Source organism: Semicossyphus pulcher, unplaced genomic scaffold (genome assembly GCF_022749685.1).
Source record: "Semicossyphus pulcher isolate SPU_LCO1_2020_fin unplaced genomic scaffold, fSemPul1.0.p SCAF_4, whole genome shotgun sequence".
Lineage (NCBI taxonomy): Eukaryota > Metazoa > Chordata > Actinopteri > Labriformes > Labridae > Semicossyphus > Semicossyphus pulcher.
Genome location: NW_027211715.1, coordinates 29188162 through 29260250, shown reverse-complemented (window position 1 = coordinate 29260250; position 72089 = coordinate 29188162). Strand labels below are relative to the sequence as shown.

Here is a 72089-nt window from a genome sequence, read left to right as displayed (position 1 = left end):
GAGACTTTTTAACCGTGGAGACAGGATGAAAAAGAGGATTAAATCGAACTAAACCGGCACGATTCGGATTAAAGAGACCGAGTGACCAGCTGAGCAGCACAGGTAAGACCTGGCTTCCGATAAACTACACACACAGGGAGGAGCTGCCCCGGTACAACTTTTTTAGTCGAACAGCTTTTCCTCTTATTCGTTTGATATATAATTACCGTTTTAAACTTAGGCTATTTGCAAGTAATTTTGGCTGCTACATTTTCAGCGTTTTTCTCATTCCCAAATTAAAACACTTAACACAATATTAGATAAATATTACAGAATTATAAACCAGCTTTACAAGATGAATTAAGCACGTTTGCAAATCAATAACTCGGTCGGTTAATATTAAACTCAGTTGCTGTTGCAGCCTACAATAAAATAAAATAAAAGCTGATTTTTTTAAAGCTGCCATGAATTTTTTTTTAAAAGAAAATGTCGCTGAAAACATACACGTGTTAAATAAATGTAAATATTAGGCTGTATGAATATTTATAATTTAATGTCTTATTATAATTTCTGTTAAGGCCACCTCTAATGTCATACTTCTCATAATCTTCAAACTCATCCAAAGTGTTATGATGACAGGACTTTTAGGAAGGAAGATGCAACTACATATGGCCTATTGTTAGGCCAAAAAGAATCATCTCCATTAATAATAATTGTAGTTTAAGCGATTACAGTGCAACGTTCTTACCTGCAACTGAATATTTCATCGCAGTAAGCAGACAAGGCTGTAGATTCAGAAGCGTTAACCTTTCACACAGCTATTGGGTTTAATGGATTCTTAACGGATTTTATCGGGGCCTCTAGTTATCTATGAATTATAGGGAATCTGGGATGTGGTGACATTTTTTCTCCACTAGCAGCAATCTAACATTTATGTGCTCTTGACTTCCCTGAAAGAATGATTCACCTATTCTGCTTGCATTAAAAACAAGGAAGTAAAACATGTTGTTATCACCCCCTAACCTTTGCACGGGTGTAACAGCTGACTGACTGCGCTCATATGTAAATCATCAGTTCTGTACTAGAGGTCAGCTCTGCTGCATAATGGAAAATTCATAAACCCTAGAGAGAGAGGAAGTGTTGTCAATGCTGTATTCAAGTTATTGTAATGTAGACGGATCAATACACTGTTCAAGCATGACCCCCCTGTGTCACTCTGCCCTTATAGATCTGCTGTAACTCATCTATAGACCAAAGATGAATCATGACAGGGCTTTTAAGGAAGGTTAAACGTGTCCCTCTCAATACACCAAATATAGATCTTTTTAGGATGAGGGTTAACTCCTAAAAACAAGTCAGGCTGAAAACAACATGTGATAGCTCTCATTGGAACAGAGCCTGAAGTCAGGCTAGAGCGCCGGATGAAAGAACAACAAAGCGAGTCGGTGACTGTGTCCGTGGATGACCGAGCAAAGTGGAGGAGTTATATGAGAGCCCTGTGTAGGTGAGGTGTGTGTTTGTGGCTGTGTATAGGTGTGTGTGTGACATGGATGCCAGACACAGAGTGGAGTAGAGAGTAGGCCAGAATCTTAAATATCCCCGAGAGGCGTTTTGTTTCACAGTCAGCAGATACACAGAGTCAGGCATGTACCGTGTCGTCAATAGCAGCTGTACTGACAGCGTCCACCTCTGTCCCTGGGCATAAAATGTGTCCATCAATAAGCTTAATCAATCTAATTCAACCAATTCAGTATTGTGTGACTTGAAGGATACATGGATTTTTTTTGTGCGGAGGAAAGTCATCCTCTCTTGTGGCTTATCTTTCTGAAACTTTAAACTGCTCTGGGCTAAAGGGTGGACATCCACACTAGCAGCTATGTGAGGTTCTACTCTTGTCAATGACAATGCTATGCTAATCTTAAGCACATATAATGCTCACCTGTTCACTACTTTGGGTGAGCTCTCAAGAATGCCAGCGACAAGCCTCAGGGCAATGAGGAGATTAAGCCAGCGCAGACCTGCCAAAAACTGCAGTTCCTCGAGTGGCCACTTGAGGCTGGCTCCAAAGTGAGTCAATCCCCATTAGACCCCATATTAAAATACCAAACTTTAGAGCAGAATGAAACATGTTAAAAGCCGGGTACAGAAAAGGGTTTAGGTCTCTGTAGATCATTTTTCTGTTCATGAAAACAGTACAGGGTGAATTTTAAAAGAACTCGCCATTTAAATTATAATAAGGCTTAAAGTTTTACAAAATTAGGGATGTGCTCCCTTTGAGTCATAAGTGGTTGCAGCTAGCGGTCTGCTAAGTGTCACCTCAGCTAATTCCAGTCACTACACCTTGGCCATATTTGTGTTGTTGGTGCATTTCGGAGATTTTTTCATGCAAATATTATGACTTGTTAGGGCATGCTATGTGTTTTATTGTAATATCAGGCCGTCAAAGAAGTCTGGACTCAAGTTTTATTGTTAATAGAAAAATAGCAATCATTTGGAAGCTTGTTTTACGTTCCACAAGCTCTTACATTCCATAGTTTAATAAATAAACAGCTTTGGTGGCGCCATAATAGAGTCCCATTCTGTGGAAAATATGATGTTATCGAGCTCATTCACCAGCTAGTGAATTTGCAATTAGCAAAACCAATCACAACTAAACAATTAGCTTTGATTGGTGTTTACCAACCCCTTGCTGCTCTCCAGTGCCACCATCCCAACCATATACGGTCACTTCTGCCTAAAGGAAACCAACATGGCGACAGTGAATGACGTCATGTTGGTTATGTTCTGTTTACACAGTCTATCATAAACACTAAATACAAATTACAGCTAAGATTGGCAGGAAAGTCATTAGTTCTGCAGGTATTTGGATAGACTACTTTATGGACCAGTTGCTAAGCGACCAGGAAGTTACAGGTCTGTGCCAAGAAAGTCTGGCAAATAACCCCCTGTTAAGTAGAGGTTGTTGTTCTTCCACCTTGGATTTTGTACCAATTGAACAATTAGATAAAAAGTGATAATTACTGAGGTCTGCAGGGGCTGGTAGGCAGAGTTTCTACATTTATACTCTGCCAAGCTAGCTGTTGCTCAATTTCTAGTCTTTGTGTTATACTAAGCTAATCGTCTGCTGGCTGTAGCTATTAGCTTTAGCCTACAGATTAGAGAGTGGTATCGAGTTTCACATCCAAGTCTGGCCAAGAAAGCGAATAAGGGCTTCTTCAAAAGGGTCTCCTAAATCCTCACAAACCATTCTGTGAGGAATATGGTCCATTCAATAGTTACTGAGAGTTAGTCTTAGTCTTAAATTCACAAATTGTCATTGTGCTTCATTCTCTGGGTTTTATGAATGTACAACATTTAATGGAAATTCAAATTCATGCAACTCAAAAAATACCAAAGCACCAGTTTCTCCACCCACTCATAAGTTGCTTCCGCAGTATATAGAGATGTCACATCAAGTAATCAGATGTAGACAGCCAGACAGCGAGCCAGCCATCTCATTCATGACAATCATTATCTCCAGACAGCCTATATCAAATTAGAATGTGCTGAGTATCACCTCTGAACCCACCAGAGGAAAGGAGGAGGGTTAAAAAACAAAGTGAAGAGAAAAAGAGAGAGAGGTAGCCTCTTTCCCATCGTCAGCAGGAGTGAAGCAGAAGGGGACCAGCATGTTAATTGGTGATTTGATTAGCGTTTTAATATTGCAGCTGTGCACGACAGAGGAAAGCAAACGGCTGCCCAGAGTTTGTTTCCTTTTTTGTTTTTCAACTGTCACTTCTCGAATGCAGGTCCACGCTATAGTCATTAGGCACGTCGTTTAGATTATGTCTTCCAACTTCAAATAGAGTTTCTTGGGTGTTGTTTGGTGATGTTTGACAGGAGCAGAAATATTCAAGACCCCATTTGTCCTCTGCTGTCGTCGGTTGCAATCGTGTGCAAAAGTTAACTATACTGGGCTGTATTTTTATCAACAGCAATTGTCCCAGCAGTGGAAAGAGGAAGCTCCATTTAAAAAGAGGGAAATGCCACATGCCGTATTGGATAACAGACAAAAAGTGTTTTTCTTTGTGTCTCATAAATCATATTTTGTTCATCCAGGCTCGCTGTAGACTGCTAACATTGGCGGGTAACAATATTTAGGTTGACAATAAGGTGGATATCTAATCCTGGGCAGGATGGGGGTGTGCTTAAAAGAGGTAATGAGGGGGTAATGACACCACAGTCTTGCTGAGAAAAAATACAAACACCACAGCTTGAGGACAGGTGCTACACACTGTGTATATGTGCTTGGATGCATTATGCCACAGGGGCTGTGAGTCAAGCAGCGCTACCTGGAACCAGAGGGGAATCTGTGGCAAAGACAACAAACCCCCGTTGAACCTCATGCAAGCATCTTTCTCCCTGACACCAAAACGCCAGAGCAGACGGGAGAGATAAGAGCTCAGGCAGATAAAGGAGCCTTGGTGGTGAGACACTGGAGGAGAGGAGGGAGGTGGAACAAAGTTAGGAAGGTGTGGAAGGCTGAGGTGATAAGGAGGATGATGAGAACAGATGGGGATGTGTGTGTTTGGATGTGTAGAAAATGTCAAGGGGGCAGGTCTTGGCTTGGTTGTGCCGGTCGTTGTGATGCTGCGCCATGAGCTGAGAAATGAGCTCATTCAGAAAAGGGTGGAATTAAAACGTCTGAGAGGAGCCAGAGAGTACGAGGGAGTGAACTGGGAGCGGTCTGTTCAAAGTCTACAGAAAGATCAATGAACGTTGAAACTTGGAATCTAGCAGAGCCAGTACGCAGCATGCTAACATGCTCCCAACGAGAATGCCATGCAGGTCTACTGTTTAGTTTGTGAGCCGTTTTAGTTTGCATTCTTAAAGCTACCAATTAGCAAGAAACACAGAGGCAGCTACGGCTGCTGAGACTCATAAAGTGTCAGAAAATCTTTTTAACCCAAAGACTGCGCTCAATGAAGAGTCATAGGAGGAATAAAGTCATTCTAAGTTATCACGAGGGACACATTTACATTTCTTGGTAATCATCCAAAAACCAAAAATGCCACCCTCACGGGGGCGCAAAAGGAAAAGTGAGGGAATCATCAGAATCAGAGGAACTGATCCTTTGTCAAGCAATATGTGCCAATCCTCGAAGTAGATGCTGAGATATTTTACTTTTAGGGTAAAAACAATTAAAATTAGAGAAATACTGCGTCCTGCACACTGTCTAACATTTATTGGCTTGCAACCTTCGACCTCGACCTTCATTAGGCAAAGCAATGGGTGAAACATGAACCTGCTGGTGACACTAAATGAAAAGTCAGGGAATCACTGGGTCGCTGGGGTTGATCCTCTGGGGATCTTGACCCGTAGAAAATTTCACAGCAACCCATCCAATGTTTGTAGAGAGATTCTCATTAATGGGGCGACACTTGCGAGTTAGTTCAGGCAGACAACTCGAGCTGCACTGATTTAATAGTTGATATGCGTCACTTCCACGGTGGCCGGACAACACTTCCTCCCAAGTGGCAGTCTATTTAAGCTGCAAGATTTCCGGTCTCTCCCTCAGCTCTGTCACTGCCATCGCTGCCTTGCCCCAGCACTGCGCTCGTACTTTCAGCCCCACCACCACCCCAGCATCCACCTGCAGGCTCCGAATAGGGATATTATCTCATCACTCCTCAATTTCTGCATGTAAAATAAATCAGCGAGGAGCGATGAGGTCTGCTGCAATGAACATTTCAAACCAACATGAGTTGTCTGACTGAAATATGAAAATGATGGACTGGCTGAAAAAGAAACCAATATTTGGCACCTATTATTTCACTCAAAACCACAAATGAAAAGGCAGTTACCAGAGTCAGGATTAATCCTCTGGGCCATTGATATCTGTAAAAACAATTGTGCCAATCCACCAAGTAGACGCTGAGATATCTCTCTGGATACATCAAAAGTTTGACCTGCTAGAGGCAGCGAACAAAACTCAGGGGATCACCAGAGTCATTGGGCAGTTGATCCAATACATGTATTATAGTTGAGAGATGTTACTCTGGATTTAAAGGATAGACTGACTGACAGATAAACCCATATGACCATATACTGTACAGGGCCATAGGGCTAGCATTGATAAAAAGAAAGCACCGGTTTATTAAAGTGGCTGAAGCTGCAAAATCCTAATGATCCTAATTCCAGTTAGGTTCCACATCTGTGCTTCTGCTCTCTTCTCAAAGTGTCTCTAATTTTAATTGACCTCGTCATTCAGACAATAAGATTAAAGGTTAGTTTCTAAAAATGAGGCTGTGTGATGCTGTCGGCTGTTGATGGGATATAAGCTGGTGTTCATTGGCAATCCTTCGGAGAACTGAAGAAGTGAGGATGAGTTTACAGTACAGTGTGTGCAGCTGCTGAAAAGGTCTTCCTTTCTCTTTCTGTCTTAGGTTTTCTCTTGTGATCCCTGACAGAGCGAGGACAGTGACACTGACTCAGCCTTTGTCTCCTCAATGTTTCCGGACAGTGAGGCTCCCTGGGTGCCTCTGCTGTCCATTGTGACTGCAGAGAAGAATGAAAGATCCAGCTTGTCTGCATAAAGACCTATTCAGCATCATTTCTCTTTGCCAGCCTCACTTACAACCCCGAGAACGGCAGTGAAGTCTCAGCACTATCACTCGCCCCGAGCCTATTGCTTCATCCTCAGCCCCCTCCTCCCTAACCTCCTTATCCCACTCTCTCAGCCCCTTTCCTTCTCCCCAAACTCGGCTTCAGCCTCAGCCCTCTGCCCCATTCGGAGTCCCAGATGACAGCTCGGAAACATCCGTTACCCTCCCACTCTACACGAGCCTTCTTTCCTCTCCCTCCAGCCCCTGTGGCGCTTGGCACCGATGCCCATCACATAGACAGATGGAGCCAACCCTGACCCCTCTCCTCGCCCGCGGGGACGCCAAGAGAATCAACGCCTGACTAGAGGAGAGGGGGTGAGTGTGAGTGTGTTTGTAGGGGAGGGGGGGCAGGAAGGAGAGTATTGCTTTGTCACCACAGCAACACATCGCCTTGTCTCCTGTGGACTCCCCTTCAGCCCAACCCAAGGCCCTTGGCTGAAAACGCAACACAGCAGGAAATTCAGCAGCAGGACCAGAAGGGCATCATTCCCCCCCCTTAAATTTGCTCCTGAAATAGTTGCTTTAATTATTTGGGAGAGAAATGTTTTTCTAGTCGGTGTGTAGAGAAGATAGGACCATTGACAGAATTCGGAATATAAGAAACACAATTTAAGAGGACCAGGAAGCCACAAGAAGATTGATTTAAAACTGCTGAAATGTTTCTGAACCACACAAAAGTTCCATTTTCCTCTGGCCTTTGTGATCTAGATGCCTGACAGTTAGAAAAGCTGCAATCACCCGGCAGAAATATTGTCAGTTGACTTGCAAAAAAATGCCTTTTTTCCCCATTGTGTTCTACAAACCTTGGCAGCAAAAAGGAGATACATACAGGACTCCATGCTGGCTGTGCACGTTTGCCTTTTTGCCTCTCCTCTAACTGCTCCAACATCCACCGCTAGCACCTGGCTTTTTTGCTTAGTGGGAAAGGTTACAATCGGCATTCAGACCCGAGTCAAATCACTCTGAAGTAGACCCGGGTAATTATCGCCTCAGCTCAGGTCGTCATTGATTAGAACACAAAACCTGTGTCGACACGCTAATCTCCGCCCCCTTTCCGGCGCGATGCTCTGCTCCGTCGGGAACGTCTGCAACTCCTAGTCATCTCAGCTACAAATTCCATCCGTCTCTGTACAAGCAGCGCTCGAACATCGTTCCAAGATCTTTGTGCATACTATTGTTTACTAACCCTGTTTCCTGCGTGTTTGTGACGTCAGACGGTGACCGAAAGGAGTATACTCCACTGGCAATGGGAAAAAAGACAATCAGCATCTATAAGCGCAAACCTACATCAATGTGCTAATTTCGGTGGGATGAGGGGAATTTGTTTTCCAGCATTTGCAGCTTCATTCTCCTGACTATTTTCACCTGCAATTTTTACAAGGAGCCAGATTTTCGCTGCTTCGATTCTGCTGGTCGATGTCGTTGCCGTCTTCTAACCTACTGCGCTGACCTGCATTCTGATTAGCCTTTAATGCCAGACAACCAATTTTAAAGAACTCGGGAAATCAACAATAAAATGAGACTCTAATGGCCCGGTGAAATGAATTCAGCCGGCTGACATAACAGAAGGGGGAATACCGGAGTCCCAAAGCTTCCCAGGTAATTGGAGTGCAGTATAGTGTTTTTTACTCCAAAGCACAGCTCTCGTGGTGACCTTGCAGGCTGAAAACTCAGAGGGAGGCAGCAACAGAGAGAGATGGAGAGGGAATGATACAGTGTGTGCAGGATTTCTGATTATCTTTGGGAATTTTCATGATCATTCTCAGCGCATTAGCATAACAGAGAATGTTCGGACTATTAGCGACAAACTGTCTTCAGTCATTTCAGTTTGGACTGCAGGGCTGAGCGTCCAGGGCACACTTCTTATTCCTGTAACTTAAAGAAACCCATGTATGATTTTCTTGGATGGATGGGGTATCCATTTCAAATAAATTGCGATAATGATCAGGAGTGCAGCTTTCTATAGCCTCTGTGAGATACTTGAGATGGTGAAATATGCTGATATAGGCTTTGATGAGTAAGGTACTGTCAGGTTGCTTTCAGGGTCCCTTTGATTTTGCAAGAGTTTGAATTGTCAATCTAAAACACCCTAATTGGACCAAATGAAGGGATGAAGAGGATCATCAATAATGCTGTATTTTTATAATAGTAAATAGGCGGATCCAGGCAGATCCTGTGAATGTGCAAAGACTGTTGTGGGAGTTGTGCAAAAATTCACAGCTGAGGTGTTAAGATTCATAATTAGAAATAATATAAAGGTTTTTAGGGCACAGGTGTCGAGCGCTGAAATGCAATCTCTGTCAGACTGTAAGGTATCACTTCGAGGCATGTGTGATTGCGCGATGACTGAAAGGTGAATCACAGCGTTGTGAAGTAAAAAGAAACAAGAATGAGAGAAGAGGTACATCTTCAGCTGACGCGATCCTTCTTAAGCACCACAGCTCCTCAAGGTTTTTATCCTTACTGTTGATCTAAAAGGTGATTCTGGTCATTTTTAATGTGGGCAATATTTGGGATAATTATTAGGATTTCAAAGCTTCTGGTTGCTCAGCTGAAAAGTCAATGAAAAGTAAAAGTGCAGAGGGCTGGGCGCCGGTTTAGCTCAGCGGTTAAATTGGAGGCTCGTGTGCAGAGGCTACAGTCCTCGATGCGGCGACCCCGGATTCAACTCCCACCCTCGGCCTCCTGCCAGCGTGTCATCCCCCATTCTCCCTTCCAACAGTTTATAGGGACTTTAAGCAGCGATGGTTGAAGGGACGGCTATCGGGAATAAAAAAGTTCCACTTTGTTCAAGCAGGAATTTGACGTATTTGACACGGTCATTTTGTTTAGATCTGATTCTACCTTTAGAAGTTGTTTGTAATTTTTTAAAGATACCCGCTAATTTCACCGTTTTTCCCGTTTGTTGCCGGCAACGCACGACATGTCTATAACAGTCAGGAACAAATCGTTGCTGATTGACATTAGATTTTTACCACTACGGCAACATGTTGGAATGTTTCACAGGTGCTGTAGCAATCACTGCTTAAAGTTCCTAATGTTAGCATCCAGTAGCTTCCGAGCTAACAAACAATAACAACAAACAACAATAGGCTGCTGTTTGATATTGTCACACAATACGATAAAAGCATAAATTCCTAGCTAACAGTAATTTAGGTTAGCTAACGGTAGGGTTAGCAGGCCAAAGGAAATAATGTCTGTGAGCTAAAGGTAACAATGTTAGCTAGCTTACAGCAATCTAAGCTATTAGTTTAGTAAATGCTGATATTAGCTCCTGTGAGTTGGCTGTCGAATGAGTCGTCAAATATGTTTAACTTGAATTATGGCTTGTTGTCCCTCAAGATTTTACTATCATTTTTATTTTTAGTTGCTGTAAATCAAGAAGCTGTCAAATGAAGATGCTTGGACAGAGACACAATACAACACCTGCTTTCCCACTGGTCAAAAACCCCGCTAAAACCTGCCAACACCCGGCTTTTTTGCTTAGTGGGAAAGGCATTCAGACCCGGGTCAAATGACTCTGCAGTAGACCCAGGTAATTATCGCCTCGGCTCCGATCGGCACTGATGGGAACACAAAACCTGTGTCGACACACTAATCTCTGTCCCCTTTCCGGCGCGATGCTATGCTCGGTAACTTACGACTTACGACTTAGCCATCTCAGCTACAAATTCCACCCGTCTCCGTCCGAGCAGCGCTTGAACATCGTTCCAGATTTGTCGGCGCTGAGTTTGATAAACAGACTGAATGAATAATAGATATAATAAAGACTTAACCACCGTAACATCTTCACTGTTTACTAACCCTGTTTTGGGCGTGTTTGTGACGTTAGACGGTGACGCAGCAGAAAAGAGTATACTTCACTGGCAATGGGAAAAGAGACAATCAGCATTTATTAGCGGGTCTTCACAGGTCTGAAAAACCAGCATCAACGCGCTAATTTCGGTGGGAAAGGGTTATAAAACAGTATTTGAGTTTTCCACCCTTAGCATGCATCACAGTTAAATGGCTGCCATGTGGTAAGTTAAATTTAGGATTCATGACTTTACCAAGTTTCTCTCATAAAAGCTGGCCCCAAATCCCAAAGTGTTATGGACCCTTAGCTACTTTGATTCCAGTCAAAGTGAGCCTTGTGAGTTGTGACTCACATGACTCAACTGTTGCCTGTTTGTTTGTTTTTAAAACTTAAAAGAAGCCTGTGAAGAGCGAAGCAGTGAGTCAGTGCGTTTCTAAAGATATTTATGAGGCCAATATGACACGGCTGGTACGACATGTCTAGAGGTCATATAAGTGATAAAGGAGAAAAGGCAGACACAGTCCAGTGGTTCTGTGTGTGTACTGTTCTTGTCTGTTGGGATCAGAGTGAGATATACTCGTGTCGTTAAAGGTTCGATTTCATCTCGTGCTCTTTGTTGCATGCCGTTGCCTCTCGCTCCATCATCCGACTGTGTCCCTGCTTCTCTTTACTGCGAGCTAATGAAACACAAAATATTCTTTCATACACATGTACTGTATGATGGGAAGTCATATTTTCAAAACCTTATTAGAGAAAGAGGCGGATAGTGTCGGAGTATCACATATATTGTTTTTGTCACCTTTGCACCTTCGGCGCCTCCATTTCAGACACAAAAACCATACACACACCTCAATTACTGTGCTATTTCTGTGGCGCTACCTGTCAGTGACACACTGAGCTCAAACCAGCTGGGATTAATTAGTGCCTCAACAAACACACGCGCCCACGCACACGCTTACAAATGCACCTTCATCTCCTTCTTTCTGTGTGAAATATACTCAAGCTTCCGCAAGAGAATAAACACACATGCGCTTTTTATACCATTCATAAGTAACTGTTCACTTTTCCATAACACACACACACGCACACACACACACACACACACACACACGCTGGGTCATCTATCAGACACAGGATGTGAAGAGCTTCCAGAACAGCATGTTGCCAATAAACACCCCTCCCTCTCTGCTGTAATTACCTGACTCTTCATTTCGCACCTTGTTTATGCACCTCATATCTCCCGTGTCATGGTGTTACCGCTCCGCCTCGGCACAAGGCAGAACCTGTCCACACTAATAAGCAATGTGATCTCGCATTTATTTTATCGTCTTTTCAAAACAGGCGGAATAAGTCTGAAACAAATTTGTTCCTGTCGCGGCGTTTTAACTGGTTTTAAAGGAGCCACAGGGTTAAAAGAGAAAATCCACTCTGTATTTGAGATCATGTTCTGCTCGTTCTGATTGACATATTTATTCCTTTTTTTTTTTTTTTGCAGAACAGTGTTTATGTTAGCAAAATCCACGGCCGGTAAGACAAGCTGTAACTCCTGTCGGCTCGTGTTGGGGCGCGTGGGCTCGTGCCTCGCACTGCTGACTTTGATAGAAATAAAGCCGCTGACAGGTTTTAAAAGACAAGCTGTCAACCGCCATAACCTTGAGGATGTTTGTTTGCGTGCGTGCCTGTGTGTGTGTGTACGTGGTGTATGTGTTATGGGGGTGTGATGAGGTTACAAACTACAGTAGGGATTAAATATGCTGAGGTAAGGTAAAGACTAAGGAAGCAGAATATATTAGAACACAATCGAATTGGCAGGTATAATGAGCCTTTAACAATGTGTGGTACAAACAGGACGTCAATACAGTGTGGACAATGCAAACAAAAGGCAGAAATGAAGATTAACTGGATTCAACACTGGAGAGTCTAAACGGGAGGATTCATCCAGTGTGGGTTTGGGAGGATGAGCGGCAGAAAATTTACATTTGTGCATCAGCTGTTTGTGTGTGTGTGTGTGTCTACAGGCGCTGTTTATTCTATCGGCAGCTGATGCTTGTTTAATTCAACCACCTTGGTAGTGGCGACTCATTATCATAGTGATAATGAGAGATAGGAAAAGGTTGCAAGTGTCAGCGCAGCAAGTTTTTCGCACAGTAAAAAGGGCGAGTTTGGATGTTTAGAGAAAGTGTGTGCGTGTCTGCATACAACACTAAGTAATGCCAACGTGTGCTGATTAAACCCTGTGGGTGCACTTCTACACCTAGTTATTACTTTGGGGCAGCTGTGGCTCAGTGGTCGAGTTGGACGTCCCTCAATTGGAAGGTCGGAGGTTCGATCCCTGACTGTCACATGACACACAAGTGTCCTTGGGCAAGTTACTCAGTTGCCCCTGAAGGCATTCAGTTTATGAATCGGCATTGATCCTGATTGGAGATTGGCACTTAGGCCTGCCATCAGTGTGTGAGTGTGAGTGTGAAAGGGAAAGTGCTTTTCAAAGTACACTAGTGTAAGTACAATCTATTCAACGACTGGGAGTTTGCACAAAGAGAACATCTAAGCTAGTCGAGGTTACTCTTTAACCTGTGTTGCACAGATCAAGGTGTGCACGACAAACAGACATTAAATCCGCATTCTTGAGCGGTTAGAGCAAAAAGGGTTTGAAGTCCAAATTAAAAAGCTCATGTAAAAGCAGTTTCTGTGTTAGGTTTAAAGAAGCTAGACCACTTAGACTTGCTCGTAAACCAGGGGTCATCTCTGTGTTCCCACCGTCCTATAGCCACTGACAGTGTCATAAATGCGTGAGGGATGTCGTCATACCTTTCTAAACGACTTTAAGTGGAAACATTTTCAGCCACTGTGGAGATGTTCAAAGTCCAAACTGTCTTACCTGCAAATTTGGTGGGTGATTTCAACATAATAATCGAAGGTAACATGCATTGAATATTTGATTTAAATAACAGACATCACTAAGAACATAAAACTGCATAATAAGGGGGTGTTGAAGTGGGAGCATTGCACCCTGGGGAAATAAAATCCAGGGAACACAGATGTGCTCCCATTGAGCAACATTTTGACTCCTGGCTTGTCCTGGCTTCAGGAATGATTGACAGGAAGGCTCTATTTCTGTGCTGTCATTTATTGTGTGGTTAGGAACAGAATATTTGGACTGTACAGTAACTGCAGACAAAGCACTATAAAAGATCCATTGTAGCACAGCAGCTAGCTAGTTTGATTGATATGTGTGCTGTTGCATGTTACACGACTACTTAAGCATTGGTCTTAGTGGCATTGTAATGGTTGCAACACCATGAGTTCATACAGCGATATGACTTCCCTAAATGTGTGGGGAACTCTGAGTAATATAACCTACTTTGGGCACACATTTATGAAAACACCTGGGCAGCTATCAGTGGCAGAGAGGACATGCATGAGCAAAGAAGGACCCATGGACAAGCGGAATCACACCCCCTGCAAACCCTGTTAACATCTCAATCTGTTCTCTCTTTCAGGTGACAGCCAGCGCCCTGCAAAAACAGACTGGAAATTCTGTGGATGTTTACTTTGGATGTTGACGCTCTAAGGAAGCTTTTGATCCACCTCTGTATCCAGTCAGTCCGAGCTGTAATCATTCACAGAGGAACAGGAGACACGAACCGATGTCGGTGAATCTTTTTATATAGGCCAGGGCGGACTACAGCACACTGAGCTCAATCAACTGATTTAGTACATTTGGTGCATTAATATCCACTGCATATTATACACAAACTTAAGCAAACTTGAGCTTCTTGGGATAAAAAACGAAGCAAAACTTCCTGACACACTCAGTGCAATCTGTCGGTGACTGAAATAAGAACTAAAAGGATTATCAGTTGGATTCTCTCTTCTGTTGTGGTGGCGTCCTTATTCAGCAGGGTGGGAGCGGCGTCAGGATGCCTGAACTGGACAACTTTTCCCCCCTGAGGGGTCCCAGAGGCCCTGAGCTGGGCCTAAATGGTCCCGCAGACCCACTTCGGATTCAGCACAGCATCCTGGAGGAGCAGGTGGAGCTGTGGTGGTTCAGAGATCCTGGAAAGTCTCTGCTTTGCTACTGCGTGGCTGTACTTCTAATCCTGGGCTGCGGGCTGGGTGGAGTCGGCCTTCTCTCCACCACCACCAGCGTCTCCAGCGAATGGCGGCTGGGCGCAGGCACGGCGCTCTGCCTGCTCGCCCTGGGAGTGCTGCTCAAACAACTGCTGAGCTCGGCCGTGCAGGACATGAATTGCATTCGAAGCAGGCAGCGGATCGACATGCTAAAAAGCGGCGGTTTATCGGACCTCCTTGTGGTTTCGATTACGGGGCTGTCGTTGTTGATTTGTGGAGGGGTTCTACTACATCTGGCCCTGGCTAACCACATGCCGAAACCCGGACAAGCCCTTAATGACATGTACATCTCTGGAGTGGTTTTGCTCGCTGGAGGGGGGGCTGCAGTTGTGGGCGTTGGAATATACTCTGTTGTGGTGATTCTGCTTGAAAGGACAAGGCACGGGAGAAGGCTGGTGGACCGGGTTTTGAATGTCTTCACTGTTTCTGGACACATGGACCGTCAGGCTCGCAGAGAGACTACCTCCAGTCTGGCTAATCTCATATGAGAGCAGACAGGACTGTGTATTTTGGGTCCTTCATTACAGAACATTTAGCCTCATCTAAATTACAGCCGACGTTATTCCCAAATATAACAAGAAATGTGATTAAAACAAGATTCATCACTTCCATGCTTCAGCTTTGTCACTAGCTGATTAGACTATGTGTGAGGCAAAATGAGATGAATGGGTTTTTATCTGCTTTGTGAAGATGTGAGCAATCAAATCTCAGTCACAGATCAAGGATGAAAGGATTGAACACTGAAGAAGTATAACTACACGGCTATGCTCACAATGCGGCTGAAAATGTCCCATTTCAGATGCTTTCTCGACACATGACCAGGTATAAAATTCAGATGCTGTGGCGTATAATTCTGTTGTGAGTATTTGAGAGCTTAAATCAGCATTTCATTTGTGTTCTGTGAATTTGACTCCATTCAAGCAGGACAGATGCCAAGATTTTGGTGCCTGGGGCCGTTTGGCAGAGGCAGCGTCAGTAAGCAGGACGCCAACACAGAAGCATGAAAAAGTAGTAAAAACAAAAGTTGACTCAGGTGGTGTTTAGGGAGGTACAGTGAAATGAAAAGCACATAGAGGAAGTGTTGGATCACAAACAGAAGTTAGATCTTTTGATGGCATTATTTGATGGTATTGTTACAGGTAGCCTACAGCAGTCTGGAATTAAACACGGAGGCTTCTGAGTATAGCCTGCAATGAAAAGGTTAATTTGTTATACAGCTCTTCTTCACATGTTTAAGCAAAAAGATGTAAGAGGGCTACAGCTACACAGCTGAAGAGACAGAACCTCTTCAATACTGGGCCGCTGCACATTCATGATTATCATGCATTCTTTCAAAGTGTCCTTGGGCCAAACATCTGATCACAACCTGCCCAATTATAGTAAGATAATATTGATAAGAGCACCAATTGGAAGGCTAAAATTTAAATGGAAGATGAGTGATAAATGGGGCAGCATTAATATGTTTAATATCTATAATTTCCGTGGGATTATTGCACAGCATTCTCTCTCCATGTTGTCGCATAGATATGAAAGTGTTCAGCTGACGATTTCAGGATTCTTTGGCCGAGCAAAGAGCAACAGTTTGAATGATTTCTCTCCCGATCAAATTTCTTTTCTCACTTTAATAATAATCCATGCAGTTGTGCTAAAAACTTTAATGTTTCTTTGGCTGCCTGTACACATGATACAAGACAACATGATTGTTGGATATCAGCACTTTACAATGTACGGATAATTTATTGTTTTTGTGCGTTACCACAGTATTGTCTTAACTCTTTGTTTTGCACCTGCTTTAATCTATATTTTTGATATTAACACTGAATCATATTACTCTGTGTGTAATGTAAAACGATCATTATTCGTGCTGGAATTATGAATCACCAATCTCTTAAGCTCTGCTGAGTCTCTTTTAGCCGCAAAGCTAACTGTTTTTGTTATCTGGTTGAGTCATTGGTCTAATCAATACTTCTTGACAACATGTTCAGCCATAAAGCTCTGATAAACTGTTCTGTACACCTCCTAAGCCTCACCCACCACCAACGGACTCACAAGCTACAAAGTGACAGATGTTCCAGCTAGCTAGCATCTTGCTAGCTAAAGGTCGGAATATTTTACTCAGGAGTGGGTGGATACTCAGAGCAAAATAGAAACAGCTACTGGACTTACATTAAACAGGAAATTAACTCTATGCCAATGTATCTGCTGAATGTATACATAGGCAATGGTGGAGGTCCATGAAGACTGTTTGTTGCCAGCTGGTTTGTCACCCAGCTTTTTAATGGACATGTCATTGTCAACTCTTGTTATCTTAAAGCTCATGTTCCCTATGAGATACAATAAAGATACGTGGGGCTAATCTGGGAACATGCAAACAGCAGACAGTGGTGAATAAAATGAAGTGAAATAATGTTTATCCAAAGCGTTTAACTTTATTTAAAGTTGGCATTTTGAAAAGGTATAGAGTTATTTAGTCAAAACTCGAACTTGTCCAATGCTAAATTGTACAAGCTAGCTAGTTAGCTCAATAACGAGAGCTTGCTCGTAAGCTAACAAGCTAGCTAACTTACCAGCTGCAGTGTTTTTAAAAACTCTCTTTTTACGTTAAATTCATGATATCTATAAGCAAACACTCTCCTTGGTGCATACCGGGTATGTTGTGTTAGCTTACAAAGTCGGCATGAATAAGATTGTGATTGGTGGTGCTACTGTAACAGTGTATTAGTCAGATTGATCTTATGCCTAACATCGGCTACAAGTTGATTGATACATTTAGACATGACAACATTTTTAAGGTGTTTTTAAATTTCTACTGATGTGGAGAAACCTGACATACGTTCTGCAGACAGGAAGTCTTTTTCAAGATGGCTTTGGGAAACCTGATCTCGAAGCCAAAGAGAGTAAAAGGGTGACTCAACAGCACAAACTATTTGACTTGAAGATATTGGTATATTTTTAGAGAGAGTGACTTCAATTTATTAAAACCCCTCGAGCACTTTAGTGAAAGAAAGAAGGGCACACGTTATTTGACTTTAATACTCTGATTTATTTAAGGATAAAGTTCAAGAATCTCAGTGCACGACTTTAATTTAAGCAGGAAGCTCAAGTTAGGGGGGACAATTGTAGTGCTAGCACTTCTGAGTAATTAGATGCATTATTGGCTCAGATAACAGTCATTATCGTTTCTCACAAGCTCGAGAGGGAGAAATAACTGTTGGGAAGTAAAAAAGTGAAATTAAATCCATTGCATCAACATGGCCAGTCATAGAATTTCAATGCGCTTGCAAAAGTTTGAACTGGATTGTCAAAATGCTTTATCATCTTCCACTAAATAGGAGAATCTAGTGTGCTGACGGTGCTGCATTGTTATTATCGAGTCTCATTTGTTTCCTGAGAAAAAAAAAAGTCCCTTTTTGTAGGAATAAACACTATTAAACAAAACTGCACAGTGGCAAATGAGGGCCATTTGTATTTTTAAAAGCCTTTGAGAGTCATTCTTCACGCCGCCTTACAGAGAAACCTCAGAAAAGGTCCCGCATTGTGTCCCGCTTGTGTGTGAGTGTGTGTGCGAGTCACGCCTCTTTATCTGTCTGCACATACGCACAGCCTATACTGCCTTGAGACAAAAGGAGTCACACAGTTAAACATTGTTGGAGTGATGACGGACAGCAAACTGAAGGCACAATGCACAAGGCAGCGGCCTGCAGGGGCTGGTATAGACTAGCACCACTTTCTCTCACACACACACACATACACACAAAAAAACACACAGCATTGCTACAACACGCACAGAAATCCTGTAATCCTTACTTACATGAATCTGTCTTTTGACCCACAGTATAAAATCGCAATGGCAGGTTGTGTATCCATGCATGACAGCGAGAGGAGGTGAGCAGAGCGAGGAGGGAGGCAGGTCTGATACTGAGGAGAGGAGACTGTGTGGGAGGAGAGGATAACAGCTTTTCTGTCAGGCCGAGACACAGAATAGTTGAACTAAAACAACTCAAACTGGACAAAATGTGTTCTGCTGAAACAGCTATATATTTCATCTCAAATGACAGTTCATTTTGAGTAACTGAAGAGAGATCACCATGTTCACAAGTCTATTTCTTCCTCTATCAAAGTATACGTATAGAGGAGTCTGATCTGTACTAGTCTGACCTTATTTGACTTACCTTAAAGCTCCTATGAGGAACTTTCAGTTTGCATAGATTTTGGCGCCCCCTGTGGACAAAAAGGAACCCCTTCCCTCTTTGCTGACCGTGTCCTGTACATGTGTAAGAAGTTGTTTTTAACAAAAAATCTTCTTTCTTTTAACATTCAAACGTGTCACTCGCTGTGTATATTTTGCCATGGTGAATACAGAAAAAAGGCTGGTTTGGCAGCGTGAAGTTAATATTCATCTGACACCTACCCGGCAGTGGTTACAGGCATTAAAAATAACTATAAAGAAATAATCAATCTTGTCGCCGATGGTCTCACATCAGTATAAATTTCAGTCCGTTTCATAACCAGCTAAAAACTCCTCACAGGAGCTTTAAGTTGCGTCTCTCACATTCCTTGACTGGAAAATCAGGTATACAAACGTCTTCTGCTCACATATGAGCTTGATTTGTACTGTGGATTCTAAAATACAAAAAAGGTGCATTTAATGTCCAGCAAGTCTTTCATTGGAAGTCAGACGGAAGTGGTGTAAAGGAACAGTTCAACATTTTGTCACTGTCTCATGGTAATCACTGCAGGAAGTCGGATTTTGTTGTATTTTGAAAATCTCCTGTTTGCTCTCTTTGTGCTGCTGGCTACAGACGTAAACATGCAAAACTTATTCTAACATTTAAGTAAACTAAACAATGTTCCTGTGTGTGATATTTGGTGTTAAATATTGGCCTGATATTTAGGGTTGAATATTAGGTTTTAAGAGAGCTTAATGCGAATTTGTCTACTTATAAGTGACACTGTTAATGTGAGACATTACAGACGTGCAATTCATCATCACATTCATCGTTTACAGTTTGGTGAAACTGTAAAGTTTAACATAAAGAAATATTCCCTTTCCAAACCAGCAAAAACAAAATCACTAGTTTTCACATACAAGATACAAAAAATTGTTTATTTCCAAATATATCCCTTTGTTTCCTATCGACAAATAGCACTTGATAAATAAAGACAACACAAGACACACACACACATATTAACATCCCCATTGGTGTCTGGAAAATGTCCCCACACCAGATAGTGGAATGATTGTAAAAGAAGGTACTTAACAGCAGAGATGCAATAAAGCGACACACGACTCTTTGCTGGTGGCAGTGCAGCTGAACTGAAGTGGTGCAGTGCATGCACAACAGAACGAGGGACTGAATTACACAGCAGACTGCTTTGACGACGTATAGAGGCCTGCAGAGGTTGACATATAAAAAAGAAAGAGTTGCGAGAAGAAAAGAGATCAACATTTTGTCAATATTTTCTGCAGAGAAATCCCTTTAGGTTATTTTTTTTTACTCTTTTCATGCCCAACCACCCTGCCTCAATCCCCAGTTCTGTCCTTCACACTCTTCCCGCAGGGGACTCACCAGCACGGTATAAACAACAGATAAAATATGAGAAAAATTCAGCTCGTTCCTTCAGCCACTGCCTCAGAGCTGCGGGCTGATTTTGCAAAAGGACGAGGTTACAGGCCCCGCGGGAGAGCGTCGCCGGCATTATGTTACACTGCTGACGCCTCTGACAATATTGTGCCTTATTAATCATTGATCTGGTCGCTGGTGTTAGTTTCAGGGCACTGGGGATTATATTCACAGTGCTAAAGGTGATGATACATAGGCAATTTTTTAAGGCAATAAACATATAATATGGAGGTTACGGCAAAACGTGTGCCTTCCAGAGGGAGGAGGATTAACAGCAAAGGTAAAATGTGCAGTATGTGGACAGTGAAGTGGATACAAAGGGATGAAACATACGAGGAATAAAAACCCTTACTGTTAAAGACGCCGACAGAATTTTTGGTAACTTTCTCTGCAGAGACGAAAGAAGTACATGGCACGCTTTTGATTTAGAAAAAAATCCCACATCTGAAATATTGTTGCAGATAAAAATTGTCACTGACCCATCACAGTTACTGGACAATCTGTTGGTTTGCACAGTAGAAAGCTACACGTCAAAATACCCAAAGAAGTTAAGCATAAAATTCTATATTCTTGCTGAGATGAAGATAAAAATAAAGTCTTCTTCAGCCCTAAATTAACCTTGAGGGAAATCACATTAACAGCGAGGAATTGAGCGCTTGCCAGGACCAGTCTGTGTCACGAAGCCATCAGTTCATTATTCACATATTAAAACGTTTCGTTGGAGTCCTGAGGAAGCCTTTAGAAAAATGTCACAGGTCAGAGGTGGTGCAACAGTCTTTCCCTTCTGAGCTGAGGATGGGATGATGCCTTGTTTCCGCTCACAGTGGGGGCAAAAAAAAAAATGTGTGTGTCCTCCTGCGCTTGTCCTCAGCTGTCCACTGGAGCCAGGGAGTCAGGAAAAACAGAGAGAGGAGGTGGAGGAGAGGAGAGGAAGACAGACAGAGAGAGGAAATATCCATTCGTCTAGCAGCATCTGTGCCCTTTAGTTTGTCCGGAGCTGGTAATCTGCCAAGAAATGTAACAGCAGAGCATTAACACTGCTTTCTTCCCCTCGTCGGCCCTGCACATCAAATCACTGCCAATAGAAGGCCCATTAAATCCCCAAACAAGATTTGCACCAATATGAGCTGCAGCGAGACTCCACTAAATCATATTACAAATATTCAACACATTACTTACTGAGATAGATATTTAATTCTCTGCACATTGAGACGGTCAGAGTCAAAGGAAATGATACCATATAAAAACATACTTATTCTATTTAAAAGTTATGATGTTGTATATGTCAGAAAACGGTGCAGAGCCAAAAGGATGTGGTCAGCCTTACTCAAATGTTTGGTCTACTTTTGGTATGTATTTTCATGTTATGATGAAGATACACACAGGTCACACAGGTCAATGAAGATACTTTGATTGGTATGACAATATGCTATACATCTTCCCCTTATTACATGGCTTTTTACTTACGAATTTGACACAATATATTGATTTTGAAATTATTATTCTGCATCTATCGCCAAATGAGGTAACACAATGGTGATTGAGCCTGTGGCCCACTGATGAAAGCCTTTGCATTTGCAGTATTACAGACTGGGTGTCTGTGGCGACTTTCACAGAAGAAATCACAAGCGGCGCCCAGTTAGTGACGCGCTTTCCATCAGCAGCAGTGGTTGGTCTGCCAGAGAGGGTAGGCGGAGCTAAGCGGCTGCTTTTCCGCTCTCTGCAAGTGTTGCGAGTAAACAGTAATCTACTATGGCTGAACAAACAAAGAAAAGATGGATGACTACAGATACAACTTCAACAAGAAGTGAAAATACAAAGAGAAAGAAACAAATTCGACGCTCAGATGAAGCAAACAGTCTGAAAAGGAAAGCGACCGTCAGCCAGGAAAATCAAGAGTTATAACCGGAGCCAACCGTGGACGTCACACATGCAGCACTGTCTGGATATCTGGGAAGTGTGCTCCCGCAGTTACTGTTTATCACCATAGGTGCCGCCAAAGAGAACGAAACTGAGATCTTGGAGATTATAACTTTAAATAAAATTAATTAAACATTCTTAATACCACAAAAAATAAGTATTCCCATTAGCCTTGGACTTGTATTAAAATGCATAACTTCAAGTTAAGCCTGTATCTCCATTCCAACACTGCATGTGACATCCTCATTCATGCTGGAAAACTGGATTTTAATTCCAGGACTCTCGAGCTGCAGCGTGACACTTCCTGATCATCTTCTGACCAGCGACGGTCTGATGTTTGTGCAGTCTTCACTTACTGCTGCACTGTACAGCTTCTAACTGCCTGTTCATCACTCATGAATAAGTCAGCAGAGTGGGTCTACAGTATCAAAGTATTGTTTAATCAGTGCGAGTGTGTCTGAGTGAAATGTGAGCACCAGCGGCTCCTCTCCCCCTCCCTCCCTCCCTCCCCCCTCCCTGTGTTGCTGATGGTAACAATAAGAGAAAGGTGATACCCTTTCCTCCAGTTCCCCAAACTTCATCTCCTCCTCCCTCTCTCTCTCTCCCTCTCTTCTGCTTTCTTGCTGATATTAAGCAACAGTAACCTTGCATTCCTTGAGTAGCACCCTGGGAGCCACCCGGCACTTTTAGGCATCACTCACCCTCCGCAGCCCTCGACTCGTACCTGACACGTCCAGGTAATGGATATGATGGATGCCACAGAGTCAGGTTCATTGCTCGGGCGTGCGGCAGTTACAAAACTTAAGGATTTCTGGCAGCGGTCCAGAGAAGATACCGGACTTCCATCTCCATATCATTTCCATTCGCTCCTCATTGCGCGTGAGGGGGATTTTGCTGCAGTCTCATCAATACACTGTCGCTTTAATGTAGCATTGATGTGTGACCCGTCTTAAATCAAGCATGCATTTAAGGTAGAGATGTAACTTCTTGTTTATTTAAACATTTTTCCAGGTGAAATGTTATGTTTGCTACAAACACAGAAACACCTCTTGGTGCTCGTCTCCTTTGGTGTCACCTTTGACTTTGACAGACGTGATGCAGGAGGGTTCACTCCCAGCGCAGCGTCTAATTATGCAGATTTGTACCAGCCTTGCTTAAAAAAACTGTATTCCTGTTCAAATGTAGACAACTAAGACACAAAGGCTAGCAGGTTTGCAAAGTTTCCATCCTTGGCATCCTGCGGGGTGTCATTGGAATCCCCCGAGGACGTAACTCACGGCGATAGAGCCAGGTAATGGATATGATGGATGCTTTACAGCTGAGTTCACTCCTAGGGCACACGCTGAATAGTGTTGCGGAAAGACTGATCATCACGCTGCTCTCCCACAGAAAACATCAGATTTAAACTCGTGGTAACCTCAGATTTGCTAATGGGTTTGGACTGAAAAAAGCTAACAGAAAACGCAGAGTTCATAAATCCTACACAATGTGGGCACCGGATGTTCATTACAAACACATCACATCTTGTATTATGTCCTAATGAGGCACACAAGCTGTGTTTTTCTTAAGAGAAATACGTATTTTAAATCAGGTGTACACGCAGAGTTTATGGATGCAATACAACAGTCACAACATCCCGCAGCTCGTGTTACAGTACATTAAAAAGGAAAAGATTTCAATGTGCTCCAAACAGTCAGAAACGCAGATTTGTAAACAAAGGAGCAGAAGTGTGTGTGTGTGTCAGTGTGTGCACTCTCACCTCCACTCTGTGTGATGTAGCGCACCCATGGTAACGCCTGGTAACCGCTCTTCTCTATGATCTTAAGGTAACGCACCTGGGGAACACACACAGGTTAAATATAGTTGATTCACTCATTCACACACGCACAACAAAATCGAGTGTGTCTGCTGACAGAGACGATTTTGTTTGTCTATATTGTTTCCCATTGATTGATTTGGATTATTTCAGACACATTGAAGGACTAATTGTTCCTTTATGGTTTCAGGAAATTATCCGATTTATTTTATTTTTTAAGATTGTTTTGGGCCAGGTTTTCCTTTATTCATAGGACAGTTGAAGAAAGACAGGAAACATGGGGAGAAGAGAGCGGGGGATGACAACCTATGTATATGACCTGCTGCTGTGAACCTGCTCAAGTCCAACTGCTACAACTAGTACTGTCAGTCCTACTTTTATTGTTACTATTTAAATTGTTAATGTTAAAGCTGCTTGACTCCAGCTGCTATAATTGATATTATCACTATGATTATTATCATTATTGTCTTTTATCATTTCTATGCTGTTCTTGCTAATGTTACACATTTATCATTATTGACACTGTAACCATTAACAGTATGTGTTATCTGTTGTTGTTTGCCTGTCTCTATCCTGCGTCTCCTTCTATCCCACTTTTCGCCCCATCCAGTCGAGTCAGACGGCTGTTCAACATGAGTCTGGTTCTGCTCGAGGTTTCTGCCTGTTAAAGGAAGTTTTCCTGCCAATGCTGCCAAACGTTGCTAAGTGCTGCTCATGGTGGATTCATGTTGGATCTCTCTCTAAATAACAAAGAGTCGGTCTAGACCTGCTCTTTTTGTAAAGTGTCTTGAGAAAACTTTGGTTATGATTTGGCGCTATACAAATAAAACTTTATTTGACCTGATATGGGGCGCATGCTGAACCCACTGAGCTAAACAAGAGCCTCCATTCATCTGATTTCTAAAGCCAAGTTAACCATTAAAAAAAGGCTCAGATTACCTGAAAAATGCAGTTTATAAAACAATTTTGGACCCAAATGTGAAACTAAAGGTAAAAAACAAAGTCCCAAGAGCAGGCGCCCCATAAACAGAGGCTACAGTCCTCAGCCCTTTGCTGCATGTCATCACTCATTCTCTTGTCCCCATATTTCCAGCCTCTCTTTAGATGTCCTGTCAGTAAAAAAGGCCCAAAAAATAATCTTAGAACTGAAGAAAAAAAGTGTAATGGGTGTTACTAAAGGAACTGACCTGAATCCCAGACACAGTGAAATATGGGATCTCAAAGTTCACAGTGATCGGTCTCTTTGCCTCCATCTCTTCACTCTCCACACTGGGCAGCCCAAAGTGTGCCCGCATCATGTACTCCTTACCACCCTGCATGCACACAAAAACAGAGGGAAATACACCACAGAGATGTTACTGCAGCTGCTTAAACATCACATTCAGAGCGTTCACAGTCGTCTGTCAGATGGAAAGTTCAGTCAGTTTGATAAGTTGTGTCCCCAGGTGTCTGACTCCAATTAACACAAGGTTGTTTGTCCGAAAACAAAACAAACTTTATATTAATGGCGACGAGAGACAACTCCCATGTCATATCAAAGTCAATCAGATATCACTTTATGGGATTTGGCTTCTGGCAAAAATATGTCGGCGACGAACAGAAGAAACAGGTCAATCATTCCTCACAGAGCAGTCGTGTCACAAGTCACCTGAGCAAAACGTCTGTTAATATGTACTTTGGTTTTACCTGCTGCAAAGCAGTTACTGTTTAGACTTTAAAGCCTCAGAAAGTTTGGTTACCAAACAACATTTATCTACAACGTTTAAGGCTAAAGCTAAGCTAAGGTATGGGTTGCACTTTACATTACAAATGCTAACAACATGGCAATAATTGGGTAATAGTTTGATAATTCAATAATTAGATAATATCATGTTATTATCAAAGAAATGACTAGCTTTGATTTGATTATTGGGTATATATATTAGACTTAAATTAATGTAACAGGGTTGTAAGGGGCCGAAAACAAGGCTCATAATTGGAAAACGTCTTTAAAGAGGGCAACAAAAATGTTAAAGGCTACCGTCAACATTTCCTTATGTTTCCAGATAATACTTTAAGTTATATATTTAAAAACGTGTCTTGTTACCTGAAAACATTTGTGATAGTTCCGTTGTAATAACCATGAACTACATGAAGAAACGCTAATCTACAGCTGCGTCTTAATCTGGGGGCTGCATCCTTCAAAGGATGCGGTATGAAGGAGGAGTCATTAGTAGCCTGCTTAGACCGCTATGGCCGAACTGAAATGAGACGGTCCGGTCTACGGATCATCTACGGCGGCAGTGAATCTTGGGATACGTTGGGCCACGAAGGACGAATCCAATGGATCCTTCGTGGCCCGGGAAAAGGAGGACGCATTTGTCGGCCGCATCTGAAGCAGCCTTCGAAATTGGACCGTCTTTGATGCGACACAGCTTTTTAAAAGTCTGTTATCTGTTCAACAGGCCTGTGTGGGTGTTGTCTTTTTAGTTTTGTTGACCGTAGCCAAGCAACAAAAACAAGCGACCCATCAGCTGTCATCACATATTTTTCTTTCATTACATGCTGTCCTACGTGACGTCACCTTTTCCCAGTTGAGCTTTGCCCACTTCAAACCAGTGAGAGGAGCTCATAAACATAAACAACACTGCTCACGCTATAGCAGGCAACTGTTTGTCCCATTGGGTGTCGGTCTTTCAAAGTAAAAGCTGGTTGGGAAAATGTGTTTCGAGAGCATTTATTACACAAAAAAAAAAATCAATATAAGTGACAGTTACTGCAGTTAAAACACTTCCTCGCCATTATTGTTCTGCTGTACAAAACATTTGCATCCATTTCATTGCCTACAGCTAAAAACAAAATATAGTTTTTTTTGCATAATATTCCCATTTGGAATAAATGAGAAGTCTGCAAACGATGTACTTATTCATGCTTATGAAACAGCTGAAGGCAAATGGACTATTTTGTGAGAGCTTCACATTCAGGAAGGTAATGTTTGTGTATCGATGCAGCTGAAGGCTTCACGACCGTCGCTGAGTGTGTTTATCAGTCTCTTATCACAACAAGCCGCGCGTCATCTTTGTTTCCTCGAAACTCCACCAGACATTACAAGCTAAGTATGATGTCCTGTGAGAATATGCAGTTTTATAGCGTCCAAAGGTTGACAGTGACGGAGAGGAATTTACTGCAGAGTCATGCACGAGCCGGGTAACTAAATACGTCACCACTGATGGAAACTCTTCACCCTCCCTGACAGGCAACACGGTGATGAATTACCGAGGGGACGTCAACTTGACACATAAAAGGAATCCAAACTGAATTAATTCCCTGAAAGTGTTAAAATGTTCTCTTGAAGAGTTTATAGCTCGCTGACAGCACAGACTGACACGGGCAGTTGTGAAATGAACAGCAGTAAATGGAGAGAAAAGTTGTTGTTGTGTGTGGGGAGGCTGAGATTAATGTGATAAATAACTGCTGTCGAATACGTCAAATACCTCAGAATACAAGCAGATTTTTGGACACTGGGGCTGGTTAAAGGGACAGTTCAGTTTCTGTGACGTGGATGGAAGTGTTGTTCCTAAACTAGATATATCATATACTCCCTATGCGGTGGAAGAGGTAGTCAGATCTTTCACTTTGAGAAGAAGCAGCAATAACACAGTGCAGAAATACATTAAAAGTCATTCATCAGGCTGTCGTCCCCCCATACATCACAATTTCATTGTTAATTAAAAACCGATCAGCCGTATCATTATGACCACTGACAGGTAAAGTTGATGTTGGAAGCAGGAAAAGTGCGAGTTTAAGGATGTGAGCGACTTTGACAAGGGCCAAAGTGTGATGGCAAGATGACAGAGCATCTCCAGAACTGCAGCTCTTGTGTGTGCAGTGGTCAGGTTCCATGGAAGAAAGAAGGCTCACTGATGCGCATGGATAGCAAAGGTTGGCCTGTGTGGGCCGATCCAACAGGAGAGCTACTGCAGCTCAAACTGCTGAAGAAGTTAATGCTGGTTCTGATAGAAAGGTGTCAGAACAAGCAGAGCATCGCACTTTGTTGAGTATGGGGCTGCGTAGCCGCAGACCGGTCAGGGTGCCCATGCTGACCCCTGTCCACCGCAGAAAGCGCCTACAATGGGCAGGTGAGCATCATAACTGGACCACGGAGCCACGGAAGAAGGTGGCCTTGTCTGATGAATCATGTCTTCTTTTACATCATGTGGATGGCCGGGCGCGTGTGCGTCGTTTACCTGGTGAAGACATGGCACCAGGAGGCACTATGGGAGGAATGCAACCAGGAACCAAGGATGCTTTGGGCAATGTTCTGCTTGGAAACCTCGAGTCCTGCCATTCATGTGGAGGTTACTTTGGCACGTACCACCTACCTAAACATTGTTGCAGACCAAGTTCACCACTCTATGGAAATGCTATTCCCTAATGGCAGTGTCCTCTTTCAGAATTGCCCCATTCAAAAATGGTTTGAGGAACCGGACAACAAGTTCAAGGTGTTGACTTGGCCTCCAAATTCCCCAGGTCTCCATCCAATGGAGCGTCTGTGGGATGTGCTGGACAAACAAGTCTGATCCATGGAGGCCCCACCTCGCACCTTACAGGACTTGAAGGATCTGCTGCTGACGTCTTGGTGCCAGATACCTCAGCACACCTTCAGAGGTCTAGTGGAGTCCATGCCTCAACGGGCCAGGCTGTTTTAGAGGCAAAAGGGGAACCTACATAATATTAAGCAGGTGGTGATATTCTGTTCTGGCTGATCGGTATATGTTGTATTATTAATCTGTATCTGCAAAGTGTGGACTATCTTAATGTTGCCTCTGAATTGTTACACCACACTTACAGGGAAAGACTTGATGTTCCACTGCACCACGCTCTTCTCGGGCACCCACTTGGTGCTGCCGGTGCTGGTCTTGAATTTGGGTGAGTCAGCGTCGCTGGGAACCGGCACCAAGATGGACACATTGTTGGCAGTGGAGCGGCTCTTGAACTGACTCCGAGCCTGCAGAAGGTAACAGGGACAGAGGTCAAATGACATCACAGAGCTGTAGGACACAAAAAGAGAAAGAGTTTGCACTTCCAAATTTAAATCAAGGTGGTCTTTGTGATTATTTATGCACGCTTTAGCTCGTTATTTTGAGCGTGCATGGCCGTCACAGGCAGATGGTGAGCGCTAATCCACCTGAGAGGTATGTGTTATAAATACTAAATCAGTTCCAGTGAGGGGTCTACATGTGCGGAGAAGGACACTGTACCCTGTATGTGTGTGTGTCTGTGTGTTTATGTCTTCATTACCTTCACCTTGATCTCCACACGGCTGTGAGAGAACTTCTCAATCACGCTCTCGATCCATATGAGCGGCTTCACCTGTCAGAGAGAGAGAGAGAGAGAGAGAGAGACAGAGAGAGAGGGAGTGGACAAGGTCAGAGGGGCGAGAGCTGCATCGCTGTGACACACATCACCAGAGCGAGACAGCAGACAGGAGAGAGAGAGAGAGAGAGAGAGAGAGATGGTGTGTTTGTACAGGGGAGACAATAAGTGTGAAGGGCTCGCAGGTGTCCTTTAGTTCATCGGGCGGCGTGTTCACGAGCATGTCAGGATGAATGGTGACATGAGACGCAGCAGGCAAGCTGTTTATGTGAAAACATGTTGTCATTGCAACTAAACATTAACATTATTCTACAGTCATATTGCTTATCTATAAGCTATTTATATACATTACAATAAGACTACACTTATAAAAGGATTTATAAATGCTATAAACTGTTAATTAGGTTTTTAATTAGGTTGTAAACATTTTATAAAATGATTATAATTATAAACTAGATTTAGCACAGTTTTCTTACACAGGAGCAGGCTCACACTCGGCTGTAAACAAAAGTTGTTAAATGCAAAAAATAATCTTAAGAAGCTCACAGGAAGAAGATAAAGTGAGCTGGTAACCGATAAGATCAGATACATGTTGGCTCACTATCTGTGAAGCAGCATGTTACATATTTGTACCATTATTTGGCAATTTATAGTATCGTATGTATAGTAAATGTTATCCGTCTCTATCTCGCATCTCCTTCGATCCCACTTTTCGGCCCATCCCGTCGAGGCAGATGTTCAGCATGAGTCTGGTTCTGCTCGAGGTTTCTGCCTGTTAAAGGAAGTTTTTCTGCCCCTGCTGCCAAACGTTGCTAAGTGCTGCTCGTGTTGGATTCATGTTGGGTCTCTCTCTAAATAACAAAGAGTCGGTCTAGACCTGCTCTTTTTGTAAAGTGACTTGAGATAACTTTAGTTACGATTTGATGCTAAACAAATAAACTTTGATTGATTTGAATCTCTTCTTTTTCATGTAATGTGTTAGAAACGCTTACGAATTACCTATAAAGTCGACAACCTGGTAAATAAAACAAATATATATACGATCTATAAATCCTGTATGTGGCTAGTCTTATTTTAAATTGGAACCTAGGAGTTGATATAGTCGTGGAATCATACAGGTTAACACTTCACGACAACAAAAATGAAGCTTTCTTCAATATAACTGATGTTGCATTGGCGCCCTGTGGACACGGCGTTAAAGGATTTTTAGTGTGACTAATTGATTTGGCATTGCGTGTGATCAATAATAATTGTGATGAGAAACGTAAATCTGGGCGGCGGTTTAGCTCAGCGGTTTAACTCGCATCCCACATACAGGGGCTACAGCTCTTGATGCAGCAGCCCTGGGTTCGACTCCAACCCTCGGCCCCTTGCTGCATGTCATACCCGCTCTCTCTGCCCCTGTTTCCAACACTACCCGCTCTCCTCTCTCTGAACAAAAGCCAAAAAAAGAATCTTAAACAAAAGACAAAAAAATATAAACTACTTTAAAAATATTTGTCAACATATTTATCAAAACAGTTACTTATGTAAGCCGATCTTTTCAGTTATAACTGTCACAATTTAGGCTCTTGAACGTGTCTACGTTGCGTTCATGTGCATAAAAGTCTGACAAAGTATTTGTGTGATGACTAAAAGAACGACCACTTTGTGATGAAGTATCTGTGTACATGTCCCACTGTGAGACAGATAGCAGGTGTGTTATTGGAGCTGCTGGTACGTAGGTGTTTTCAATGTGTGTGTGTGTGTGTTGTTTGTGTGCATCACTCACGGTGGTGTTGAGGCGGTAGGACATGAGCTCGCTCTCGCCGTCGGGGGGGATGAAAGAGATGGTGCGGTCGTTCTCGAAGCGTGACAGACGGACACACTGATGGAACTTCACATCCTCCAGCTCCACTGTCTTACTCTTCTCTCCTGACACACACACACACACACACACACACACACACACACACACACACACACAAAGAAATACACAAATAAGATTGAGAGTCTTCCATGCAGCCTGGGACGAAAATCAAGGTCAAGGTAATGATGACTGACAAACACTCACTCAGTCATCTCACACACACACGCACACACAAGCACACACACTGTACATGTGGTGTGTTAACAAATCTATCTGCCCTCTTCTTGTCCCCCACCTTACAGTAGTTTTGCTGCCACATACCCAGGCACACACACACACACACACACACGCCATCTTCTTCTAACCCCCACTCAGCTGCAGCCCAAAAGCTACACACACGCAACAAAGTGAATAAACCTCACTTCTGACAAAAACACAGATCTGTTCCTGAAATGAAGAGGTGTTTTATTAACGACTCTGCAAACGAAAAACAACATTTGGTTGCTTGTCAAAAGCTTCTGATTTATTGTTGTGAAATTCATCCGCCTCCTGCAGCTCTTTTGTTTTGGTCTTATTTCATCAACTTCGCCCACCAGGAAGTCCTAACACCAGGTGGACACGTCCCGCTGTGTTTCCAACTGCGTCACTGGTAATTTGACTGTTTAAGCACACGAGCGTTTGTGTACAGTAAGAGGAGGTGTTTAAACCTGACAGAACCAGAGAGCCTCGGTAGATATTAATCCTAATGTGCATCAGAACTTCCCGGTACCCAAGGTAACAACTTGTACAAGTAACAAACACTCACGTCTAAGAGGCTGAAATAAGAATGTTTGATAGGCTTTTTGAAGACAACAGCAAGAGCAAGATAGATATTAAAAGAGTCTGACTAAAAGTCACGTCCCCAAAACACGAGAACGTGCACTGACTGACTGTTGGTGAAGGACAAGTCTGTGAGAGAGCGCTGGAGGAGAGGAGCACAGTCTTCCAGATGAGTGCACGGGATGCCTGCAACAACAAATAAGGGTAATGACTGCTGCCAGGAAGTTAGGAAAATTTCAATGTGTCAGTGTTACAATTTCATTTAGCAGACGCTTTTGTCCAAAGCGACGTACATCTGAGAGTTAATACAACACAAGCAAAGATCGAGACAGGAGGGAACAAAGTCAGTAAGAGCCAACAAACAGCTTCAAGTGCGATCGGACACTGGTGCCAACAGGCACTGAGCAGGGCGTTTAATAATCATCATCAGCAACATCAACAAGATCAGTATAGTCCTCATCATCATCATGCAAATCCCAATCAGCATAAACTACATCCTCGATGTCATCATCATTAGTAGCATCAGTATCATTAAGGTCAGAGGTGTTCATAAAGAGCTGGGTCTGTAGCTTCTTCTTAAAGGTGAAAGGGACTCTGAGGACCGAATGGAGTTTGGTAGCTCGTTCCACCACCGGGGGACGACTGAGGAGAAGAGGCTAGTTAGAGACTTAGGGCCCTGTTGTGATGGGAGCACCAGGCAGGTAGGCAGGAGCCGTTTTTGTTGCTGTTTTGTAAGCGAGCAACAGGGTTTGAATTTAATGCGAGCGGCGACTGGGAGCCAGTGGAGGGAAATGAGCAGTGGAGTGACGTGTGCTGTTTTGGGTTGATTGAAGACCAGTCACGCTGCTGCGTTCTGGATCATCTGCAGAGGTTTGAACGTGCATGCAGGAAGGCCTGCCAGGAGGGAGTTGCAGTAATCAATGTGTGATATCACGAGAGCCTGTACCAACAAATCTTCTAAAATGAATTTGCAACCCAAGCATTTAATTTGCTGTCAATTTAGAGGACTTGAATAAACAGTAGTTACCACTATATTTAACTATACTGCAGTGCTCTTGTTTTAGAGCACATGCACTTGACCAATTAAAAGATTATTATACGACATTAACACATTAAAATGTCTAAAAACAACGATGTTATACATTTTAGAAGGTTGTTTACATCCCTCCCTTTTTAACAATGTTCAAACCCAGAGTTATCTGTGACTTAATTTAAGGTTAAGCTGCATCTTATTTAGCTGCCTGCCGGTGGCGTCACATCACCTTTTTCCTCTAGTTGCTATAAATTCAGGTGACAAAATATAAACAGATGATATGTCACAGAATTAGTAGTAGTTCTAGTGTTTGTTCTGCTTGTAATGGTTAGTAATGGTCTTTATTTATTAGTTTGCTGCAGGATCTGTCGCCAAAGCTGTACACGTGAGACCAAATGTACCAAAGATGCTGGGAAGGGCACAAATCTGACTGACAATGAGGACAACAACTCCCATGATTCCACTCAAGTTCCTGATGTCCATGAGGTCTTTTGTCAGTGTTTTGATTGAGCGGCCCCGAACCACAGCTTAAACTGTGCAGCAGATAACAATCATCAGCAGATTTACCTTTTTCCTCTTTAAATAAATCTGGCCTTTTCCAGACACTTCCTCTCAAGGATGGAGCAGGAGTGCATCGCTTCTGTTGCCGTCTGCAGTCCGTGACCTCCTTGATGTTGGCATCTGTAGTCTGCAGGAGAAGAGTGGATGTTCTCCTCCTCTGTGGTTAATGGGAGGTGCTGAGTGGTGTTAAACTGCTGTAATGACTTTGGGCCCGTGAGCCCCCGACTGAATCCCCCCTTCAACAGTGGGCTAAAACCTCACCTGCTCTGAATGCAACCCTGGAGCTCGATAGGGCCTGTCAGAGAGGATGTGTGTGTGTATGTGTATGCTGCTTCCTTTTACATTGTTCTCTCTCCTGAGTGTGTGTACGTGCTTAGGTTTATGCATGTTTACTTGTTTGTTTCTCTATTGATTTTGCCTTGTCTGCAAGCGCGCGCGCGCGTGTGTGTGTGTGTGTGTGTGTGTGTGTGTGTGTGTGACATTTCCTAATGTGTGTCCGGGGAACAGCTGAAATCATGTCTTGTGAGAGAACAACTCTCCCGCACAAGCAAAGTAGGGAAGCCCTTTACACGTTCTTCTGTGTCTCGGTCTCAGCCTCTCTGTTTCTGTTTGTTGGAACTTGTGTCGGTTGCACACACACAGAAACACACACACACACACACACACACAAAGGTTGCATGTAGAGGTATCAGGAAGACAAGACAGAAAGGTCATAAGGGACACTTTGTCATTGCTGCATGCTCAGGGGCCGGCAGAAGAGACAGGTGTGTGTGCGTGTAAACATGTCAGGTGAGGATTGAAGATGCAGCGGGGTCCCCCGTGGTTCACCTTTAAGAAGCTGCTCTCACCTGTTTCTGTGCTTTAATACACAGCAGCAGACAGGAGGAGCACAATCTGTTTACTGTCTGCTGCTGCACAGTAAAGACAGAGAGAGAGACACGGGGAACAGAAGGAACGGTTCTATAACAGCTGCTAAATGTTTCTGTCCAAAGCGTCTCACTGTGCTGCGGTCTCACTGACACGGGGGCCAGAGAGACAGTTCCACTTCTGAGTGTTTAAAGGTTCAAGGCGCTCGACACACTGCCTGTAGAGCTTAAAAGATAAGTGGATGGTTCCCTCTGAAGAAGTTAATCTGCAGCTCTTTTGATTGTCGATTAATAGTTTGTATCATATCTCAGGCAAAAATGTGAAATGTTTTTGGTTAAACCTCCTCAAAAGGTATGACACAGAAAATATCTGCATTTTGGATCATCAGTTAGATAAAAGTAATTTCAAGATGTCACCTCGGGGCATATTTTATTTGGACTTTTAATTCGGAAATAATCAGTAGATTAATTAATGATAAAAATTATTGTTCTCTCAGCTACAACTGTCCTCGAAAACAGCGGTCATCCTTCCAGCTCATGGGCAAAAAATAGTCCCAAAAGCCAAACACTCACATCCACAAGATTCAAACTTCTGAGAGGTGATTAGAATTGATCTGAAGGGAGAGTAGAAAGTAACACGGTGACAAAAATGTGTCTTAAGACAGGATTTAGAAGCAGAAACACACACATGCCTTTTCACCCAACAACTGCTCTCACTTGTTTCCCCTTCACAGCTCTGTTGTCTGACCACCTTACGTTTAAAGTGATAGTCTCACTGATTTTCATTTAAGTAAATGTCTGTTAAGTCTCTATCTATCGCCGAATGAGGTAACACAATGGTGATTGAGCCTATGGCCCACTGATGAAAGCCTGTGCTTGTTTTTTACACTGTAGTTCCGCCTCAGTGCTGTAATGAAGCTCCGTCCTCACACCACCGACGCCTGCGTAAAGCCGCCCCAGTGTGTGTTTTTAAGTAGCGTTCCTGCGTTGGAGAAGCAAAACGTGTGTGAGGTGTAATCACACAGTGCGTGCTTCAAATACACACACAAGGCACTGTTCCCACCCTGCTTACACAGACACCATTTTGCCTCTGTTACTACCTCCCATGCCGGCTCAGAGGTGGAACAACCTCGTCCCTCCATTCTGCCTCTGTGCATTGTACATAGAAGATGGAACGTAACAGAGGTGTTATAATCCCACCTTGAACTGGCAGTGTAAAAAGCCCCAGTGACGCGTTTTCCCAGCAGTGGTTGGTCTGCCAGAGCGGGTAGGCGGAGCTAAGCGGCTGCTTTTCCGGTCTCAACAAGTGTTGCGAGTAAACAGTAATCTACTATGGCTGAACAAACAAAGAAAAGATGGATGACTACAGATACAACTTCAAAAGGAAAGCGACCGCCAGCGAAGAAAAACAAGAGTTACAACCGGAGCCAACCGTGGACATCACACATGCCACAGCTAAAGAGAACGAGTGAAGTGTTATAATTGATATTTTAGATAAAAGGCCACAGAGCGGGTTTAGCTCAGTTGGCTCGGTTGGTAGAGCAGGCGTCCCATGTACAGAAGCCTCGTCGCATTGATCGCAGGTTCGACTCCCGGTCTCTCTCGTCAGCTGTCCCATCGAGCAAAGGCAAAAAGGCCACAGAGTTGGTTTTGACTGAATGATGTCTTAAAAATGATTTCTTTGTTTGTGTGCGAGTGTGTGCTCTGTTTGTTGAGTGAATGATTGGCTGTTTTCTAGTTGTTTGTGTTTGTGTGCGAGTGTGTGCTCGTGTGTGTGTGTATTTTTGTCCGTCGGTCCACACTGCAGGTGGAGCATCCTCCTGAGTGGCTGGGTGTTGGGGGTGCGACATGGGGGAGTGAGTCTGCTGGATTGGTCCATCATCAACATCCTCTCCTTTTAAAAAGACCAGTTGCTGGCGATCAACTTGTGTTGTCCTTAGTCTCCAAACTGTGATTTAGTAAACTTTGCACAGATTATTTGTTTTTGCTTTAAGTTAAGGAGTTCAGGTTAGATAACGGACTTTGGTTCAATTTATTGCATTTAGGATCATTGAGTATTTAAAAGGAGATTGCTTTTGCTTGTTGTTTTGGCCTTGGTTCACCCCGAGTCATTTGCTTATCCTCTTGTTAGTATTGCATTGTGTTTGATTGTAATAAATGATTTCTATCAGCCTTTGCTTTTGGGACCTGGGTCATTGTAATTCAATGCACCAGCTTTCAGTCAGAAAACACAATGCAGGTAACCTGTGTGACGTTTCTGTGGGTCCCCTGTAGTGACAGTTCTGGCCTTCTGCCAGCAGAGGGCGGTGTTAAACGATTTATCCTCTTCCCACATGTTTGCTGCATCCTGCTGTGATAAATGTGCGCATGAAGCACACGTCAGACACCAAATGACTGCAAAATGATATGTAAAATAGTGTAACTGCAGAGGATGAGGGTGCAAAACCCATTTTAATATTTGTATAAACATTCGGAGCGAGCGTGTGCGGGTTGCTGTATCTGTCAGCGTGTTTGTTTGATCATTATTTCTGATCATTTTCAGGGAGGATATGTTATTTCCCAGACTGCAACACACAGCGGGGGCACTGTGGGCTGCGTCTACAGGATATCCACAGACCCTCACCTTTCATCTGCAGGGCTGTAGCCTGGGGTGAGGATTAACTCAGAGGCAGAGAGGCGAGACAGTGATGGGGCCTTTTCCCTTCAAGTAAGGAGCGGTAGGGGGGGAAGAAATGTAGGCAAAGTAAAAAGAGGAAGGGAAAAAAGGGAGAGGAGAGGGAGGAGGGGTGCAGGAATAGACAAGGGGAGATGTAGCAGTGGGAGACATTAATAGAAAAATTGGGAAAGTGGGAAGAGAGGGAGAGGAAGATGAGGAAGGATGAAAGGTAAGCTGAGGGTGGGATTTGTGGAAGTGAGGGGGTTCGCACAGAGAGAGGAGGTGAAGTGTGAATCTGAGTTCAACCAGCAGCATATTTAAATATATGTTTTAGGCATCAAAGCATTCGTCGAGCTCATTTCTGGAGCAAATTTGAAAATGTATATTTGGTGCGAAACGTTTCCATTCAAAAAACAGAACAGGCTGACACCCTGTCGACAACAAATTCTCCATCTAAAATGTTCAATCCTGGCAGCCTGAAATGAGGACAATTCTGCAGGTATTCATCTCACATGTCACTTATGCAAAACAGTCTGTCCCCGTCAGCTCGACGGAGAGGAGAGACGGATAATGAGATGAACTTGCGACCCCTACCTGAAGCCGTACAAGCACACCGCTCTACTTCACCTAGCTTGAAACAGATGACTTACTGTCAAACTAAACTGTCTGGTGCATTGCATTATCTAAGTCGGTGTTTCCACGCCAGCAGGTAAATAGAAAGATTAGCCTTTGATTTTTTGAATTTTAAAAGTGGTGCAAATCCTTGTGGTAAAATAGAACAAATGCAGTCAAACGCTCTGCAGCAAAATCAGCACTTTGAGGTGCCGCCCTCGGGGGTGAAGGTACAGCCTCGCCTGTGCAAAGAAAAACACCTTCAGAAAATTGCTTGTCCCTGCTGCCATCGACTTTCTTTATGAGTAAGGAAAGACTTTAGAAGCCCACAGCCCTTTGATCTGTTTATTTCACCTGGATGAGTCCTCACTACTGAGTTTGTATTGACATGGTGATGTTTTTATGCGTCCTGTCTGGATGTGATATGATGTGTGTGTTAATGAAGCCTTTATAAGATCAGATTAAACTACAAACATTTGACTAAACTACTGCAAGTAAACAGTCAGAACCTACACATCAGTCATTTATCCTGTTCAGGGTCGCAGGGCTGGAACCTATCCCGGCTGTCATTGGGCGAGAGGCGGGGTGCATCCTGGTCAATCACAGGGCGGACACAACCTTTCATGCCCACCTACTGGCAATATTAAAGTCACCAACGAACCTAACGAGCATGTCTCTGGACTGTGGGAGGAAGTACTCGGAGGGAACCCACGCTTGCTCGGGGAGAACATGCAAACTCCACACAGAAAGGCCCACTTCGTCCGAACAGGGATTCAAACCAGCAACCTGTGAGGCGACAGTGCTAACCTCTGCACCACCGTGCAGCCCCTTGTTTAGGAAACAATCTGACAAAAACTCACATCTGGAGCATGAAGGATTGAGGTGGGGTACTTCTGGCCAACACGCAGCATGCACGCGTTTTAAAATATAAACCATCGATGTCAACGTGGACATCATCGATATGTTCCACTGACGATGACTTCTCCGCTTCCTCCTCTCTCGTATTTGTTTAATTTATAGACTGTATAAAAAGATGGATGACATGACAGCTCCCTAAAAGTGAAGCCAAACCCTCTCTATCGCCCCCTGCTGACTGGCTGCAATATAGTTCATAAAGCCCGCCTCCTCCATGTTAACAGATGGGACATGAGTCAAACTATAAAATCAAAATACACCTCAAATAATTATTTCTCAAACATGGTTTCTGTCGTTATAGTTAGTTCTTATCATGCTGATTTACGTCCAAGTGTTCATTTTTCTGACAAGTTTATTTCTAATGAGTTATTTGATGCTGTAAAAAGGATGATTGACAGCTCTGTTGACAAATCCGGCTCCTTCAGCCGATCTGTTCTGGATTAGCAGAGTGGAGGAGGAACGGCGAGAGGAGACGTAACTAAAACAATCACTACAGTCATTGAAGTTTCCCTACATGTGAACGTTAACCTTAGACCAACACAAGAAGCTGTTCTGCTGTTAAACACGGCGACGTGCGGGATCCTTGCTGTCTTTTCAGTAAGTCATGTGTGTGTTTTGGTTAGTGGAAGTGGACACGGCGGCGCCACCCGCTGATCTCTACTGTGCAACTCTTACTTTCGTACAATGGGAGCAGATGGAGACGCGTCGTCCATCTTTATATACAGTCATTGAATAAACTTTCTCATAAACACTTTAACACATATAAATATAGACACTGAGACTGTGTCACTGTTACTTACTGCCTGTGATCTCAAACAGCACTTTGTCGTTGAGGCCCAGTCTGAGCTCAGGCATCCCCGACAGGACCACTTTGAGCTTGATGGTGCCGACGATCTCGCTCCGCAGGACGCTGCCGTTTGCACTGACCTGTGGACAGAGAGGCAAAGCGTTAAACATGTGACCAATCTGAATCTGAAATTATTTGTAATGGCTGTGATATCAGCCTAACAGTCAATCTGTATGAAGTTACACAATCTTAAAAATATGCACTCTATATTGCTTTATTTAAACAAGAATACTTCACAGATGAGAAGTGAAACTGCTCACGAACAGGTAGAAAAACTCAAGATTGACTGTTGAGCTGATGCAACAAATAGAGGAACAAGAGTTAACTGCTTTCAGCCTGCAGCGTGATAAATGTGAGCAGGGCATTCAAGTGAAAGAGGATGAAGATCTGAAAACATAAAAAAAAAAGTCCCTGGTCACAGAAAAGGAAGCGACAACTGCAGCTCTCTGGCGGTGGTTAGATTTCTCATCAGTTTCCCTTTGACTCATAAAAAACCTGCGACTGTATGTTGAGTCATATTTGAGGCGTTGCTTCAAGGGCACGAAATTTCTGGGGAAGGTCGTTTCTCTTCCTTTTAGTTCCAAACACACAGCGTGCTCATGTGTTCAAACCACTGTTTCACTACCTGCAGGATATTTAAGACCTTGCCTGTAGTCCCTAAAGATAAAGATATGATGTGTCCCTCTAAATGGGATTATCATGTAGCCTAATAACATCACATTATCACACTATACAGTGATTATTACTATGTAAGAAGTATAGCTGGCAATATAAAGTAAGAAGAAGATAAAAATAACTAAGATGAATAATTAGACACCACATATATAACATGTATATAATATAACACAATTATGTTAAACAATCTAATGTTTTACTCTAAAGACATTTGCTTTCCTTTTCAGACTGTTTGTCTTCATCTGAAAGTCGAGTTTGTTTCTTTTTCTTTGGATTTTCACTTATTTTTGAAGTTGTATCTGTAGTCATCCATCTTTTCTTTGTTTGTTCAGCCATAGTAGATTACTGTTTACTCACAACACTTGCAGAGAGCGGAAAAGCAGCCGCTTAGCTCCGCCTACCCTCTCTGGCAGACCAACCACTGCTGGCTGATGGAAAACGCGTCACTAACTGGGCGCCGCTTGTGATTTTTTCCACCCAGTCTGTAATACTGTAAATGCAAAGGCTTTCATCAGTGGGCCATAGGCTCAGTCACCATTGTGTTACCTCATTTGGCGAAAGATAGTGACTTTATTTAAATGAAAATCTTCGAGATTATTACTTTAATGGGGATTTATCACTACATTTAACAGCAGATACAACATTATCAGCAGGTACGGATTAAGGATAGACCGATTATCGGCCGGGCTGATCTGCCTTTTTTTATTTATTCTTTTTTATAAATCTGATAAGAGTTCATTTCTTTGCAATTTTTTTTTTCTTTGTTTTATTTACTTTATAAAACTTCAGGAAGTTATTTATTTATTTAAATTTTCAGTTAACTTCATAAGAGATGCTGCTGACCCTGGGAACTCCCTGCGCTTTTTGTTTGTTTGTTTAATAAACATATGCTTAAAGGCATTTAAACAAAGTTAAGTGTTGGAGTTTGTATATTCAAAATTTTGACGCCAATATTTTAACTTTTACTGCAAATGAATATCGGCTCCAAATATCGGTTATAGGCCTCCTTGACTACTAATAATCGGTATCGGTATCGGCCCTGAAAAACCATATCGGTCTATCTCTAGTACAGATGCCATCTAAAGCAGTGTTTCTCAACTGGTCTAGCCTCAGGACACACCATCACCTCCTTAATGACGACTTGCGACCCAAATTTTCTTCAAAAAAATCTTCAATCGGTTATTTAATGAGAAATGGTGCAGTTTGGACCTGAGATGGAACGAAACATCACAAAACACAAACAGTATAATCGAGCAAAACGACCAGCAGGTAGCAGTGCAGGAAAATATTCCCTCTACAATTCATTCAGCAGCTCTTTTTCAACAGAAGGAAACTAAAAGAGTGCAACATAAATGCAACTACATCAGGGCTCACCAAGTTTCAAGAATGTAAATGTAACTGTAGCTGGGATTACCCAATCAGTGGAAACATGGGGTGTGAATAAACTACACTACTACTGCATGCACGTCATAGGAAACCCATGTCCTTCAAAATAAAAGCACAGCGTAACATTTTTGCCACAACTTTCTTTTTTTCAATCACACCTCTGTGACCCACTGAAAACAGCGCCGCGACCCACTTTTGGGTCCCGATCCACCAGTTGAGAACCACGGATCTAAAGTCTAAAATGATGTATGTTCACATCACTATTTAAGGCATGAAAACCTCGATGTGACCTTGAGTATTGTGTCTCCTTAACAGCACTGTGTAAGTTCCTCCTGACTGCACACAACGATGAAACATAAACAGCACATAATATTATAATGAAGAAGAATAGAGGACGGTTCATGTTGTAGACCGCTTCCTGCGCCTCTCAATTCAAGGAAAGAGGAAAGCTGTTTGGAGGAGTCAAAACATGCCAGAGCTTTGACAGACAATTAGAACACTGACGCACACACTGAGCCTCAGTGGAGCACTCTGACTATTTAAACTGAGCTGCTGAAGAAAATCCATCATTTTATAATTACAGTGTGATGAAGAATATGGATCCCATTCAGGACCCTTGATGCATATAAAGGCCTGATGTTATGCAGGAGTTCTACGAGGATGATCAGAGATGAAGCAAGTAAATTCTTACCATCTGAAAATATCTTTTATAAGATTTAATGCTCGCAAAGCAAATATTGTCCTCACCAGCAGATTTACAGACTCGATGACGTCCATGAAAACCTCGTTCTTCCTGTACTTGATGCCCTCTGACCGCCAGGAAACGGCGTTGGTGACGGTGGCAGGAGGCCGAGGAGCCCCGACCTCTAATTTATGACCCTGCTGGGTGATGTACCTGAAAGAGGCAGAGGCAGAAAGAAAGAAAGCTGTGACACGAGTAAAAGTGTTTCCAAATTCAGTCTGTAATCCTGCTGAGGGGAACAAAAAGTACATTTGTTTGTTGTCCAAATAAAAAGACTCCAGAATGAGGCAGAACCCCCATTTTGGAGAAATATGTCAAGTAACATCAACAACATACAATTAATTTGTAAAAACCTAAATAGGAAACGGCAACAAATATTATTTGTATGTTTCTTGCAACATGAACCCAATCTGTGAGGAATGTTTATTTTTTATATTTGTATTAATCAACCCTGATGACTTGGCATAAATGAGCTTCTCTACTGGGACTAAATCAAAGCAGCTTGCTGTTCATGTCGTATGAAGATTATTCATGGATGTAATTGAAAAATAAAGATTTACATAAACCCATTGTGACTGCAGCCGCAGATAATAATGTGACCGACATGCGTTTGTTTACATGATAACAAATCATTAAGGATTTCCTGGCTAAACAAAAAGCAGCATCAAGTGTCATAAAGGGACAATATGAACCACCAGATGCCACAACAGCTTTAATGGGTTTGGATTCTTTAAAGACTTTAACCTTCAGAGGGAATCTTTTCTTTAAAGTGATAATCTCAAAGATTTTCATTTAAATAAATGTCGGTTGAGTCTCTATCTGTCGCCGAATGAGGTAACACAATAGTGATTGAGCCTATGGCCAGTGGTTGGTCTGCCAGAGAGGGTAGGCGGAGCTAAGCGGCTGCTTTTCCGCTCTCTGCAAGTGCTGCGAGTAAACAGTAATCTACTATGGCTGAACAAACAAAGAACAGATCGATGACTACAGATACAACTTCAACAATAAGTGAAAATCCAAAGAAAAAGAAACAAACTCGACGCTCAGATGAAGCAAACAGTCTGAAAAGGAAAGCGACCGCCAGCGAGGAAAATTAAGAGTTACAAGCGGAGCCAACCGTGGACGTCACACATGCAGCACTGTCTGGATATCTGGGAAGTGTGCTCCTGCAATTAACGTTTATCACCATAGGTGCCGCCAAAGAGAACGAAACTTCAAGATTAACACTTCAGGAATCCCATCAATTCCTTTTGTTGATGGTAAATCTTCTATCAATTTTAAGTTCGTTTTGATACAGTGAATATGCCCGCTAAAGTCAAAGGTTGCTGCCAGCAGCTTCAGCAGAGAAATGAGGACCTTGTTTTATGACAAAAACAGCACAATTACAGAAAATGATCACTTGCCAAATGTAACTTTGAGTGAAACAACTTGAGCATGTACTGAAATTCTTAGAGCGTTCTAAGTTAGGCTCCTAAACAACACTTGACATTAAGGTAACATCATCACCTTGTAAAGTTCCTCATGTGGACCATGCTGGCATACTGTTGCCTACGCAGAACCTGGAGTAAATACACTTACAAAATGTCAGTCTTTTTTCCAGGTTTTCCATAAACTGCAGAAGCAAATATCCGTCTCTTAAGCTGCTCAAGCTAACTTTTTATGTTAGCTGTTTGATGCTTGCCAACTGGCATACTGTGGGCTTTTAGCTTTTACACTAAAACATTCATCCCCTGGAAACGATGCCAATGGGAGGGATGAGAGTGAAAGAAAACAAGTCAAACAGAAGCTATAGTATTTCATAAAGCCTAAGGTGCAGAGTCCAGGGTGTTCATGTGATCCACTGTATTTATGTAGATGTCGATTGATGCAGCTTCGAAAAAATAATAATTAGATTATACAGCAGCAAATGTAAGAGCCCTAATCGCTACTTAATCAGATGTAGTCATACATCTGGAGAGAAAACAAACTTTATTACATGTTTATCAGCAAGAATCTGTTGATTAATGATCCATCCATTGTTTCATGTCACAACTGCTTGGCTGTTTCTTTGTGTTCAAGCTGGAGAACCAGTTTGTTTTAAAGATCCCCTGACAGTGTCCAGGGAGACGTAATGACTTGTCATGAGAATAGGAGCGAGCAGATCTCAGATAAACAACATGTGACCAAGCCTGTTTTTACCCAAACACCTGCCACCACCGTTTACTGCTCACTGGCCTCATTTCCACTGCAGAGCCACACATGTCTCTTTGAATACAATGTCCAGTACAGACAAACTAAAAAACACACACTAATATTTTGCACTGCTCACATAAATAAAGGACATAGCTTTTCTCGTCTGCTCCCTCGGTGCACCTGCCTCTGACCTCTTCTTTCCCCCCCTTTCTCCTCTCCTATTTTCAGCTGTCCCTCACCTTTTCTCTTCCTCCTCATTTCCCCCACAGTCACTGACTTACTGACCCAATGTTCGGCATGAATCTGCTGTCCTCAGGCTCCTCTTTACAAAAAAGGGAGAGTGCAAAGCCAGCAGTAAAGAAGGACAAACATAACAAACACATTTTCATAGCTGACAGTCCAATGTTTTTGGAGGGTGAAAGTACCAGAGCTGAAAGTGTGTTGTTACAGACGAGGTGGGCGGGCCAGGTAACTTTTGCTACTTATTTTGGAGTACAATTTTACAACAGATGTCACATGCACGTCGCATGTGTTGGTGTATACGGGAGGTCTATACTTCAGTGAACTAAATACAGACACAAGAACGGTATGTGTGTTCTATATGCAGTTTCTAATTTAAGAGATGGACTGTATGCACAGTATTTATGCAAAAGTTGAACAGTGCGTGTTCTATTGACGGGTCTGTCACGCTCCAGATTCACTTGCAGGTTGAGCTTTTGGTGACTGAAACTGGGCCAAGAGTCAAGAACATTAAAGCCAATCAAAGCTAAGAAACACTTGGGCTGAAAATGAATGTGATGTTCGGGATTTGGCCTCCGCCATGTAGGTTTTCTGTAGCCAGAAGTCACCATATTGAGATGAGAGGGTGGTGCTGCAGAGGAGCAAGGGTTTGGCTCATGCCAAGTTATAAAAGCTTTACAGTCTACACACCAGGCTCGATCATTAGCTGCTGAATGAGCTAGTTTACCCTCAGCGATGGAGAACAAAACCTTTCTCGTACCAGGCTGGAAACATGTTTATTTCTGCTGTAAAAAAAAATGGCATTTTAATATGCAACTTATTTTGGGGTTTTCTTTTGCTTTTGGAGCCTGCCTCAAGTGGACACTCTGGGAACTGCAGTTTTTTGAACTTCCAAAATAGCTTCATTTCAATACCGGAAGTTGCCACTTGGTTTAAAGCCTTCCACAAAAGTGATTTTGGCCTCTATAGCAAATGTCTCTACTCGTGACTACTGTACAGGGACTGCATCATTTAAAAACTCACCTGTTTGAGGCTTGTTAAGGCTTAAAGTCATATTACTAAGGTGGGGGCTAATAGCTGTCTGCTCGGTGTCAACTCAGCAAATTCCAATAATTGAATTTGAGATTTTCATTTACATAAATGTCTGTTAAGTCTCTATCTGTCACTGAATGAGGTAACACAATGGTGATTGAGTCTATGGCCCACTGATGAAAGTCTTTGCATTTGCAGTATTACAGACTGAGTGTCTGTGGCGACTTTCGTGGAAAAAAATCACAAGCGGGGCCCAGTTAGTGACGCGTTTCCATCAGCCAGCAGTGGTTGGTCTGCCAGAGAGGGAAGGCGGAGCTAAGCGGCTGCTTTTCCGGTCTCTGCAAGTGTTGTGAGTAAACAATAATCTACTATGGCTGAACAAACAGAAAAGATGGATGAATACAGATACAACTTCAACAATAAGTGAAAATCCAAAGAAAAAGAAACAAACTCGACGCTCAGATGAAGCAAACAGTCTGAAAAGGAAAGCGACCGACAGCGAGGAAAATCAAGAGTTAAAACCGGCGTCACCTTGCCAAGGTGGAGAGCAGTTACCGTTTATCTTACCACTTTAAATACGGTCATGGTTTAAGTAGGGGCTTAAAATTGTAGTCAACAAACCAATGGTGGACGTCTCTGTGGCTAAGTATAAATCTAATACACAGTCTATATTCCAAGCCTGTCGAACAGATACAAAACACACTAACACTAATTGGTACTGCTACTATTTCAACTGTACAGTCCTACAAGAAATATGCTAAATAAACAAGTTTCAGATTGATTGACAGTTTGAGGTACACTTCCCCCCTAGTTTCTGTCCCAGTTCCTCCCACTGAGGGTCTTGAATGCATGTCGACACACTGCAAACGCTGAGAGATGAAAGGCTGCAACAAGTGCGCTTGAGGTCGACGTCGGGTTGTTTTTGTTGCTTCGCCGTTTGTTCTGTTTTGCCCTGATTCTCCTCAGAAATGCTAATGAAAGGATGTGGAAGAGGGAGGCTGGCAGCTAACTGACAGATTAGCATAACAATGGCAATCATAACAAACACGCACACACAAGACACACTCCAATACATTCACGTGCATCTACATAGTTTCACTTGCTGAGTCTTTTGCATCCACCCACACACACACATTTTCACCAGGTGCTTAGTGTTTTATCGTAAGAGGAAAAAAAGGGGGTTTTGTGGTGGTCGGGGGCATTGAAAGGTCAGAGAATTGAAAGCAGCTTACAGACAGAGAGGCTCAGTGTGTGTGAGTGTGTGTGCAGTAAGAGAGGAATGACACATTTGTGTGTCTCCTTGGAGGAGAGAAGAGCGGGGCTTCTCTGTCTGAGAGTCTCGAGTGTGTCCAGCTGACGGTGTCATTGTGTCTGAGTGCCAACAGGAGCCTGGTAATTATCAGGCCTATTCAGACACTAAACACACATACTGTACACATCACACACACACACATGCACACACACACTTGCAGCATTAGCTCAGCCTTGGTGCACAAACAGCACAGACAATTAAACACCAGTCGCATACAGCAAATAAAAAAGCCCAATGACATTTGAGACAGGAAAATGGTACATGATGTAAATTGCAAATATGTACGTTTCAATCATAAGTTCACCGTTAATTAAAAGTGCGTTACTACTTTAAAGTCAAGCCGCTTCCCTGTAAACAAATGCCTCTCTGAGCAGCTAAGAGGAGCGCATGCAGCGTGACACAAAACATTTGTCGAGCCGTGAATTGTCGCTGCTTCACTTCATTTCGCCCGCCGAATAAAAGCTCCTTCATTCATCACAGCTGCGGAGTCACCAGCTGTACTCCGCAGAATGAACAAACAAGCCGATGGCACTTCAAAACAGAATCATCATGTACTCTTACTCCCATCGCGGCTGGTCAGAATTAAACACAAAGCTGTTACCTCACTGGAAAACTGCTTCCACTCGAGCTAATGTGATTAAATCAGACTGAAGTGCGGCAATTACAGCAACTTTCACTGATTCCTGCTGCACTGAACGTGTCAGAACACACCGCTGAAGCACAGCTCATTTAACTATGTCTGCAGGAACAGAGAGCCTCACTGGTGGTGTGATCAGTTGTCTTACTCTTGTAGGATCTTGCTGTCGGTTGTCTGAGGGAATCCAAAGTCCATCACTTCATCCATCAGCTCGTACACTGTCACAAAGTTGTCCCGAATGCTCTCCTCCTCCAGCTCCTTAAAGTATTCCTTAAATACCTGCAGACACAAACACAAAAACGCTCTGTATTAGGGATCTTATTTTCACGTTTGTTACTCACATTGTGTAATGGTAAGTATGGGCACCTGAAAGGATAAATACTGAGCACGGGGAATGGTCTGTTAGAATTGCACCTCCATGTGTACTGTTTCTGTCACTCTTCCTTATCAACATAAATATGCTCCTTCAACCATCTGAGCCTCCTGAGTCTTCTTCCTTTTTTGTCAAGCTTCGTTAAATTCCTCTACAGTAAGGAAGCTGCAAATTGTATTGGAGAAGCCAAGCATGGCATCGATGGATATAATCAGTGACAGAAGAGGATTAGCTGCACCTCAAGTTTGAACTAACATGCTTCTGTAACAGCCTCGTGCTGTACGCTGGTTTAAAGGCACATCATGCCAGGATCGGTCATTTGGGAGGATTTTTGCCATCCTACAGTTTCAGTGTTCAATTCGAGCCCTCGCCAAACAGTAAAAGCCACTCAAACATTTACTCTTGTTCGGCCTCTTGCCCGGTCACTAGACTAAGTGTTTAATGACATGAATACGGGTCTGTTTTTTTTTTGTTTTAAAGACTATTTTTGGGGGCGTTTTCACCGTTATAGAAAGGAGAGCTGGAGAGAGACAGGAAATATGGGGAGAAGAGAGTGGGGGTCGGGAGTCGAGCCTGCGGCTGCTGTATCAGGAGCTGTCGCCTCTGTGTATGGAGCGTCTGCTCTACCCACTGAGCTAAACCAGCTCTGTTTTTGTCCTTTGACAAATGACCATGATGTCCTGATTAAGAGAGTAATGCACTCTGTGGAGGAGAGCTCAATCCTCTTGAATCATCTCTTAAAATCAGGATACTTTGATGCGCATATTTAACGATACCATACGCCCGTCAACCAACATGATACAGATTATTCACCAACAACAATCAAGCAAAAACACAGGAAGCAAGTAGAACTAACAGCTTTGCACTGAGGTCTTACAGTAGGTAACAGACTCACCTGTACAATCTTATAAAGAAAGGAGTACACCAGAGCAGCGTTGGCGTTCTTCTTGGTCATGGCCACCACTGAAGGAAGGAGCGTTAAGAAGTAACTGTACATCTACACGTGACAGGCACAGAATCAGAGTTGAAAAACATGCAAATTTTTATGAAGCAGAGACGCATAAATGAGCTGGCGAACATCTTTTAGATACTGCGGGTGGTTCTGAGATGAATGCCATGACATAAAAAGTTAGCAGGGTGCATCACACTTGCAAGCAATTGAGAACATGGCCACGGGGAGGTAAAGCCGCTCAGTTGTCTAATGCAGTGCACTGGGAATAGCACTTTCTCACAACTGCAATATCATGCTGAATTAATAATGTGTGAGGAAGTTTGACTGCCCAATCTGGCATGAAGAGAGGAGGATATACAGCGCAGAGCACATCACAGTGAATCTGTGCTCAATGTTACAGCTCCATGTGAAACATAATGTGATAAAGCAGGAGCTGGGAGGCGGCCTGCTGCAGGGACATGAAGCGGAAGGCTTCAACAGAGCTGGAGGCCACACAGATCTACTGTAAATCTACTCCACCACGGCGAACTCACATGGAGCTTTAAATCAATTTACTCCCGAATTCTCAACAGACATTATTCAGACATGATCTCACAAAGGATACAGTAAAGGTTGCTGTGTTTGATCCACAGGAAGTGTGAAGCGCCATGCGTGACCAGAGGCGTCATCTCAGCCTCCTCTTCTCTCTTCATCAGGATGGGCATGAAGTGGTCAATCTCGTTCATGTCCATGTTCCCCATGTAGTTACGGCAGATTAGCACCTGGATAGAAAAGGTAAAGAACAAATTATTCGAGAGAAAAGGACATCTTTATAGAAGAATCCCCTGGCGTCAAATATTTATAGCTCTTGGCTGAGACACCAAATGGGAGCACTCAAGCTTAAAGATGGTTCAGGGAGCCACCGGCTGACTTTAGACCCGAACCTCACGGAAGGCAGTGACACCGTTTTCAGGTTCATCTCACAGGGAAATGTGCAAACTGTGTTTCCAACCTCGATGCGTGATGATGAATGATGAATGACCACCTTCTCCAGATGAAACAGGAGCTTATGCAGATGCTCGCGAGGCTCGGGGGATTCTCAGGTTCGACATTATGGCAAACAAACGTGTGCAAACTTCATGAGGGCACATGATGATTCAGACATGTGGTGTGTGTGTGTGTGTGTGTGTGTGTGTGTGTGTGTGTGTGTGTGTGTGTGTGTGTGTGCCCTCTCGGTCTATGGCACATAGAGGTCATCTTTACTTCCCCTGTTCAATTCTGTCCAAGGATATTTGTTGCATGCCTTCCCCCTTGCCGTCCACAATGGATAAAACAAGAAATATATTGTAATGAAACTGTCCTCTTGTGCCAACATGAGGTTGATCTTTATGAGTTTTAGTGAAATGTGAAGAAATACTGGACGGACTGCCTTGAAAATACTAGAGCTGTCATGTCTCGTCATTTTCCTTCAGTTAAGTTACCCTACTTGTCTCGTTCTTTCATGTTGTCTCGTCATTTCCTGTTTTATTTTGAAAGTAACCCTGTCTCCCTCTTGCTTCAGATCACTTTACTTCCTGCCCCTGTGTTCCCCTCGTCTGGTGATTGTCTGGCCCCTCCCTAATCGTTTTCACCTGTGATTCCCCTTCTCATGTTCATATAGTGGCGTCTCCCTTTGTCCTGTGCCGGTTCGTACTTGTCTCTATGTCAGTCGTCCCAGCCTTTTCCCAATTCCATGTTCCATGTTCCTGTTCAAGCGAAGGCTGTGAGAGTTCTAGTCAAGATTATATATTTTTGTTTGCTTGTGATTTTGGTCAGCTTAGAGATTCTCTTTGTTTGTTTTTCCTCAAGTTAGAGAAGAATTTCATGTTAAAGTTCTTAGCATAGAGCCTCGTTGGTTGAGTGCGTTTTTTGTTTCTTTATTTAGTCCGGTTTTCCTCTTCGAGTGATTTTCAGTTTATACGATTAATGTATATTGTTCTCTAGATTCGGGTTTTCCTCTGTTAAGAGTGATTTTCGGTTTAGTAGTAGTCAGGTTTGAAGCCAGGGAAAGATCAGGTAATTATTATATAATCACTGTCTTTGGTATCCCTGATTTCATGTAAATAAATATTTTATATTTACACTGATAATTTGTCTGGTGTCGTGCATTTGGGTTCCACTCCTGTCAGTGCAGATCGTTACAAGAGCGTAAATATTGGTTGGCGAAGATTACGAGGCCAATACAGGCCTTTCACAGACATGTCGGTGTGCATGTTTTTTACGATATGTTTTGTTGTAAAAACTTTTTTACAGGACAATGCTTGGTGTGATTTAGATCATCACATAGTTTGTCCTGCAGACCGCGATCCAACTCCAAAGTTTCTAACACTCTGTGCACTGTCAGCAGCACTCACAACATCACAGATGAGCAGACAGTGGTTGGCGCTAGGTCATATATTCTAAAATAAAGTTATTTGTATGTGAAAGCAGCCTACCAAACACCTTTTGCACAGTCATATCAGGGCAGAGCCATGGCACAATCCACATAAAAGAGGTCTGTTTTCATTCCAGCTGCACAATTACCTGAACTGGCCTTCATATTTTTCTCCAACTAAATCTGCATCAACGTTAAAAATCACATATCAGTTAGGCTCTAGAAATTTTATACATGCATTCATGTCCCCCTCAGAATAAATCATCACCTGATTATCTCACTATTATCTTATTTTTGTCAATTTTAGCATGCTAACATTTAGCTTCAATGCTTTTGGCATGGCTGTGTGACTGTTGACTCTTCTTCTTGTTCACATACAACCTATTTTTCCTTCTGTCAGTCTTGCCCTCTCTCCTTTGTTCATGACTTTCTAAACAGACTTTTCCAGAATCTCTCAACAACCCTCTAAAAAGAGCAATAACCTGTGTTTACCATGTTCACGACTGCAGCCTCTCCCATTACTAAAAATAAAGCCTCATATGACTGCATGCAGTCCTCTCGAGACTAGTGTCACAAGAGGACTTGAGTCCTGCCTCTTCCTTAGTGTTTGTCTCCACATATGACTGTGGAGTAGTTGAATGGAGACGGCCTCTTTCTTTGAATGTTACAGACTGACACGCTGGCATTTACTCAACACGGGGTTGAATCATGTTCTGCAAACATCCCTTTAGGGAAACACTGACATTAATACACACAAGAACAGCACAGGTTCACACAACAAAGAGATGCCCCAGAAACTCAAGTTACACAGCAGGGGAGGGAATCTCAGGGTAACTCACGATATGATACGATGCACGACCGATGATACTGATAATATCACGATACAGCAATTCTGCGATGTTGCACGAGTCAGGATGACCATATATTGGCATATCTATGTTCTGTTCCACCCCTATTACACGGCCAACAGCACGTGTTTCATTGAGTCTATAGACTGTTTAAAGACGGGTGGATGTCACCCAGTGGTTTACTGAAGCCTCACGTTTGGCCATCAACATCTTGACTACATTTCGTGTGTATGCATTTCCACCTCTTTTTCCTGTGTGACAGCCACGGTACGGTCGCCATGATAGCGACTTGTCAATCACACGGTCGTCAAGCTCTAAAGCATATTTTGCTTTATTGTCCATTTCACTTTACATAATGAACATCAAGAGACTTCAAACCAGCAATTTACACAACAAAAATGTACTGAAGCAATAAATGAATTGAGCCACAATCAGACTGTGAAACCAGGAGAGTCGCCCCCTGCTGGCCATTTGAAATAAAGCAGGTCCAGGATACTTCTGCATTGGCTGCACTTTTAAACCTTTTAAAGTCCATTTTTTTGTCTGTGGATAAATCCTGGATTTAAAGGCAATGAAACAATAACATTTACCACAACTGACAGAAACACTGTTTATAACGCAGAATTGCACATTTAAAATATCTTTGAATTAGTGAATATGTGTCAGGAAATTGTGACTAAGACAAATAAAACGTTTCTCCAGCGATGACTGTTAAAAAAATGTAAGCCTAAATTTTTTTTCACAGAATTGACAAGATTCACTTCACCCTGAGGAACCACCACACCCTCTAATTTCAATAGAAATTAGACACACACACACACACACACACACACACACACACACGCACACGCACACGCACGCACACAAACCTCAACAACAAGATGAGTCAGCAGTCTTGCTGGAGTCCGGACACAGATTGAAATAAAGAAAGAGATCAAAGCTTCAACGCTTGAGGGATCTAGATAACACACACACACACACAGGCACAAAGCCCCCCCCTATTCTAATAGAGGAGTGTGTTGTGCAGGGGTCACGCGGGGGCAGATACAACAAAGGTAGGAGGAAATAAGAAATAAAAACCAAAGGAAATGCCAGGAAAGTAAAGTAATCTGTGGGAGAATGAACAGGCCACTGCTCAGCTTCAGTGAGAGGAGACTGAAAGCACGGAGCGAAGAGTTCAAAGGTCACCGGAGAGAGAGAATGGAGTAAACAAATCCATGTATCAAAGAGAAATTCAATACTGATACTGAAGGCCCCTGGAAAAGTATCAAGGGATGCACTTCTAAGTCCTGGAAGCAAACTTTGATGGAAAAACATAAAAGGGAAAATATTCCTCACTTTATTCTAACCGCACGTTTAGCTGTTACGTTTTTATGACTGGTTATTTCATCACAGAGATCTGTGTGCTGGAAACAAAGAGGGCGAGACCTGCAGGTTTACTTTAACAATGTACTCTTTACTTTATAATCGTACACATACGATCGATACCGATTCATTTAAAGTGGGCTAAAGCAAGATCAATATGTGGGCTGATCATAGACATCCGTATTAGTGTATAAACTTTTGATACGCAGCTACCCAGCTAACCTTTAAGGTTCATGTGGCCTCGAATCCTCGGTTATGTCGATTTGCCCTGCACAACATCAGGAAGATCAGACCCTACCTGTCAGAGCATGCAACACAACTGCTGCTACAGGCTCTCGTGATATCACGCCTTGATTACTGCAGCTCCCTCCTGGCAGGCCTTCCTGCATGCACATTCAAACCCCTGCAGATGATCCAGAACGCAACAGCGCGACTGGTCTTCAATCAACCCAAAACGGCACACGTCACTCCACTGCTCAGATCCCTCCACTGGCTCCCAGTCGCCACTCGCATCAAATTCAAAACCCTGTCGCTCGCTTACAAAACAACAACAAACACGGCTCCTGCCTACCTGAACGCCCTCATCCAGGTCTACACTCCGTCCCGCCCACTACGCTCTGCCAATGAAAGGCGCCTGGTGCTCCCATCACAACAGGGCCCTAAGTCTCTAACTAGACTCTTCTCCTCAGTCGTCCCCCGGTGGTGGAACGAGCTACCAAACTCCATTCGGTCCGCAGAGTCCCTTTCACCTTTAAGAAGAAGCTACAGACCCAGCTCTTTATGAACACCTCTGACCTTAATGATATTGATGCTGTTGATGATGATGACATTGAGGATGTAGTTTATGCTGACTAGGATTTTCATGATGATGATGATGACTATACTGATCTTGTTGATGTTGCTGATGATGGTTATTATTTAAAAAAAACAAACAAAAAGCGTTCCCTCCTGTCTCGATCGTTGCTTGTGTTGTATTAACTCTCAGACGGACGTCGCTTTGGACAGAAGCGTCTGCTTAATGAAATTGTAACATTGTAACAAATTAAAATACCGATATTCGGCGCCAGCATAGGACGACGATATGTTGCTGTATCGATATTTTGGCCCACCCCCGTTATTGATCCCTGATCCACAACCACCACTGAACTCAGTGATAAGTGCCTTAAACACTACATATGTGTGCCGCTGATATAATGCCATGAATGTATCCATTAGAAAGATCAGGGCCGTGAGGTCTGCAGTGCACAAACACGTCTGCAAACACTTTTCAGTTTGCAGAAATGATCATCAAATGATTAATTATCATAAACACTGTACCAGCTCAAATCAGAATGATTGACAATCAGCTTATCAGTCACCTTTAGGAAATACACAGTCTGTCATTGTCATGTTGTGTTAGCTGGAATGTGTGTCAGTTAAACTAAAGAGGAATCAGACACTGTTGCATATTCAGCAGAGGAAGAGCGCATCACACAACAGCTCACACAAACTGTTAGCGTATTTAATGCCCCAAGCAGAAAGCAGCTACTTTATAACCCAGGTTCTTCTACTGTGAATGTGAACGTCATTCATGAATACTTTGTTACTACTGCTTTCCTCAGATGTCACGTTCTTAATTTGAAACAGGTTTACATAAAAACAGGTTGCTGTAAGATATTAAAGCTTTAAGAGGCGATCATTTTGTATGAAATGAAAAGAGGACATTTTTAGCAGAGAGAGCAAACGGAAAGAAGAGAGTAAAACTAAACATGAAATCTGACAACAAATTAAAATAAGGCAAATTATAGAGAGAAAATTTCAAAAAGTAGCCGTGTCTTACATCCACCTTAAAACTCAACACCAGAATCTCAATCCAGGGTTCGGGGGAAAGTCGTTATTGTGACTCACAAGGCAATCAGTGACTGTGCACAATGTGGGAAATCAATTGGAAACAGTCGCTGCGGCGCTGACCTCGAAAGGCAAAAAGCAACCAGAAAAGCTTCACTGGAGTGTTTCAGCAGAACAAAAAAGCTCTAAGAAGCCAGCGTCGTTTTTATCACAAATAAACTATTTGGAAAACAATCACAGCCCTCATTTTAAAGCATATCTACATCAACACCGTAAGAAGACAGAATACTGATGATATTCACAAGTGACAGCGTTCACTTGTAGATGAAAACATGGCGCATTGAAGAACGCTAAAGGATGCTACTGAGTTGCTCCATCAATTGCAACCATTTAACATTGTGCACGCTCACAGAGCCTCCTGTTCTCAGCAGCCAGAGGTTCATTGTTGCTCAACGTTCCCAATTCAACGAACTTAAAGTCAACATCACCCGGTGCTAGCAGCTCTGTGAGGCTTCACAGAGCTGCACTGAGAAAAACGCTAACGTCAAATGGGCACAGTGACAATGCTAACATGCTGATGTATAGTGGGTCTGTTTACCATCTTTGTTTAGCATGCTCACATTTACAGAATTTAATTTGCTGGTATTTGGTCATAAATAAAAGTGTTGGACAGATTAAGCTTCTGACCAGATAATAAAGAATGAGGGGAACACAAAGGTCAGCAGGATTTATCCTCTGGGGACCACAAATATTTGTATCAATTTTAAAAGCCTTGAAAGGGTTGTTCAGATATTTCAGTCCGGCTCATGGACCGTGGCTGTGTTAGAAATGCCATACTACACTCACAGCACGTACTGATTCGCCCAAAATGTAGCACACAGTATGCAAACAAAAGCAAAATGTGCAGTCTGCCAAAAATACCCGGATGTCGTACTGATTTGGAAAAAATCTCCAGTACGCATCGGACCAGTCTATCTCGCAGACTGTATCCCACAATGCAATGCGCTGAAACGTCACAACGGCAGTTGACGGCAGTTCACATAACATACATATGTAAAGTTTTGTTGTTACACTTCATGGTGAAAAACTACTTAATAGAATTCAGTTCAGTTACTGACTGTTAGAGGGTTTTACATTGACAAAGAAAAGCGATTATCGATGCAGGATCACAAAAGGAAGAATCTCGATAACTACGATTATCGATTATTTCTCCCACCTTTAACACTACATACTACCGCTGAATGCAGCATGCAGTAAGTAGTATCAGATACTACATACTACAGTAGTATATAATATGCAGTATGTAGTGTATAGTATCTGATTTTGAACAGAGCAAATATTCAAGACGTAACCTCTGGTACCAAAGGTGAAGACAACGAGGAAGTGCCTTAAACCTGCATTCTATGGCCAGCAGGATCAGATTGTATAGAGGTCTATGAGAAAAAGACTTCTCAGCTGATTCATTACATCAGTTAACATTTTACTCATGACTTTATGGTCTCCATCGCTCGTTTCAAGACTTCTTCAATACAGCATGACGCCCATTTTGTAAATATTGTAACATGGGCCTCGTAAAATTGAGGATAAAGCAGGCTATGCTTTCGGGCGGGGCTACCTGGGGTTGAGAAGTCGCTGCCAAGGCAACCTGTCAACAAGATTAGATTCTTCCAGATACGGTCACTTTAGTTACAAAATATCAAGATGGCGGCGGCCAAAATGCCAGACATGCGGCTCCAAATGAGAGGTTCGTGAACCAGTGTGTGACATCTAAGTAGCTATACGTCCTCTTCTTTTACACAGTCTAAGGTCTGGACCGAAGCGATGGCTGCTTGTGTGGCTCAAAATCAAGAAGAAGATTGAATGTATGAACATTTGTAATAATGTGATGTCCCTAACAACCAAACAATAACCTTACCCTTCAGTTCTTCTAGCTGATGAATCATGACTCATGATGACCCAAAGCTTCTGCCTGAATGTGCCCCGTTATTAAAATGTCTACTGTGAAGCAGTGGGCACAAATGATGCCATGCTGATTTCAATACTGTGACATTTCAGTGCACATAGCAGGTCCCAGCAGCCAGCAGTGTACGGTCGAGTGCCCGGGAGCTGTAACTTGGAGGGGGGGGGGACCTGAGGGGGGAGGGATAAAGGGCAGAAGAAGAAACCAGCTTCTGTAGTGGGTGTAGTGACTCCAACTGCGCCTAGAAATATGTGTGACCCTTCTATATGTACTTTACTGTTTATTATTGACCGTCTCTGAAGGTGCCTTTTAAGTATTTCCACCCTGTTCTGCATACTGGTTTAACTCTTTTTCACTGGTGTTATCGAGGCCTTCGCCTGGTCCGGACAGACAGGAGGGCAGGAGGGGAGGGGGGTGGAGAAGGTGAGGAGCATACTGACTTGCCCCGGGGCAGAGACGGAGAGATAAGGGAAGAGAGAAAGAGAAAACCTTTAATCTGCACAATCAGACATCCAGGCTATGAGGAACTGATCCTTCTCCCTGATGGGTATTGTCAAGCATATAAAGCTTCTTCAGCGATTCCTTCTTCTGCCCTCAAATAAATTAACCCTGTGAGGTTTAGATGTGAAACCAGATGTGAAGTGAGAAATAGTTAAAATTCAGTTTCCTCTTTTATTCGTGCCAAACAGCCTGACCGAAGCATTCAAATGCTTTGAGACTGTTTTTTACAGTATTTTTATGATTATGATGATCATTAGGGGAGCAACTGATGATTATTTTCATAATAGATGAAGCAGCCAATTTATTTTTCAGTTCCTTATTTGAGCTATAAAAGGCAGAAAAGGAGCCCCTTACTTGTTTTGCTTGACCAATGATGCAGAACCCAAAGACAGTCAACTTACTGCGATATTAAAGCTGAAACCGTCCCTCGACGTTTCATCCACAACTATTTAGAAAGTCAATGAATCATTTTTAAGCAAAAATAGTCACTTGTTCTACGCTCTCAAATGTAAATATTTGCTGGATTTCTGCGGCTGCTTATGAACCACCTTCTGTTTTTGCACTGTTGCACACGGACAAACAACAGAAGCAACTTTAGCACATCACCCTGTGCCCAAGGGAGTTTTAGCTTTTAGCATTTTCTTACATTTCATAGACCAAGTGTTTATCCCCAAAAATAATTGGCAGATTAATTGATCTTTTTTTTTTTTAAATAGTTCTAGTAATTTGACATTTTTTAGCTATGCAATCAATTTTCTATTATTCTAATGTGTTTTTGAATCACGCTGGTCAAGTTTGTTTCGTTTTAACAATTGTACATATTTTAATTCAATTATTTTTCTGAGCCTCTCCTTCCTCCTGAAACGAACAAGCTGTTTTGCCATTCAAAGGTCAGACCTTAGCCACGATAGGCTGACAGCATTTGGAGTGACCGCGTAACCCCTCCCACGTCGAGGAGCGGCTCCAAAGTTGTAGAACACATGGCTGCTCCAGGATCAGTTTTTCGGCCTTAAATGTGCGCGCCAGAATCACCAGGAGGTATCGGACTGGTAAGTTGAAATCTTGACAACAACTTGACTACAAGCTAGTGCAAGACGGCAGCCCGAGGTGAACGACGGTGAACAACGATTGGTCGATTTCAGCCAAAGCAAGGTTCTACGTAGAAACCTGCAGCTGTTCTGAACGGCCCGTTTCAGAGGCGACCTTTTTAAAAGGTCACTCTGGTAAAACACGGAATTATGCAGTTTTCACTTTTTCACTGTGAACAATAAACACCAGAAAATGTGAAACCCATGCAACACATGAGAATTTCAGTAAAGATATGGCCTCTTTAAATAAGCCGAGTAATTATGGCCTATACAAGTAGCAAAATCTTAAATTTAAGAAGCTGGTGACCCCCGAGAACTCAAATTGATCAATCATATAGTTTCAACAAATAGTTTGAAATGAATTTGGTAGTTAATATCAAATCGATAAATCGTTGCAGATCTACATTTGCTTTTTTCAAGCATGCAAACATCATGTCCAGGCGCAGTTTACGTTATGACATTGGCCAAACTTATGTAGTTTTTATGGCATCACCTTTAGGGGCAACAAAAAGTAAAGTTTGAACATTTTAAATAGGACACATCTCAAACAATACAGGCTGCATCGCTGCACAAGAACAAGCCCTCTGTGTATATACTGAACGTTGGTGAAACGAGTTTGGCAAGTTGAGCCTCGCTTCCTGACTCCTCTCTGTCTTAAATGAGGATTAAAGGGAGCGTACAGAAACAGTAAAGTAGTCTGTATTCTACTAAATATCTCACAATCTCTACAGAGCACAAATAAAATTGAACTATCCTTCAATTTTGTGACGTTTGTGGACTTTATATGAGCTAACGCACTCTTGTCTTGTAGCAGGTGCTTCATTGATATCCCCAGATGTCAACAAGTCGCTACAAACTTACCTTTCCCTTCAGGTCGAGGATAAATATCGCCGACGCCGACATCTTGGTGCAAAGAAATCCTTGAGAACAGGAACTAGCCGAGTTAAAATCTGGGTCTTCTGGCAGATATGGGTCACTCAAAGGGAATAATATTCGCTCCCATCATCCTCTTTCCTCCTCTCCCTCCGCTCTCTTCAGTCGTCGCGTTTCAATGTAACTCGCTGCTTTTCCGGAGCATTAAGCTAGCTGCAATTACAGAAAGTCAACTTCCGGTTTTGCTGTGCGGGAATTTTTTGTATTTAATTTAATTTCACTAAAATACCAATAATGTAAAATCTGTACATTTAGGAAAGGACTTTTGGCTATAATGTCAGCTTATATATTATTGTGGTAGTTAATCCATTGCAATAAGGCTTATAGGTGCAGTATGGTGGGCACGATCATAAACATTTTAAATATATCACTTATTTCCAACTCACCAAGAAGCAACTTATCATATATAATCCTTACTGTAAACCCCACTATATATATATATATTTTTAAAGATTTTTGGCATTGCGTTTTTGATTTTGGTTGTCTGTTTAGTAATAATTTTTATAATCACCCCTTGATTATAGTAGTCTGTATAGTATAGTAGTCTACAGTAACTCTTCCTTATTTAGAAGCCTACTGCAATTGCTGCACAACAATTTCCAAGTTCAATCTTGTCTTATCTGACAGATATAGCCTGTTATCTAACAGATATCTTATCTAACAGATAGCCTATAAAATATTAAATCCTTAAAATACAGTACCGTGGGCCGATAAAGCATTTAAAATGAGCTCCACATCAACCAACTACAACACTGACTTCTGCTTATAGTGGAGATTAATGTGTCAAAAGTACATTGATACATCAAGCATATTTTATTTAATATTCTCAATCTACTATTAATAGTAATATTTAGAATGCAGGACTTGTTAAATCTGTAATTAATTCAAAATATGTTTCTATTTTATAAATTAGAAGAAAACTATGTATTTACTAATTACATTTTTACTCTAAAAGTTACATAAATTTACAATTTTAAACTGAACACACAGTAGTCATGTATGTTTGATGCATTGCCATTGATTAAACAACTATCTCATCCTTGACAGACAGCTAAAAGAACACATATCAAGTTGTCTGTAATAAAAACCAGATATCCTATTATGTATTATCTTTTAACAGAACCTTCTAAAAGTGGCATATTTGGACAACTACTACTTTGTTGATTACATTTTTCATACACTTTTAGGCAACTTGAATGCAAAACCTTTGCTTGTAATTCAATAGGCTAATTTCATATTGTTGTATTAGCACTTTTATTGTGTTAAGATACGTCCTCCACCACTTCTTAATACAATTATAGTATTTATTTTTAGTTTTTTTTTATGCACACCCACTACAGCTAACAATTTCATATTCTGCACTTTTATTTTGAAGGCTGAATTACAACTTTTCCGGTTTTGCTCTGGCTCTTCCATGTGAACTTAACGCGCAGTGTTTCCGGGTAAGGAGCCTCGCCTGACAGCTTCACACAGACCTGTCAGACCGCGCTCATCAGCTGGACGCTCTCAGAAGATTTAAAACGCCTCAGGCCTTTTTTACGAGACACAGTGTCAGGGTTAATTACTGCTGTTGATACCAGGGTTGTAAAGTTTAAAGAGAAAGGTGAGTGTGACGATTCCAGTTCGTGACCAATGTCCTAATCCAGACAAGTTACATCCCCTGATTAGATTTAAAAATAGTCTTGACCTCAGCAGACAGTCCAGGTGACACTTCTTCTTTATTATTAAGGTCACACTGTTTAATTTCACAGGATGTACAGTAGTAGTGCTGAATTCATGTACAGCCCCAGTCTTTCTAAAAATAGCAGGTGAAAGTAACTTATTACAAGTAGGCTAATGCTTTTAGTAAATGAGCTAACCTACATTTTCTGTGTAGCTGTAGTCAAACCTTGTCTGTGAGAATAACCTGTAGAGGCAGAAAACTGAGGCTGTTACAACACATTTAAAAATAATTTGAATTAGCTTTGGTTTCGTGGAGCTAGAGCATGAAAGTGTCCTTATGTTACTCAGTTGCCAGTCTGAGTAAACCCTATAGAGGATAAAGTAATTCATGTTATACATCCATGCATAATGTGCATAATCCTTTACTCATGTGTCCATGACAAACATGGCCGTTGTGCATCAAAATCATGCATAGATATATTGCATAACTTATGCTGTCAAATCAACCAATTAATCAACTGTAAACAAATGATTAATGTTTATATTTACAAAAGAACCTTTGACCTCTTTGTCAGTCAAAAATACAATTTAAAAATGCAATTTAAGGACAAAATGTAGCTTGATTATCACTTATAACTAAAGAGTATATTGTTACCTCTACTGTCGGTAAACATTAGGCCTACTCTTAATGCATGACATAAATGAAATAGATTGGTATGGATCCTTAGACTGCACATTATAAAGTACTGCCATGGTAAGTCGTCTATCAAAAAGAGAAAGAGAAAAAAATGGGCAAGAAAGGAGTGGAACTGGTGGTTCAGGGTTGTTTTGACACAGCCGAGGAAGGTGGAGAGACAGTCCTGTTAAGCGATTGAAAATTCAATTTCATCCATCTCTTCCTCTGTGTCCTCCGTGTCCTCCAGGTTCTCCGCTGCTCTCTCAGCCCTCGCCCTCTCGCTGGCTGGGATGTAGTTGTCCTCGATGAAGCCGTCGTCGTCTTCCTCGCTCACAGGAGGCATGCAGTGAGGGTTGATTCCACGTCCGCTCTCCAAGGCAAACTCCACCTCCTGACCTGGATGGAAACACAGGAGTTGTGGCGCTTTAGGACCAACAATTTAAAGGTAAGTCCTAAAGGTTAATGCGCTGGAAACATTTTCCCAAAGAGTTCAATTGGAAAGTGTTTTCTGAGGTATTAAATTAACTGATCATTAAGTAGGATCCTGTTTTGATCTAATTTCATACAACCAGACTTCTTTTTGCACACAGTGTAGTCGCCCCCTGCTGGTCATTAAAATAAAGCAGCAGGGAGCTAACCAGCCCTGCATGGACGGAGCTAAAGTGCCAGTTGTTGAGGAGATATTTCACGCTTGCTTTACCAACAACACTGACGGCTCTTGAAGCCAATGTTTGAGTAACAAAGAGTGCAGGAGATAACTTTAGTAGTTTAATGGCTAAAAAACAAACCTGATGTGTCACAGTGGCTCACAGTGTCTGTCTCCCTTAGCCGTGTGTGCCTGTAGCTGGCCAGGTAACGCCGGACCACCTGGCATTTAGCCAACAGGGCCATGATGATGGAGACAGAGATGGCTACTGCCAGGACAGCCACCAGGAACTCCCAGTTGTGGGACGTATATTTGCCTTTAGGGTCCGTCAGAGTGTCTGCAAGACAGGAAAAGGAGTCACACCCCAGTAAACATGTTCTGAGTGTGAAGCGGCCTCGTGGTTTGCTTATGGGCTGGTATTTAATTTGTGTCATTGAATCCTCCTTCACTTGTTTTAAACTGGATGTATTTGCTTAAAATCGTCAACAATCTGATTTAGATGAAGACTGAGCAAACTTTTCTTTTGATACAATAATTTTTTCTGTATGAAATTGCAGATTAAACTAAATTCTTACCATTTTGAGCAGTTGTTGGTGATGCTGTAGATGGTGTAGCATTCACTGATAGGTCCATCTGGCTTTGCTGTTATTTGTGCAGTCTCTAAAAGAAGAATGACGCCTCCTGTGAGGCGGAATGTGCCTCTGGTTGGATGGCAGCTATCTCTTGCTTTGGGGCAAAATAAACTCCAGCATGAAACCCTGGATCATGGGTGTGTGCCGCACAAATATCAGTCACTGAAACAGATTTTCAGACAGACTTTTGTGCTTGTAGCTGTAGCTGGGAAAGTGGTTTTAATTCCTTCACTGATCGATGTTTGTTCAGGTGCAAAGACTATTGTTGTGTCATCTCCAGCAGGTGAAACAGAAATGGGATCAGGGGGAAATGTTGCAGGGCAGGCATCTCCCCAGATGAGGGAGGTAGTCGTCTGGAAGATTTCTGGTGACCAGGAGCGAGTCAAACCCTCAGAGCTCCACTAGAGGGCAAGGTTGAGTGACAGGGGACTCATGGGTTCAGTAACAAGTGAAAGGTGGTGGCAGCGTTGTCATCCTCTGTAGGAGCTAGAATGTGAGCCAGCGTCCTTTGAGAAAGTGTAGAAAGAGGAAAAAGAGAATTAAACAGTATGAATGATTTCATTTTACACACTTTCCCACAAAGGCAAAGAGAAAAATAGTTCTGTAGAATATCAGTACACTACAATGCCCCTGTGGCCTGTGTCCCACGTGCATCACGGCTTTGAGTTCTTTTGACTCTTTGTGTCAGTAAATGCATATTTCATAACCGAGTCACACAAAAAGAACGCCAACAATCAAATGACCTAAATATTTCACTTAGTATGTATGAGAGTGAGAGTGTCATCATAAAAGAGGAGACGCTGCCTGGATCCTCTTAAATCCTGAAGTCGTAATTGAGAGCAAGCTGTCAGGAGCTCAGGAGGATATCATCCACAACAGGAAAAGTCGCTCGCAAACAGGAAGTCACACATACTGCAGGACCTTCCTACGCAGGTCTAGCTGGCACACAGAAACCCTGGCCAGGTCATTGAGTTTGAGTGTGAAAGAAACTGACTTTATTTTTTAGAGCTTGACAAAATACAGGAGCCACAGTTATTCTGAAAGGACAATAAAGATTTGTGTTGTTGTGTTTTGTTGATTTTGTTAGTCAGATTAATGATTTGGTTGTTTGATTATCCTGTAATAAATCCCATGTGTGTAAGTGTTTAAGGTGCTTCACACGGTTATTTCTGGGTCAGATTGTGGATAGTTGTTAGCCCCATAGGGCCGCCTTAGGGTGGGGCGTAACCAAAGACTGTATAAAAAGATGGACGACATGACAGCTCCCTAAAAGTGAAGCCAAAACATTTCTATCGCCCCCTGCTGACTGGCTGCAGTATAGGTCATAAAGCCCGCCTCCTCCATGTTAACAGATGGGACATGAGTCAAAATCAAAATACAAGTCAAATAAATCTTTCTTAAACATGGTTTCTGTCATTATAGTTAGTTCTTATCATGCTGATTTATGTCCAATTGTTCATTTTTCTGACAAGTTTATTTTTAATAAGTTATTTGATGCTGTAAAAAGGATGATTGACAGCTCTACTGACAAATTCGGCTCCTGCAGCCGATCAGTTCCGGATTAGCAGAGTGGAGGAGGAACAGTGAGAGGAAACGTAACTAAAACAATCACTACAGTCATTGAAGTTTCCAAACCTGTGAACGTTAACCTCAGACCAACACAAGAAGCTGTTCTGCTGTTAAACACGCCGGCGAGTGAGATCCTTGCTGTTTTTTCAGTAAGTTAAGTGTGTGTTTGGGTTAGCGGAAGTGGCTACTGCGGCGCCACCCGCCGATCTCTACTGCGCAACTCTGGCTCCAAATGATGTCACCATCGCAAGATGGCAGCACCTATCACGGGGGCTATTTTTGGCATCTATATATACAGTCATTGGGCGTAACAGGTTGAGTGTTAGAGGAGAAGATAACTCTAAACTGGGGCCAGCAGTCGGTTAGCTTAGCTCAACAGAAAAATAGCTCACCTCTCTGACGATTCTTCCATCCATTATCTATACTGCTTATCCTGTTCAGGGCCACCTGTCCCAGCTGCCTTGGGCAACAGGCAGAATACACCCTGGACTGATTGTTACTCAGTCACAGGGCTGACACCTTTCATGCTCGCATCCACCCAATTTTAGAGCCACCAATGAACCTAACGAGCATGTCTTTGGAATGTGGGAGGAAGCCGGAGTACCTGGAGGGAACCCACGCATTCAACAGGAGAACATACAAACTCCACACTGACTTTGCTTCCTAATTAACGTATTTGTTCTCTGTCTGTTTGATTAATACAAAAATAAAAGTAACCAGTTGCCTCCCAAAGTCATGCCAGGTCCATCCAACATCATTTCATGTTTTTGCACTTTAATTTTCCTCTCCATTTGAATCTTACAACATTTTTCTGTTAATTAATAAGCTTCGGAGAAAGTGTGGTAGGTTTATTACCTTTGGACAGAACCATGCTATCCTTCCACTCTTTTTGCTAAGCTAAGCTAATTGCCTAACTAGCTTTAGCTCTATGATAGTACAGACAGGAGAGTGGTGTTCATGTTCTCATGTAACTCTCAGCGAGAAGGTGAGTAAGCCTGTTTTTCATCATGTCAGACTGTCCCTCTTTTAATTATATAGTATAATAAAACCTCTCATGAATTTGAGTCCTCTTCACCTTGCCTTGCACTGATCTGTGTGAGTTAACATTAACAACATAAATGTTGTTCTGAATGCAAATATGCAGCTATCATCCACAGTAACTGGTGTTCAGAAGAGAGAACACTGTTGTGTACAGCTACTCGAACATTTGGCAGATATTTGCGTGCAGGTTTGCTCCCTGTTTTCACGGTCCAGCTGCCAGGATGCTTCAGACATGTTTACTGTGCACTAACTGGAGTTTTGAAGTGAAATAGCGACATCATTCTGTTCTAAAACTGCTTCTGGAGATTTGAAAAGTCAAATCTTCTGCAACTTCATGCAACGGCTTCAGACGCTCTGCAACTAACCAGTTCACACCGCTGCAACTTTCTCTGCAACATTCTAAAACTGTTTTATTGCGTCGCTGATCTGAACTGGGCTTTAAAGACCCCCTCCAGTGAAAATCAAGTGTAACCTTGTAAACATCTCCATGTGGTGTTCTTCATGTGCTACAAGACATATCAGGGACATCATCAGCAGTCATCTCCATGGCTGGGCCTGTCTGCTTTTAAACTGCAGTGTACCAAGGACAGGCTGAACAACACGTTTTCAGATTGGCAGGTTTGAGACGTCACAAACCTAAGGAGCCAATCCAGTTAAAGGACGGGGTGACGCTATGCATATCATTATGTGTTACCTATGGCAACCACTTCAGTGATGCATGAGCCAGCTGTAACCATCATTGTAATTTTTGCAAACTCACTACTGCATACTAACGTTAACGTTACTACTAATTACTACATTTCAAGCTAGATAAGTGCCACTAAAGATTTCAGAGACGTGGATTGTGTTTGCGATGGAGGCGGGGTCTGTGCAGATTCTGGAATTTTTATTGAGGGAGAAGGAGGAGATGCCTTGGGAGGATATTTACAAGGTACGTATTTTGCAGAAAAAACATAACAGACAAAATGTATTATTTCAAGCAGAGCGTTTTATGTCTGTAAACATGACCGGAGGTTTTCTTTAACACTAATGTTGACAACGTTGACTCTGTTAGACTGTCAGACCTTTCATTTGAATCTGAATTGAAAGGGAATATTTTTCTGTTATCAAATTTATCTTGAATTAATTGGATGAATTTGGGAAACAAATCAAACATGCTAACGGTAAGCTGCAGTTATATTTGAACCTTGTAAAAATCATCGTGAATCTCATTTAATTTTCTTTCTCCAGAATGTGTTTGTTGCCATCTGTTGCCGTCTACATAAAGCTTGTGTATCTCTCTCTTTCTTTGCTCTGAGGTGATTTTTCACAGCGAGAAGGATCCAGCTGCTTAGCGCAGCCATTAGGCCTCTTCCTTTTCGTCTTCTGCAGCTATTCTCTTCAGCAGTGTTGGCTGTAAACACACCGACAGGGCTGCCTTTATCTCTTCCTGTTCTGTCCTCACACAGGCGAACAACAACACACACACACACACACACCAAGCAGCACAGGGCCGGCAGCTATAAGAGAGAAGCGCTGGGAGCCAGACATCTATGTGTGTCAGATGTTTGTGAGCTCCGCTGTGCACCGCTACTGTACATTTGTTTAACTTTGTATGCTAACGTGCCTGCGTGAGAGGCTTCATTTGCATCTTTCTCTGGAATAGCCTGTGTTTGAATATCATCTCACAGCCGGAGTCTGTTTTTCTCAGTCATTCATTGTCTCAGTGCCCCAAATTGTAACTTGAGTGTCAGTTTATAAACACTAATGATGGCCAGAGGCTGCAAAATGTTCTTTCTGTCATCAAACTGAATTAAACATCAAAATTATGTTCTGCTTTTGGAGCGAATCACTTCCCTTTGAACAGACAAATTCACTGTAAGCGGTTTTATGGTTTTGTTGTGTGGTGGAGAAAAGGTGCATTTACTCTGATAATGTACCTAAGTTCAGGCTTGAGGCATTTCTTACTTATCTGTCATTACATTTGAGAGGTTAATGTCACTCTATTAATTCAGTAGATCCTCACAACAATAGAGCCGTATAGGTCATCTGTGCAAGAAGCTTATTATGACCCATATTTATGTCTGCTGCTTGGTGCCGACTGTGTGGCTGTATTTGATGGCAGCACAGGTGGAAGTTAGGAGACTGTGGAAACAGAATTTATGGCTCTAATTCTGTATTTGTTAACATTTTAAATAATTACTTCACAATTCGTTCCACCTTTCTACTTTTAGTTTCAATTGTCTCAACAAATGGTCTTGTAACTTCAGACCGTGTTCTTTTTCTTTCCTGCTGTCACATCAGTGTCAATCAAGGTTTTGATGTTTCCAGAGGAACCCCTGTGATTAACTTCCTTCTATACATTTGTTTAGCCATCAGGCTGTGAGTTCTTCACCCCTAAGACCACCGTATGAGCCTCGAGAAGCTAGCTCGAACCTTCTTGTTAGTTGGTTTCCCCCAGACACCGTCCTCTGAGAATGACTCCGTAGCTTCTTTCATCTTGGTTGTGTGTTGCCCTTTGTTGCTTTATCTCAATTAGCATAGCCCTTTTGGTTAGCCCTTTGTTTTATGTTCCTCAAGATATATATTTTGAGTCAGAGAGATTTTCTACAATTGCTGTGATGATCTCTCTCCACTGCACAGTGAATAAAACTCATCTGAATCGGACCTGAAGATTATTACCTGAAGATTATTAACTTCTTCTACAAGACAAACTATGAAAAGCACTACTTAGCAAACTCCCTAGAAAACAATATTGTGACCCGATGTGGGCTGGTTTTCAGTGCACACTTCGACAAGCTCCTTCACTGACACAGCAGAATTTGTGGTACCCAAACACATCTTTGAAGTTCGCAAAAGTAGAGAAAACGGTTGCAGTTTAGGCGCCAAAACCACCGGGTTAGGTTTGAGAAAAACATCGTGGCAACTGACTTAATTTTATAGAGAAGAAGAATTTATCAACAGTTCGGTAAAATCAGGAAAAAAATCTGTTTTGAGAGCGTGCATAAGGCACACAACACTCTGGTTGACGCAGGATGTAAGGCACTGCCCGGGTGAAGTGTATGTACGCACAGGGAGGTGGTCAGGGTTGATTGATGGGTTCGAAAAAACAAGACTTTCATCCATGAGACGGGTGTTCGGTTCCCATTTGTAAACCAACTCTCAGCCTTGTGTTGTTTACTCGACATACTTCACCTGCGTGGGGCGCTAGCTCAGTGGTGAAATCATGCTCATCTCTCTGTCAATAAAGGCATATCTTTACCTGTGTCAAATGTGTAATGTAACTTATACCTAACTTAGCTTATGTCATGTATGTAATGGAACTTACATGAATAGCGTACTTATTTTACCACCTGCCAGTGACACTCTCCAACAGTCATACAATGTTGGTATCGTGTCTTTTAGGTGTCATTGGCAATCTGGTTGTTCTGTCTTAAGGTTTGATGACATTGTTATTATTCCATTATTGACTTATTTAGCACTTGTTTCTTTTACGTCATCAGTTGTGGCTCGCATGTTTTACATGACTATCAGACATTTATCTATGAAACCCAGATGGTTTGAGGGCCTAAGGGTCTAATATTTCATCCAAAAAATTCAGACACCACCCCAAAAAAATGTATTATAAATATGTGTAGCAGAACTTTCTTGTTTCTGCATTCCTGCTCTATTAATCATCTCCAAACCTCACCGTTTACTTGTAACTCATTGGAAGAGGCCCGGCCCGTGTGTTAAGAAATAACTCAACTAAACTACCCATGTGTATATGATACAGTTTAAACAAGCTTTAACTCCAAAAAGTCTATCCTTTAAAGTTAATACTTAGTACAGTTAAATAGACTTTTGAAAGCCGCAGTTTGACTTGGATTTAAATTTCCAAAAAGCCGTGGAATGACATCAAAGAGCACTCTGCCTCCTACACTCACAAATTCACCGGCTTCTTATAACAAATCTTGCCTGATTAAGCAAACATCTCTCTCGCAGGCTGAAATAATCGCAGATATTCACTGAAAATCAAAGCACCGTCCTTCAGCTGACCTAAGCCCCGATAATCCACGGAGCAACATGCACCAAGCCTCCCTCTTTCCCTCTCATCCCGCTGCCAAGACGTGTATTTGTGTCTCGCCTTGAACATGTGCGGAGGAGTCGGGCCGTTCATTGTTCGTCGAGGATGAAGGCGTGATGTCTTCTGGTGCAGTGAGTTAAAAAAACAGCTGGCAGAGACGTTGTTTACGTCGAGCATCACGATCATAGAGCCTGTGTAAAACATTTAGGTGATTACGACACCTTTTAATGCTATTTCCCATTATGTAAGGCCATAATAGCTCCCGCCAAGTGCCCTAATATGTCATGTTTGGTTTTTGCCTTTCAGCCCTGGAGTAATGGAAGTGTCAACAAAGAAACCAAAGCCAACCGCTTCCACTTCACAGCCCGCTTTACGCCCACAAACTGCGATGTTTGATATTTAAACATTAGCTTTAGCACCTGGCTCCTTTATTAAATAAATACAGCCGATCTGAATGTGCTGAATGCTCCTTAAAGGGTGCGAGGATGGTGACCGAATGTAAGCCAGCCAAAGTGCAGTGTTAATGGTGCGTGAGTGTTTGGGGTCAAAACAGCAAGTGGCCCACATGCGACAGGTGCAGGAGTTGGTTCGTCTACCCGGTCGTTCAAAGAAAAAGCACTTATATTTTTTAAGAAGAGCCATCATCAGTTGGTAAACAAGAACATTACAGCAATTTAGCACAACTTATTTGATCATTTCTTTTGTTACAGCTCTTGAAATTACGTCATTGTTTTGAAACCAGGTTTTTCTTTTTGTCCAAAACCCAAATAAACCAATGAGTTTATCTGATGATTTAAAGAGCACATTTTAAAGCACATTCTGACATTATCAGCGTGTAAGATAAACCATACCCCAACATTCATGTTATCTTTAGCTCTGTAAGTTATAAGCTCCCACTTTTAACAGACCGGCCGATAATTCCCACTCTTACCTGGTCACCAGTGTCCTCTGTGTGCAGCGAGTTCACCTGCCGTCTGTCCGCTCTCACATTCACATCACAACATTATCTTTTTGCTTTGTCTGTAAAATGGAGAAATGTTGTGCAAAGGTTGAAAGAGGTGTGCTCTGCAGCTGCTTCCCAGAAGGACGAGTTAATGTGTAACTTTGTTACCAAGGTGTGCTCCCTCCCGCCTCCTATGGCTCCTGTCTGTCCAATAACACAGCAGACCTGGTCAGAATCAGAGCTGTCAATCAGCAGAGCCAAACCAGGAAGAGGTCAATCATGACTTTCTGTAATCACAAGTGAATTAAGCAACCAGTTTGACCTGCTTCTTTGCAAACAGACGTTCAGTTAGTGTAGATGTGGGTCCAGTGAGTATTCAAATAATCTTGTTTGATATCTGTGTTCCTCTTTCTGTGGTGAGTTTTGTCTGTATGCCTGCCAGCCACCACGCCTCGCTCTGTTTATCTACAATGTAAACCCTGCTCTCAGCTCGTTTCACATGAGGGAGGAAATCAGACAAGATACAGTTTGTGGCCGCAAGGAGGGTTGTTTATTTAAGACGTACAGCCTGAGGGGAGAGAACAGACCTCTGAAAGGAAAAGCGAGGTGACCCTGAAAACAATAGGGCCACTTCCTGTCCACTCTGCGGTGCTCGATGCATCTTTAACATCTTCCTCTCGGACTCTTCCTCCCTTCCTCCCTCCCTCCTGTGTTCCAGGATGCTTCAGCTGCGAGTCTCAGGGCAGATGACAGGGGCGAGGATGGGCTGGGACAGTAAAATGACAATTCAGCATCAGCTGAAAGAAGCACTAGGGGTTTCCTATCATAGATAGCAGGGGCTGTTTGCTGACTGTTGGGCCGTTACAGTTTGTTATTACAAAGGCCTGATTATTGACCATTGATTATGTAATAGTTTAACAGACGTAGGGGAAATTTGGTTAAAGGTTATTGAGTTTAATTTGGATAAACTTTCAATCGGTGCTCCAAACGTAAGGTTAAGATGTAGTGTTTTCTAAT

At 42.5% G+C, this 72089-nt stretch overlaps 3 protein-coding genes across 3 annotated transcripts; 1 reads left to right on the top strand and 2 right to left on the bottom strand.

The window, feature by feature from the left end:
• Positions 1–14342: 14342 nt before the first annotated feature.
• Positions 14343–15095, top strand: LOC138607938 (transmembrane protein 125). Its single transcript, XM_069680599.1, has one exon. It carries the CDS (start codon positions 14343–14345, stop codon positions 15039–15041), a length of 699 nt encoding a protein of 232 aa, XP_069536700.1. The 3' UTR covers positions 15042–15095.
• Positions 15096–19639: 4544 nt separating this feature from the next.
• Positions 19640–59963, bottom strand: ap1m3 (adaptor related protein complex 1 subunit mu 3). Its single transcript, XM_069680417.1, has 12 exons — positions 59787–59963; positions 49549–49705; positions 48888–48955; positions 47768–47898; positions 42235–42382; positions 39380–39506; positions 31040–31182; positions 29194–29265; positions 28742–28900; positions 25101–25226; positions 23857–23932; positions 19640–21182 (listed from the first exon to the last, which is right to left on the bottom strand). The coding sequence occupies exons 1-12, from the start codon at positions 59826–59828 to the stop codon at positions 21160–21162; spliced, it is 1272 nt and encodes a 423-aa protein (XP_069536518.1). The 5' UTR covers positions 59829–59963; the 3' UTR covers positions 19640–21159.
• Positions 59964–61505: 1542 nt separating this feature from the next.
• cunh1orf210 (chromosome unknown C1orf210 homolog) lies at positions 61506–71192 on the bottom strand. The gene is made up of 4 exons (XM_069680343.1): positions 71061–71192; positions 63418–63980; positions 62985–63179; positions 61506–62592 (listed from the first exon to the last, which is right to left on the bottom strand). The coding sequence occupies exons 2-4, from the start codon at positions 63473–63475 to the stop codon at positions 62384–62386; spliced, it is 462 nt and encodes a 153-aa protein (XP_069536444.1). The 5' UTR covers positions 63476–63980; positions 71061–71192; the 3' UTR covers positions 61506–62383.
• Between the last annotated feature and the right edge of the window lie 897 nt (positions 71193–72089).

Bases quoted from the DNA above. Each gene is read 5' to 3' on its own strand.
- LOC138607938 (XM_069680599.1), top strand. From the start codon at position 14,343: ATGCCTGAACTGGACAACTTTTCCCCCCTGAGGGGTCCCAGAGGCCCT.
- ap1m3 (XM_069680417.1), bottom strand. From the start codon at position 59,828: ATGTCGGCGTCGGCGATATTTATCCTCGACCTGAAGGGAAAG. The intron at 48,956-49,548 runs GTATCCTTTGTG...TCCTTCCTTCAG, and splicing joins CAAACACAGCAACCTTTACT to TGGTGGCCATGACCAAGAAG. The intron at 42,383-47,767 runs GTAAGACAACTG...TGCCTCTTTCAG, and splicing joins GACAGCAAGATCCTACAAGA to GTACATCACCCAGCAGGGTC.
- cunh1orf210 (XM_069680343.1), bottom strand. From the start codon at position 63,475: ATGGACCTATCAGTGAATGCTACACCATCTACAGCATCACCAACAACT. The intron at 63,180-63,417 runs GTAAGAATTTAG...CCTGTCTTGCAG, and splicing joins ACCAACAACTGCTCAAAATG to ACACTCTGACGGACCCTAAA. The intron at 62,593-62,984 runs GTTTGTTTTTTA...GTTTCCATCCAG, and splicing joins GAGCCACTGTGACACATCAG to GTCAGGAGGTGGAGTTTGCC.